Raw genomic sequence first — 72,089 nt, 5'->3', positions numbered from 1 at the left:
CTGTTATTCACGTAGGTTCCAGAAAACTTTTCATACTCGTCCTTGAAGGGCTGGAGGTGGGGAACAACAACCCGGTGCTTTCCTGCTAGTCTGGGGGTCTGGGAGGACTTGCCCCTGCAGGCAAGCAAAGAGGAATAGCTGTATGGCCTCTCATGATCGTCCCTGTTTTCACCGCCAGTCAGCCGCTGCCAGTGATATCTAGCCCATTGAAGAGGCTCAGTCATGTCCAAATGCGGTGAGATCCAGGTTGTGTAGGTAATCAATTCCTCTCTGGGCACACATCACAGCATGATGATCACAAGTCCCAAGATGCAAGAGAAGAACCAAGCACAAATCCGGAGAATGGAGGCGGGTTATGCTTCTATGCCAGCCATTTGACTATGATTTTGGGGTCTGGTAAATCCAAAATCCACAAAGTAGGTCGGCAGGCTGGAGACGCAGGGAAGAGTGGAGGGTGCAGCTTGAGTCCAAAGGGAGTCTGCCTCTGGAACTCTCCTTGAAGGTATATTTTTATACATATACACATTTAGGATTATTTTGTCTCCATGATGAATTGACTGTTTCAGCATTATGAAATGCTTACATTTACTTCTGGAAATACTTCATGTTTAACAGCTATTTTCTCAGATATTAATAAAGACACTCTTTTTTTATAATTAGTGTTTTCATGACAATATTTTCCTATCTTTTTAAGATATCTGTGATGTTATATATAATGACTATCTTTTGGAAACAGCATATAATTAGTTGGGTCTTGTTTTGTTATAAAATCTGATAATCTCTGCCTTTTAATTAGACAATTTTATATATTTAAAAGTAATATAACTAGTTTGTGGTTGACTATAAGACTACTGTCTTGCTAATTGTTTTCTATTTGAACTATTTCTGTTCTTTGTTCCATGTTTCCTCCTTTCCTGCTTTGTCTTTGACTGTGTGACTTTATTTCATGTTCTATTTTATCTTCCTGATTTACTTTTTTGTTCCTGTTTGCTCTAGAGATGACAATATATTACTTTAAATTATCACTGTCTACTACAAATTAATATCATTTCACTAACAACTTGTGACTATTACAACAGTATAATTAAATTTAACATCTCCACACCATCTTTTGTGCTACTTTGAAATACATTTACTTTATACATGTTTTAAATCCGAGTACATTATTATTTTCACTTTAAATAAGTGTCCCTGGGGAACCTTCAAGATGGCAGAGGAGTAAGATGTGGAGCTCACCTTCTCACCACAAATACATCAAAAATACATCTACATGTGGAATAACTCCCACAGAACATCTACTGAGCACTGGCAGAAGACCTCAGACTTCCAAAAAGGCAAGAAAATCTCCATGTAACTGGTTTGCTTTCTGCTTTTGGTTTGTTTGTTGTTTTCTGTTTTTGTTAGTTTAGTTTTTATTGTTTGTTTAAATTTTGGGGTTCATTTATTTGTTTGTTTGCTATTTTCTTTTTTTTCCTCTGTTTTTTGTGTGTGTCTGTTTCTTTGTGTTTTTGTCTGCTCAGTTTCACTTTTACCAATTGTCTTGGGGTTTTGTTTATCTGTTCATTTTATTTTTCTTTCTTTTTGTTTTTCTTCCATGCCACGCATCTTGCAGGGTCTTCGTTCTCTGCCAGGGACCAGGCCTGAGTGTCTGAGGTGGGAGAGCATAGTCCAGGAAGCTGGACCACCAGAGAACTCACAGCCTAGGGAATATTAATTGGCAAGAACTCTCCCAGAGGTCTCCATCACAACAGCAAGACCTGGCTCCACCCAATGACCAGCAAGTTCCAGTGCTGGACGCCTAGAATTAAACAACTAGCAAGACATGAACACAACCCCACCCATTAGCAGACAGGCTGCCTAAAGTCATACTAAGCTCACAAACACCTGAAAACACACCACCTGATGGGGCGTTGCCCATTAGAGGGACAAGATCCAGCTCACCCACCAGAACACAGGTATCAACTCCCCCCCCACCAGGAAGCCTACACAGGCCACTAGGCCAACCTCACCCACTAGGGGCAGACACCAGAAGCCAGAGGAACTATGACTCTGCAGCCTGAGAAAAGGAGACCTTAAAAAGAGTAAGTTAAACAAAATGAGAGACAGAGAAATATGTAGCAGATGAAGGAGCAAGGTAAAAACACAAGGTAATCCAAAACTCAGAAATAGAATGGAGAAAATACTAGAAACTTTTAACAAGGACCTAGAAAAACTAAAGAACAAGCAGTGATGAACAACAAAACAACTGAAATTTAAAATAATCTAGAAGCAATCAATAGCAGAATAAGTGAGGCAGAAGAATAGATAATTGAGCAGGAAGATAGAATGGTGGAAATAACTGCCACAGAGCAGAAAAAAAAAAGAATGAAAATAATTAAGGACAGTCTCAGAGACATCTGAGACAACATTGAATGAACCAATATTTGAATCACAGGGGTTCTGGAAGAGGAAGAGAAAAAGAAAGGGTCTGAGAAAATATTTGAAGACATTATAGCTGAAAACTTCCCTAACACGGGAAAGGAAATAGAAACCCAAGTCCAGGAAGCAGAGACAATCTCATTCAGGATAAAAACAAGGAGAAACAAGCTGAGACACATATTAATCACATGAAAAAAAATAAACATAAATAAACAATAATAAAAGCAGCAAGGGAAAAGCAACAAATAACATACAAGGGAATCCTCATAAGGTTATCAGCTAACTTTTTCAGCAGAAACTCTGCAGGCCAGAAGGGAGTGTCAGGATACATTTAAAGTAATGAAGGAGAAAACCTACAACAAAGACTACTCTACCCAGCAAAAACCTCAGATTTGATGGAGAAATCAAAAGTTTTACAGACAAGCAAAAGCGAAGAGAATTGAGCACCACCAAACCAGCTCTACAACAAATGTTAAAGGAATTTCTGTAAGCTGGAAAAACGAGAGCAGAAAAAGATCTACAAAAACAAACCCAAAACAATTAAGAAAATGGTAATAGGAACATATGTATTGATAATGACCTTAAGTGTGAATGGATTAAATGTTCCAATCAAAAGATACAGACTGAATGGATACAAAAACAAGACCCATATATATGTTGTCTACAGGAGACCCACTGCAGAGCTAGGGAAACATACAGACTGAAAGTGAAGGGATGGAAAAGGATATTCCATGAAAATGGAAATCAAAAGAAAGCTGGAGTAGCAATACTTATATCAGACAAAATAGAGTATAAAATAAAGACTGTTACAAGAGACAAGGAAGGACACTACATAATGAGCAAGGGATAAATCCAAGAAGAAGATATAATAATTATAAATATATATGCACCGAACATAGGAACACTACAATACATATGGCAAATGCTAACAGACACAACAGGGGAAATCAACAGTAACACAATAGTAGGGAACTTTAACACTTCACTTACTACAATGGATAGATCATCCAGACAGAACATTAATAAGGAAAGGCAAACTTTAAATGACACAATAGACCAGAGAGATTTAACTGATAATTATAAGATATGCAATCTGAAAACAGCAGAATACAATTTCTTCTCAAGTGCACAAGGAACATTCTCCAGGATAGATCATATCTTGGGTCACAAATAAAGCCTCAGTAAATTTAAGAAAATTGAAATCATATCAAGCATCATCTCTGACCACAATGCTATGAGATTAGAAATCAATTATTGGAAAAAATCTGTAGAAAACATAAACACATGGAGACTAAGCAATATGCTACTAAATAACCAAGAGATCACTGAAAAAATAAAGGAGAACATAAAAAATACCTAGACACAAATGACAACAGAAACACAATGACCCAAAAACCTATGGGATGCAGCAAAAGAAGTTCTAAGAGGGAAGTTAATAACAATAAAATCCTAACTCAAACTACAGATTCAATGAAATCCCTATCAAAGTACCAATGGTGTTTTTCACAGAACTAGAACAAAAATCGTAAAATTTCTATGGAAACACAAAAGACACCAAATAGCTAAAGCAATCTTGAGGAAAAGAAAAAAAAAAAAAAAAGAACTGGAGTAATCAGGCTCCCTGTCTCAGGCTATACTACAGAGCTACAGTTAACAAGATAGTATGGTACTACCATAAAAACAAAAATATAGATCAGTGGAACAGGATAGAAAGCCCAGAGATAAACCCACACACCTATGGTCAACTAATCTATGGAAAAGGAGGCAAGAATATACAATGGAAACAGACAGTCTCTTCCATAAGTGGTGCTAGCAAAACTGGACAGCTACATATAAAAGAATGAAAGTAGACCACTCCTTAACACCATACACAAAAATAAACTCAAAATGGATTAAAGACCTAAATGTAAGACCAGACACTATAAAACACTTAGATGAAAACCTAGGCAGAACACTCTTTGACATAAATCACAGAGAGATCTTTTTTGACCCACCTCCTAGAGTAATGAAAATAAAAATGAAAATGCAGGGCTTCTCTGGTGGTGCAGTGGTTGAGAGTCCACCTGCTGATGCAGGGGACACGGGTTCGTGCCCCAGTCTGGGAGGATCCCACATGCCGTGGAGTGGCTAGACCCGTGAGCCATGGCCTCTGAACCTGCACATCCAGAGCCTGTGCTCCGCAATTGGAGAGGCCACAACAGTAAGAGTCCCGTGTACCACCAAAAAAGAGTCAGGAAATATAATCTACCTTTCATCTCTACACAAAAAATAACTCCCAAGTTAAAAAAATAAAAATAAAACACGAAAATACACAAATGGGGCCTAATGAAACTTCAAAGCTTTTGCACAGCAAAGTAAACCATAAACGTGATGAAAAGACAACATTCAGAATGGGAGAAATGTTTGCAAATGAAGCAACGGGCAAGGGATTAATCTCCAAAATATACAAACAGCTCACACAGCTCAATATATATATATAAAAAAAAACCTAATCAAAAAATGGGCAAAAGACCTAAATAGATATTTCTCCAAAGAAGACATGAAGATGGCCAAGAGGCACATGAAAAGATGTTCAACATCACTAATTATTAGAGAAATGCAAATCAAAATTACAGTGAGGTATCACCTCACACTGGTCAGAATGGCCATCATCAAAAAATCTACAAACAATAAATGCTGGAGAGGGTGTGGAGTAAAGGAAACCCTCTTGCACTGCTGTGGGAATGTAAATTTATACAGCCACTATGGAGGACAGTATGGAGGTTCCTTAAAAAACTGAAAATAGAACTACCATACGACCCAGCAATCCCACTACTGGGCATATACCCAGAGAAAAACGTAATTCAAAATACACATACACTCCAATGTTCATTGCAGCTATTTACAATAGCCAGGTCATGGAAGCAACCTAAATGTCCAATGATAGGTGAATGGATAAAGAAGATGTGGTACATATATACAATGGAAGATTACTCAGCCATAAAAAAGAATGAAATTGGACCATTCATATAGACGTTGATATATCTAGAGACTGTCATACAGAGTGAAGTAAGTCAAAAGAGAAAAACAAATATTGTATATTAATGCATATATGTGGAATCTAGAAAAATTGTGCAGATGAACCTGTTTGCAAGGCAGAAATAGAGACAGAGACATAGAAAACAAATGTATGGACACCAAGGGGGGAAAGAGGTGGTGGGATGAACTGGGAGATTTAGATTGACATATATACACTAATATATATAAAATAGATATATACACCAATATATATAAAATAGATAACTAATGAGAACCTGCTGTATAGTACAGGGAACTCCACTCAATGCTCTGTGGTGACCTAAATGGGAAGGAAATCCAAAAACAGAGGGGATACATGTATGATATACAAACACGATATACATGTATGTATATCACACATGTATGAGTCACTTCACTGTACAGCAGAAACTTACACAACATTGTAAAGCAAGTATACCCAATAAAAATGAATACATAAATAATTATCCCTTATTTAAATAATTTAAAAAACAAAAAATATGCCTTTTTAAATCTACCACATATTCACCAGTCCTGCCTCTCTTCATTCCTTTGTGCAAATCATGTTTCACCAATATCAAGGACCCCCTTTAGCTATTCTTATGGTTCAGCTATTCTGGTTATTAATTCTCATAGCTTTCATCTGAAAATGACTTTATTTCACCTTTATTTTTAAAATAATTATGTATATAGAATTCTAGTTTGAGAATTTTTTTTCTTTCAACATAAAAAAAAAATGATCCATTGACTTATGGCTTGTATTCTGATGAGAAACCAGTGGCCATTCTTATCACTCCCCACTGGAATCATAATAATGTATCTTTTTTTCCTCGTTGCTTTCAAATTTTTCTCTTTGTTTTTGGTTCTCAGAAAAAGAATTACCGTAAGTGTGGTTTTCTTTGTTTTTATCCTGATTGATGTTGCTCTGATTCATGGTTTTGAGAATTGATATTTTTCATAATATTTGGAAAACTTTCTGCCATTTTTTCTTCAAATATTTTTCTGTTCCAATGTCTCTCTTCTTTTATTCTGTAACCCCAATTATACTCTCTCTCTCTCTCTCTCTCTCTCTCTCTCTATATATATATATATATATATATATATATATATATATATATCCTCCTATCTACTTACTATGTTCATATGTTTCTTTTTATAATATTTATTTATTTATTTTGTTGGCTATGTTGGGTCTTAGTTGTGGCATGTAGGATCTTTTTAGTTGTGGCATACGAACTCTTAGTTGTTGCATGTGGGATCTAGTTCCCTGACTGGGGACTGATCCTGGGACCCCTACATTGGGAGTGTGGAGTCTTAGCCACTGGACCACCAGGGAAGTCCCACGTTCTCATATTTCTATAAAATTTTAGAACATAATTATAATCATTCTAAAGTCTTTGTCATAACTGCAAGATCTCTGTCATCTTGCTATATGTTTCCATAGATATTTTTATCCTGGTTTTGAGTCATATTTCCCTGCTTTTTCAAATGTCTAGTAACATTTGATCGTATGATATATGTTGTATATGCTACATTGTTGATAATATAGATTTTGTTGCCTGTTTTAAAGATTTAAATTTTGATTTGTTAGAAAACTACTTTATTAGCACATCAGCTTCATTTTTTGGTCTTATTTTTCAGGTTTGTTAGAAGTCCAATGTCTTCACTGTACTCTTAGTTCAACTTAGAATCTTAGTTCATCCCACAGCTCCCCATTATCTATTATTTGCAAAGTCTATAGACAGAGAATCATCCTGAACATTAACTGCTTAATACTTCGTGGAAGAATCAAGACAATTCCTATGAAGATTTCTGGATCCCCTTCCTTGTGCAGCTTCCTCCTTCCTGTTAGTCTGCCCAAAATCTAGATATCCATTCTTCTCAGTAACTCCAAATTATGATCTCTGTCTTCCTAGCTCAGTAAGATGTTCTGCTTAACATAGGCTCCACTTCCCTGCACTGAGGTCCAGAAGTTCCTCCAGGCAGAAAATCAATGCAATTGTAGCCCTAACCCCATGTGTTTTCCTTGCCTCTGAAATCACAGACCTATGCTGTCTATTGCTCAATGTCTGAAACCAGTTGCTTCATATATTTTGCCGAGATTTTTTGTTGTTTATGGTGGAAGAACTAATCTGGAACCAGGAGCTTGGTCATGGCTTAGAGAAGTCCTAAAGCTGCTCTTTCACCCTACTTATCTCAGGACCTTTGTAAAGTATAAAATCCCTTGTTCCTTTTATGTTTGAATCATTTTGTTATACGTAACACCTCCCAATCACAGTCAATAGGCAATTTCCTGGTGTTTAATGTTCACTTATTGAAAGAGTTAGCCCCTAGTTTATAGACATCTTATTTACCTCCTGTGTTACCAATATCTCAAGAGACATCAGTATCCATCTAGTGACATAAAACATCCTGATCCTCAGTTCTTTAATTTGTTTTTCTTCAAAAGCTTTTTATTCTCATTCAGGTCTGTGACTCATTTTTATAGTTACTCTCTGGATTTTGTCATCTCTTGAAATATATTTTACCTCTTAAATAATAAATTCAGAAATCTACATCTTCAAACACAGCCTTCTGTTCTTTTACTAAGCTACTCCCAGATCTTCAATCATTTGACTTCCTTAGGACTTCTAATGTATACATATTTATATCCACTGTCTCCCTACCATTTCCTTCTGACTTGATTTCTTTTGCTGTGCATCCGATTCCATTTCAACAACATTCTTGCCAAGACCCTCAGCAACCACATTTACTTAACTCCTTGCACCCTGCCCTACCAAAACAAAACAAAACAAAACAAAACATGATACTCAGTTTCCATCTACTCACCTTCTCTGTTGTAGGCTGCTAAACACTGAACAAAAATAGCAACTTACTCAGATTAGTGACACTGAAATTAGTTTATGATTCACTACTTCCCATGAGGCTTCAGTTTGTCACAACACTCCTGTATTTCTTTTGTTATGTTCCTTACCCAATTAACACAGAAACTATATCAAATATATTTACTTTCTTCTTATACCTGATTCACTCACTATCTCATTCTCAGTCAATGTCCTTCTCTGAATGGCAGTCATCAACTAATGTATCTTTCAATTCCTCCTACTAAGCTGCCAATATTAGCACTCATCCTGCCCATCTCTCCTGTGACAGTGGAATGTGTCCCTTCTACCCAAGTTTTCTCATCCTACTCATGATATACATTCTTGATAGCTCTGTCTCTTCAAATATTCTCCCTCTAGTGACTTCTTTATGTTAGCATCTAAATATATTCAAGTCTCTCTCCCCATAAGTCTCTCTTGAACTCAGTTCCCTCTAACACTATACTATTTATTTCCTCTAGCTCATAGAGAGGATATGGAGGCAGACTATCTCAGTGTACATCCCTGATCTGCCACTTTTTAGTTAGTTACAATTAATGTAATATTGAGCAACTCATTTACCCTGACTGTGGTTTCTTCCTCTGTAATACCTACCTCATAGGATAGACTAAATGCTAATATATATGAAGCATTTGTAAATGCCTCGAAGATAAAATGCTTAATAAGTATTAGATATAATAATCCATGTTATTATTAATTAAGGCAAACTTCCTGAGAAGACTGTTAATACAAGTTGCACTTACTTTCTTATCTCCATCTTAGCACTCAGCAATCTGGCAGCTGTGTCAAACATTTGGTGAAATGTTCTTGCTAAGACATTTACTCAATCCAACAGGTATTTCTGTCTTTACCTTTCCTGACTTTAGGCAGTATTTGACATTGCTGATCATTTTTACCTCCTATAGCATTCTATTCTTTTTATTTCTGTGAAGTCACACTCTGGGTTTTCTTCTACCCTTTGGGTATTTCTTCTTACTATATTTTGCATGACTCCTTTTTAAAAGTTTATTTTAAGTGTTTTTAAATGTCTTAAATGTCAGGTTCTCCAGAATTCTCTTCTAAGTCTTCCTGATCTCATTACCCCTGGTCTTTTAATACACTTGATGATTATTTATGAATCTTGGTCTTCAGCTGAAACCTGTCTCCTGAGTACCAGATCAATTCAGCTCCTAAAATCTCCACAGGAATCTTAGATTTGACACATATAATATTTAACTCATCTTCTGCTTCCCTGAGCTTGTCATATATTCCTTAGCTCAACATTACGTAGCATGGCCAGTGAAGGACTCCAGGGGCCACCATTCATTTTGCAGTAAGCAAGGGAGGACAATTTATATAATATCCCACTTAAAAGGTGCCCTCCTGGATTTGTATAATATGGTCATATATTTTGTATCTGAGTTAAAATTCCATATGTTATCTTGGTCTCTTCTCTCCATCACATCCTGTCAAGCACTGTCAACTCCAATTTCTAGTTCTCTCATAATGAGAGTGGTAATTACATTATTTTAAAGATTAGTCTAGATATTGTAGACTTTAATTCCTTGCTTTCTGCCTTTCAGGCAGAAAGATTGGTATTTGGAAATGACTTTGCAGTAAGGTACAAGTCACTGTTTGAGATAACAAAAAGTAATTATTAAAACAAGGTTTTCTTACATCATATAACCTGTGTTTAGTTTGCTCTTTATCATTAACCGTCCATCCTAAAATGCTCTTTCAAAGACTTCCTTTGAATGCTCACATTTGAGAAATGCCAGAAGACAAACATTTATGCTATAAAATAAGTGGAAATGACATTTTTAATATGTTCCAAATGTTTGGCACTTGTGCTAATTGGGCTTAATCATATCATCTGGTGAGATTTCCTCTCCAAAGATAACTAAATTGGAATGACATGGTTGTAACAGTGAGTTCTGGGTGAAATAATCAGACATTTCCAATCTGAATGAATGGCTTTTGTGTCAAATGTTTCAGAGCTGAACCATTATGTGTTGTTTCCAGATTTATGTATCCCAGATGGAATTAAGTTCTCTTTTTTTTTTCACAGCTTCCATTTATTAGCAGGAAAAGTCATCACTTCTGTCCCCTACCCCAAACATTTCATGGACCCTATTACCAAAAGTGTCAAGTCCATTGTCTATACCCTAAAGAACATTAATGCCATCTTGTTTGTTTGCTTGTTTCTCACTTTTATACCTTGAGGGTAATAATTAAATAATATTTTGAAGTTATAGTTATTTTTGTGTGCCTATCACCATACTAGGTATTTCACACATAATATCATTAATTTAACCTTTAGTGAAATTAGATAATTATCCATGTGGAAACATATATATTGTATAATTTATCAAAAGCCTATAGAGATACAACTAGTATGTGATTCCAAGTCTAACTCAAAGCCAGGACCCTTATCCTTTACATCTTGCTGACAGTTCCAACATTCCTCTGAGGGTCAATACTACTTCAGATGTTAAGAAAGAGCATCTCACTACAGTACTGCAAATTCCCTACTCTAACTATTCCACAGATGAGAAAACTGAGGTACTACGAGATTAAAAACTTTGTCTGAAGTCATACAGCCACGAAGTGGCAGAGTCTAGACTCAAGACATGTATATCTGAATATAAAATCTATTATTTTTCCACTCTGCCATTTGTTCTCTTTATGTGGGAAATTCTCCCCTTTATTCTTCACAATCAAAACTCTACCTATCCTCCAAGTCTTAGCCCAAATACTATTTCCTGAGCTCCTTCCTCTAAACTCTAGTAGAACTTACCAAACTAGGACTCATGAGCATTGCCTAGTACTGTGATGACATTTAAAAAAAAAAAAAAAAAAAACAATAGACTGTCTATGATATATAAGATATTTTCACATACATTACCTCATTTGACTCTCAAATCTGTCCTCATTATTCCAATTTTACTGAATATATTGAAGTGACTTCCTGAGAAATTACACATCTGCTAAGTGTCAAGTTTGATTTAAACATAAGAGCTTATATGTTTTACGTTGGCAAAAATATGGAATTAAATAATAAACTACTGGTGATTCTTACTTCAAGATTCCTTCTAGGTAGGTGATTCCTAACTAGAAAAAGAAGAATCAAGATAGTGAGGAGCAAAAATCTAGGAGAGCCTGATGGCCTGCAAGCTAAATGAAGAAAATATCTCAAGGAGAATGTGGTGGGCATTTGGTTCAAATCTTGCTGATACATCAAGTAGAATGATGACTGATAATCAATCATTGAATGTGGCAATATGAAAGTCATTGGTGACCATCACTAGATTTTTTTTTTGTGGAGAGGGATAAATACCTGATGGGAATGTATTCAGAGAGAAGGGAGAAGAGGATTTAAAGACAAGTACCATAGCTGCCAAGAGAAATATGGAATCAGATAATATCTGGCACTGGAAGAGGCATCACAAAAAGTTTGTTTTAAGATGTAGAAAAATATCATGTGTATATATTTTTGGAATTGACCCTATAGAGAGTGAAGATTTGAGAAAATAGGAGAGAAGGGAACATTTCTGGTACAATGTTCTGGAAGATGCGAAAAGCAATGACATCAAATATAAAAGGTGGGATAGCTTTAAACAAGAGCATGGATAGTTCATTTAAACAAGAGCATGGATAGTTCATTTATGTTAACAGTCAAGAAGACAGAGTATGTAAAAACAGATGCTGGAGGGTGGATAGATGTGCCGATAGGAGTTTATAAAATTCTCTTCAAATCAGTTCTATGTTCTCAGTGAAGTAAGAAGCAAGGTCTTTAGCTGAGAGTACAGAAGATGTGTAGGGGTTTAAGGAGAGAGGAAGAGGTATGAAAATTTTATCTAAAACATGAGAGGGTTAATAATGTTATTAACCAACACCTAATAAGATTTTAGTGCTCTAAGTATTCTACTGTAATATTTCAGTTAATCTCCACATCCATGGTGTGAGTTTACTACTATTAGTATTCCCATTTCATAGATGAGAAAACGGAGCTTCATAGAAAATAGATAACTTACACTAAGTCACATAGTTTGAAAATGCTGACATCAATTTTTAAGTCCATCCTATATGACTTCAAACATGACACTTTTAGAACATGTTTTAGTATAAACATGTTCCCCTGGACATGCGAAGGTCTTAGAAGAGTTTAAAAATATAAATTGACTCTCTTTTTTTGTGTGTGTGAAAGAATATAACCACATAACATCTGGTTGTTAAAAAAAGTTATTTGATGAAAACCTCATTCTGAAAATTAAGCAAGAGAAGGAAATATTCTAACTTCAATTCTAAGTTCAAACACAAGTCCTTGACTTCCTACTCTTACCTCTTTTGATGTGGAAACTGATATTCCATTTTTTAAATGTTGCAGATGGTAGGAAGTTGTGATTGTTATAGTATTAATTTCAAAGGTCTGTACATTCTACTTCCAGCAGCACAACCTAAGGTCGTGTTTGATTTTCAGCAGCTGTTAACTGTTAGTTCTGAGTTTAAAAGTAGTGTTGATTAGGGATATTTTCAGCAGCAAGTAACTGAAGAATCCAAGTAAGTGTGACTTTAAAAAGAGATTTTTCCTCTCTTATATATCAAGCACTCTGCAAATAGACATCTCCTAGCATTGACTCACTATCTCTAAAATATCAACCTCACATCTCTGATTCTCTTAGCTTTTTTCCTCATGCTCACAATATTAGTGCCACAATTCTAGGCATCATAAACATTGAGGCATGAAAGAGAAATAGATACCACAATCAACAGCTGTCCTATTGATTTAATAAAAGAAAAGCTTTCTGAGAAACCTCCTGCTCTAACATATATCAACTCACATTTTACAAGCCAGAAATATGTCAAATGTCTACCAATAGCAGAAAGGGTGGTAAACAAAACATGGCCAAGGAGAATTGATTGGGAATGGGTGTTGGCGTTTTTAACCAAAAGTGCCTACCTCAGTAGTCATTCTAATTTAATCATTTTTACATGAACTTCTGCTGAGCCAAGGCATCCCATCCTGTGTGTATATAATCTGGAATAAAAATTGAATAAAATATCTTGGAATAAAAATTGTAAGGCTTTGAATTACTTAATAAAAATTCTTATTTGATTCTGACCGCATTCTTATTTGATAATAAGTTTAAACATTGATTGATTTTTCTACCATATTGGTAACTCTTCCTACCTCAGTATCATATGCAAAAATGATAGGTGCTCTTGTATCTCCATCAACATCATAAAACTCTGATAGAGTTATAGTCGTGTAACAGTAGAAAGGGAACTGATCTGAAAAGCAGACAAAGATTGAGCCAAGAATGTTGGAATACAATAATAGCATAGTTGTAAAGAAATCAATATAAAGGATCTAATTATACAATTTTAATTTATATTTTTTCCACTTGGACAAATATCCCCACCTACTTTCAAATTATATGTAAATAAATTTTAAAAGTCACATTCATGCTTCATATGGAATGAGAACACAAACATGTAATTTTACCTTTTAGTTGCCATATGGAAGAAAGTGTTCTGTGTGCTGAGGAAGGGTGTAATGCAAAAACTAAGAAGGTAATAACCACAATCATATGCTAAAATTATTGAGTATTTACTTTGAGACAGATAGTTCCAAGTGCCTTAGGAATATCAATTCACCTGATCCTTGTAACAATCTATTAACAAATCCCATTTTACTGATGAGGGACAGAAATATTGATTATTATTATGAAGGTTACACAATCAATAAGAGCAAAGTCAGGATTTAAATCCAGAATGTCTGGCTCCAAAGTCCATGTTTAATAGAGCAGAACAAACCTGAGTAGCTCTAACCCTTGTGTTCTTTTGCCTGTGCTTAGTCATGCTGGCTCTGCACCTTGTCTAGTCAAACAGTACAAGAAGGTTCCCTGTAGCCTAAAATATTCTTAATAGCCTTTTCTCAAGCCTCTGCCTCCAAGGCTTGACTTTTTAAACCATTCACATAAAGATAAAAAGTTGCAGAACAGAAAATAACACTTGTCTTGGTAAAACTTTAGAGGAACATAGTGACCAGACCTAAGTGGACAGCTGAAAGAACAAAGGATTATCACATCCCCTCTGGAGTCTTGGCAGCACCAAGAAGCCTGCAACAACCAGCCACACCCTCTCCCCTTTTGGTACAAAATAAGCTTGAATTCAAACTCCAGTAAGATGGTTCTTTGGAACACTAGCTCACCAACTTCTCTTTCTCCTGGTTTTCTGAATAAAGTAGCTATTCTTTACCCCAACACTGCATCTCTTGATTTATTGGCTTGCATGAGGCAAGCAGTACAAGTTTGAACTTGGTAACACATGTACTACCCTTTAGACTACATGCCGAGAAGGAGATTGTGGTTTAAGTCAAGGGTCCAAATAACTTTAATACAAATCTCAATAAGTTTTGGCAAAACAATATGGCAAGAAAGATCAAAGTAAGGAAAAACGGCAAAGGTTTCATGGAGGTCACAATTTATAAAATGGGCCTTAAGGATGGATTTAATTTTAGTAGGCAGGGATGGTTTGAAGATAAAGGAATCTAGAAAGAATAGATATCTTAAGCAACAACAAAACACTGAGAACTTGAAAAAGGTTGGGGAAAAATGAAAGTCCATCACGGTCTGCATGTTAGGGTAGTAGCAGGAAATAAAGTTACAAAGGTAGTCATGAAAACAACGATGAACTTGGGATCAAGAGATCCAAGTTTAAATTCTGCTATTGATGTACTGGATGACCTTGATCAAGATACTTAATCTGTCTGGTCTTCAAATAGTTTTGCAAAGTCCCAACTTACACTGTTGTTTTGAGGATTAATTGAGAGTGCAAATGTTGTAGAGTATAGGTTGTGACCATATTGTGGAAAGATGTGACTATCATATGGAAGGGATGTGGCTAAAGACTTCTAAGAAGGAGTATGACAGAGTGGCCCAATCTGGAAGCAGGTATAGGATAAACTGGAATGTGGAGAGCAGGGGCAAAGACTGGGAAATCAGTTAAGAGTTTATTAAAGTAGGTTAAGATATAATGAGGATCCAAATTCTAGTTCTGACAATTGGACTTGAAATAAGTTTCAGATTTCAGAAACACTATAGAAGTAGGCAAAATAGATTTCACACTTGATTTTGGTGGAAAATGGAGAAAAAAAATACTCTACCATGATTCTGAAACCTTAAGCCCAAGTGAGTAAGAGAGAAATCATCAACAAATAAAATCTCTATGAAAAAAAGTTCTTCTTGGGAAAGAACATGAGTTGAGTTCGAGTTGGTGAGACATCTTGGTTAAGTTATCCTTTAAGCAGTTGAATATGTGCATCTGGGGCCTAGGAAAGAGGTAGGGATGATAGAGTATGTGGCAGACAGAATAGTGAACACTTAGTGATATCCATATCCTAATGCCCCAAACCAGTGGATATGTTAGATTACACAGCAAAAAAAAAAAAAAAAAAAAGAAATTTGGAGATGTAATTAAGGTTGATAATGAGCTGAATTTTAAATAGCGAGATTATCTTGGATTACCTGGGTGGGTTCAATGTAATCACAAAGGTCCTCAGTGATAAAGGAAGGCAGGAGAGATTGTTGGAATTATATGATATAAAAATGACTCAACTAGCCATTGCAGGCTTTGAAGATAAGGAAGGGGATTTCAAGCCAAGGAATGTGGGCTTTGTAGAAGTTGGAAAGGGCAAAGAAAAAGATTTATCCCTTAGAGGCTTCAGAAAGGAACAGGGTTGTCAACAGCTTAATTTTAGTTCAGTGAGACCTAGATCAGATATTTAACCTACCTAAATTGTAAGATCATAAATTTGTGTTCTCTAAACCGCTAAGTCTGTGGTCATATTTTTTTTTTACACTGGCAACAGAGAACTAATACAAAGTGATTTTGGAACACTCAGGGTGGAGAAAATGATCAGAAATTGTGTGAGTTCTTCCTGAAAGTGACTTGTGAAACAAATATGATTGCAGCCATTGAGAAAGCAGGAGCAGTGGTAAGTCCTTAGCATGAGTGTGCAGGTTTCTTATTCTATGACTGATTATTTGAACCTTAGGAGCATACAAATTACTTCATTTTCTATATCATATCATATTACAGCAAAAAATGTCATCAAAAATTATATTAATGCATTCCAGGATCCTCCTTCTTCCCCCAAGTCATCATGCACAGACCTGTGAGATAAAGAATTCCATCTTGAGGAGGAGGAGAAATTGATCAAAAACGTAGACATTTTAAGTTAAGCAACTACTAAATAATAGAAATAGAAAAAATAGAAAATTTCAAGCTTCCCCTTTCCAGAAACTGGCACTCTACTTTCTGGAAACACCCAGCTTTTCTAACACCTCACAGCCTTCACCATGGGCTGTATTTGTGTTCCAGGGATGACATTGGTCCACAGTGCAGAAGGAGAAGTGGGATTGTTTCTGGTTTCATTGGATACAGAAAGCATCACGGCAAATTGTACCTCCCTATTGACTCAGCTCCACTGAGGGTCATTTCTCAAGTTACTGCTGGTCACTGCCTAGATCTGCTATAAATCTGCTCCCTTTATAGGGTATAGTTTACTCCAGATGGGCATCAGTGGGACAGAGACTATGGTATATGGGGGCAGTCATCTCTCTTTTTTAAAGCTCAGATATATATATATTTTTTCCCCACAGCACAAAGGATATGTCAGGATGTCAGATTTCTCTATGAAGTAGTAACAAAAGACATATTTAAAACCATTTAATATGTCCTCCTCAGGGTTATAAGAAAAAATAAACACTAACTTTTGTAAGTCCTTTTATAAACAAATCCCAATTCTTAGCCTTATTTTACTTATCTCTGGAAAGGCAACACATTTCTCCTTTTCAAACCAACACAGAATAAATCTCTGCTCTACTTTAGTTACTTCCTCACCCGCAATATCTCCAACACCCAAGCCCCACCTCAGAACATGGATGAACCCCAGTGTAAAGCAAGTCTAAATTATTGACCAGTATTTATACCATGGAAGGTGGTAGGAGAGGGTGGCGGATCCGAAGCTTCAGCAGAACAGTCCAGGGTGGACGTTAGCAAGCAAAGCTCTGTCACCTTTGAAGTGAAAAATGAGGATTCTTCCTGCTTTTCCAATGGGTAAATATTTAATTAAACATAAAACATAAAAATAACTCTTGAGCAGCAAATATTAATTCTCAGTGACTGTGCAATCTGAATCCAGAAAAATAATGGTTTTTACCAATGCCATATATACTCAGACCCCTGTTCTCAATAGGAATCATAGTTTATAGTATTATCCAGAGAAATCTCAGTGCTCTTCCAATGCCAGCAAGCACACATCTTCTTCTCTGGATCTCTTTATTAATTTTCTGAATTTGAGGCTAGGCTCTGGGACCTATTGGTATCAGAATGTGTATCTACTGATGCTTGCGTAAATATTGGGCCAAAGTTTGCCAATTAACATTGTTCTCTTCTTAGGCCATATAAATTTCTGGCCAAGAAACCCATATTCACCTCACTTTAGAGGAAGGTATATGTGAGAATATTGTATATATCCTCTCAAATTCTGTAAGTGAATATTCTTTTAGATAAAAACAGAATGCTGACAAATTTTTCCTGATGAGTAGTTTGTTTATTTTCTGAAATCATGACAGTAATTGGCCACAAAGGAGGGTGCAATGTCCAGGAAACACATCAGGTGACTTGAAAGACTGCTTCCAGCTGCTTCCCCATCTTTACTGAAAATCCTTATAAGACTCAGTAAAGGGTGGATCCATTTAAAAAATCCCCTTTGCCTCTTTTCTGGGCTATGTGAGCTATGATTGCAATTATCTTGGACCTCAACATTGTAAGTATGTGAGAGGTAATTGTTGCCTACTATAAGCATTCATATGTTAAAACTGACAGCTTTGATGTAACCAACTCCATGCACCAGCCACCTTGTAGAGCTGTAGTTCTGAGTATGGAACATCTGGAGCTACACGTTAATTGGTGGTTTTAATAGTTGCACAGCTGTTTGTAACATTTCTAGCTATGCTAATCATAGCTGCAATGATACTTATCAGAAAGCCGCACAAGAGAGGCCAATTCATGAGGATCAACAATTATTGACTTTTAGAAGGTTACATTGTATATTTCCTTAGCATCACATTAAGAAAAATCAAAATGCTGTGTGCTATCACTTATATTTGGAATCTAAAAAATAATAAAATGAATGTATATGTAAAGCAGAAACAGACTCACAGATATAGAAAACAAATTAGTGGTTACCAAATGGGAGAGGAAAGGGGGGAGGGGTGAATTAGGGATATGGGATTAAGAGATATAAATTCCTATGTATAAAATAGATAAGCAACAACGATATATTATATAGCATAGGGAAATATAGCCATTATCTTGTAATAACTTTTAATGGAATACAACCTGTAAAAATACTGAATCATTATGTTGTATACTTGAAACTAAAATAATATTGTAAGTCAACTATACTTCAATCAAAAGATAAAAGAAAAAAGAAAAATCAAAAGCATAGAAAAGAATGAAGCTAGTACGAATCTTAATTCATCAGTCTCTAAGTATGTTTGAGTTCAGAAACATTAACAGATTATTTCCTAAAATATACAACCCAACCCACTCAAAATGAGGGTCTATTACTGTGTTGCAGGAATTTTAAGGAAATGTGTTTATAGCATACATTTTGGCTGAACAGAAAAATAACAGTCATAATAATATAGAAACTGATTTTCATACAACAAAATATTGAAAGGCAACTACATTGGAAAAACAGAAAAGGGAAATTCAGGTTAGAGGTGGGTAAAGGAGCTAAATGTTTATACATGTTTTCACAAATAGACTGTACATTCTGGATAATACCAACTTGATAATATCTAAAAATGACAAATCAATAAATTATAAGTATAAGCACATTACTTATAAGAAAATAGGGTAGATACAAGAAGAAATGCAAAATTAAATTCACAGTCGGTTTTGGGGAGTGGGCTTGTGGGATGGTGCAGGAAAATGTTTTAATTCTTTATAAGGCTTTTAAAATGATTTGTCTTTCTGACAATATATATCATTTACTCTGAAAAAAAATGTAATCTGAAAGTAAAAGTTTCTCTCTCAATTTCAGCAACGAATCCAAGTTAGAGATACTAAGAGACTAAGGATCAATTATGGAATTTGATGTTTCTGGGAACAAATATTTTTTTGTATATTAGGACCCTCAGGACTCTCTCGTTACAGCTTTCACACCTCCTCACTGTGCCTTTTCTGTTCTATCAGTCAGAATTTGTCATCTTTCCTCTCCTTTTATTCCTATCCAAATTCCGTCTACATCTTCGGGAATAGCTGAAATATCTCATTTGTAAAGTGTTTTGGTTTTATTCCCCAACTATTTAGTCCCTTTAATAATCTTGGTGTGGAACAATGAAATTTGTGAAGTTCTTTTAACATTATATTACTCCATTCATTCTTCATTCTAATCATTTATTTGTTAATGCAACACAATTACTGAGTTTCTACTCTGAGGTACCCTGACAAGAATTGATGTTAAGATGTCAGCAGGATAGACAGGTTTACTGGCCTCATAGAGCTCCATGTTTTCTCAGGGAGGAAAGTAAACATAGAAGGTATATGTTAAAGATATTTTCTCTGTTTGTGGTTATTTAACCTTGTGGATGAGATGAAATCAGTGAAGCAGGATTTCAAGTTTAGAATCTATAATGAATATGTTTCAGCTTAAAATATACAATGAATCCAAAATTCAGCCATAACAACATAACTTATTAATCTCATTTCCTTATGTAATAAAATTATTAGCTAGACTTAGTCTTCCTCCCTTCTGCTCTTTTCACCCCCCCACCCCACCTCAAATAACACAGTCAAACAATCAAGAGCATGAAGCTGCTTCACTGCCTCTGCTCTGACCTACAGAAATGGGCTGGGAGTAGGTATACTGTAAATGTCCAAGGCTTATTCACAGACTGTGGCTTCTGAGATCAATCTTACTTCCATTCTCCTGTGCTGGTTTCCTACTGGTGTTTCACTTCCCCTTCCGTGGAAAGGAAAGATGACATCACTTGTAACAGTGCCACAGTTCAATGGGGATTCCTATCACTTTTGCTGTAAAGCACATCGATACTATATATATATATGTTTGAATCCTTGAGCTGTGACTCAAACCCAGGTCTTCTAGCCTCAAAACCTGGGTTGATTCCACTCCGCCATGCAACCTCATTTTATCATTCATTGAACCCCAATGGATCGCTAGTCTTCAAGGCCAATGAAAAGATCTTTCGTTATGTACAGTTTCCTTCACATGTAGTTGCTTGTTCAAATGAAAAAGCCACTACAGCCTTTCTATGAAAGTACTATCTCTAAATATTTCTTACTATTCCATTGTCACTTAAATATATTTCACATTTTTCTCAAACATTACTCATACCATTTTCAGGCAGACTGAAACTTCTAAAAGTCATGCTCCCTATGTCAAAGCCACAAGAGAAGTAAGTCAGAAAGCAAGAAAATATTGTTTCTAAAATTCCTTTGGTTCTCTAGAGTTTACATGAGAATGAGACATAACTTATTTATCATGAAAAATGTAAGTGGGCATTTGCTTTTCGACAGCAGCTGAGACATAAACCTGTACAAGACCGTCTGGTAACCTGAAACCAGTGGAATAGAACATTTTAAGGGTAAGCCATGGAGATATGCCCAGAAATGACAAATAAGAAAAGATGTTACAGAGTAAAATTCTAAAATCTGAAGTGAGAAAATACTGAAGAAAAAAGGGCAATATTTGAAATAAAGATACATAATGGATACTTTTTTCTCCAGTTTAATATTCATTCATTCAATCATCCATTTATTCAACAAATATTTATTGAGTGCCTACTACAGAAAATGTGGTGGTTTTGAAGATTTAAATACATTGCAAAAATGTAAGAATGCATAACCTAGGGGGAAAGGCATATTGAGAAACCTACAAAGAAAAAGCTATTCTCATAATTACCAAAAGTAAAAATAATTACCTGAACCTGAGTATAATCTTTAATTTTCTGTTTTTAGAAATGGTTGATTCTTTTTTACAACTTTATTGAAGTATAATTGGCATACAAAAACTGCACAAATTTAGTGCGTACAATATGAGAAATGTTGACATATGTCTACCTCCCTGAAACTGATCAAGAATTCATTAGTGATGCCTCTGGGTCTGGAATACTCCTGCTGTGAAGGTTTTTAAGTACAAATTCAATTTCAAACATGTATATTCAAGTTATCTATTATTGTTCTGGCAACTTTTATTAAGGTGCAATTGACAAAATTATAATGTATTTTAAACATACAAGGTACTGATTTGAGATACATATACACTGTGAAATGATTCCTACAATCAAATTACTTAACACATCCATCGTGAAACATAAAGTTTTTTTTTTTCTTTTTGATCAGAATGCTTAAGATTTACTCTCTTAGCAAATTTCCAGTATAGTATTATTAACTGTGGTGGCCATGGTGCACAATAGATCTTCAGAATTTATTCATCTTATACTCTTTGACCATCTCTTTATTTCCCTCACACCTCAGTCCCTGGCAACCTCCATTCTACTCTGTTTCTGAATTCAACTTTACTTTTTTTTCCTCCCCCCCCCCTTTTTTATAAAGTTTCCACATATAAGTGATACCATACAGTATTTGTCTTTATCTGGCTTATTTCACTTAGTATAATATCCTCCAGGTTATTTCCAACTTTCAAGGAATTTTCCCATTCATCTAAGTTGTCAAGTTTATTGACATAAAGTTGTTTATAATATTTCCCTAGAATTCTTCTAATATGTACAGAATCTACAGTAATAGCACACTTCTCATTCTTAATATTTGGTAACTTGTGTTTTCTCTCATTTTTTCCCAGTCTGTCTGACTAGGATTTATAAATGTTATTGATCCTCTCAAAGATATCCTTTTTAAATTTCATTATTTTTTTTCTCTATTGTTTCTCATCTTTGGCTGCATTGATTTCTGTCCAAATTTACTTTCTACTGCTTAATTTGAGTTCAGTTTTTCCTACATTTACTGGTTTCTTAAGATGAAGTTCAGGTCACTTAAAATCTTCCTTTTTTTTAATAGAGGCATTTCGTCTATAAATTTCTTTGTAGATATTACTTTATCTTCATCTCACAAAATTTGATGGCTTGTTTTCATTTTCAACCATTTCAAAATACTCTGTACTTACCCTTTGATTTCTCTTTGACTCATGGGTTATTTAGACATGTGCTATTTAGTTTCCAAACATTTAAGCATTTTCTAAATATATGTTGGTTGTTGTTTTTTTGGTCATTGAACATACTTTGTATGCTTTAAATCCTTTTAAACTGAATGAGACTCATTTTATGCCTCTGAATATGGTCTATTTTGGTAAATGTTCCATATTCCCTTGAAAATAATGTATATTATGTTTTTGTTAAGTGGAGTGTTCATATTTTAGTTTTTAAAAATGTATTTATGTTTTTCATTTTGGATAGTCTTTACCAATTTTTCTTCAAGTCCATTAAGTTTTCATTGATATGTTTAAAATTAATACCTTCTAAGGCATTAATTAATACCTTCCAAGGCATTTTTTACTTTGACCATTGTAGCTTTCATTTCTAGAAGTATTAGTAAGGTTTTCTTATCTTCTATGACTCTAACAATTTCAATCATTCTTTTACCGTTTTGATATCTAAAATTATAATAACTATTTAAATGCCTTTTATCTACTAATTCTGTCTTTTCTGCATTTTTTCTACAGATTAAATGTTCTCATTATGTGTCATATTTTCCTGCTTATTTTTGTGCCTGGACATTTGTGACTGGATAACAAAAACTTTGTGATTTTCACCTTTTTGTGTGCTCATTATTTCATAGTCCTATAAATATCCTTAGCTTTATTTGAGACATGGTTAAGTCACATGGAATCAATTCAATTATTCCAAAGTTTGCTTTTAAGCCTTTTTGGTGACATCAGAGAAATTGGATTAATGAGATTTCAACTCTGGCTGATGGGAACACTGGTACTGTGTGAGCTCTGAGAGTTGTTCCCTCTTCTTGTGGATGGTTCTCTTCTCAGAGTCTTGGACCGTTCCATCATACATCAGTACAGAGCAACACTCAGTGAGGACTCTAATGGGACATTATGTGGATCTCTGAAGTTCTTTGTGCAGCTCTCTTCTCTTCAAATCAGTATTCTGTGACCTTGAACTGCCTTGAACTATCTGAACTCCAAAAGCTCTGCCTTCTCAACTCAAGGAGACCTTATATTCTGCCCACGTTCCCACCCCCTGTAATCAGGAACAATTATATTACTTATCTCATTTATTTCCCCTCCATCAGTTATCACTGTCCTATGTTGCCTGATGTCTCATATCAGAAAACCATTGTTTTACATACCTTGTCCAATGTTTTGATTGCTTGAGGTGGGTGGATAAATTGGGTCTCCATTACTCCACCTTGGCTAAAAATAAAGACACTTGATAATTGATTAATTTTACAATTGGATTTTCTTGGTTTAGTTAACAGGTCACCTTACTCCATATACCATACCTTCAAAATAATTGTATTTTTCTTTCGTTTTTCAGAATGTCTTTTATTTTTGTATTATAATTGCATGTAAGAATTTAGTCATCAAGGAGCAGAAAGGTTTGTGGTATGTCACATGAAGTGGCATGTTTTAATGAGCTTGTTACAATGCTTACATTGGTATTCTCAACAGTACCCATGAGGGACCACTTCAGTGAATATCCAACTGTCTTTAAGGATTAGAGTGTCATGAAATATTTAGTATGGGATAGAAAATGTCCATGGGGACATGAAAACTAGTGTCCAACATTATAGTAGCATTCATGTTGTTTTAGTTAGGTCTTTGTTATTAAAAACAACAGAGACTTTCTCAAACAAACTAGAATGAAATAGGGATGGTGGTTATTATAACAATCAATATGGTAGACAGGAAATCATCCAAGAAGAGAAGTCCAGAAACTGGAACATGGTTTCATTGCCCTTAAATCTATGCTTTACTACTGTTACTATCACTATTTCCTCTACCTTTTTTGGTTCCCTTTCAGCTTCTTCTTGATACTTATTTCACCATCAACTAGCTCTGTTGTCCTCTATTCTATACTGTGGCTCTCCATCCTCAAGGTTCTGCTTAAACAGATTATCTTCCTTTTCCTTATTTAAACTCATTATGACATCTACACTGTTTCACCCTTGCTCTGTAGGTAGGGCATTTTTATTTTTATTCCCTTACCATTTTATTCCAGCTATTTTATAATTCACATTTGAAGTATCCCAGGGTAAGAATGCCATTGACCTAACTCAACTTTTGGCACAAGATCATGCCAAAACTGACAGTTTAGACTTTGATTTGGCTGCCTAGTGATCAAGTATGCAAACATTTAAAGGTTCAAAATATAGCCAATATTTTATAAATATAAATGGAGTATAACCTTTAAATTGTGAATCACTATACTGTAGACTTATACGATTTTGTACATCCACTATACTTCAATAAATAAATGAATAAATAATTAATAAAAGATGAAATCATCTATATAACCTCCTTAGTAAATATATGTGTGATGTAACTTACTTTAAAAGGTGCTATGAACCTAGAAAGCACTGTGATTCACAACTCAGGTACAGTTGTGAATGGATATGGAAAAGGCAGAATGGAATTAATAAGGAAATAGATTTTGGTTCAAAGGAATGACTGCCTGAAAAAAAGTACTATTTGAGATGTTTTACTTGGTATCCAAACATCGCATAAGGTGGTCTCTTTATGTTTAACCTTGAATTTTTGATTTTTAAGTATAAGATTATATTAGAATTATCACAAATCATTGGAATATTTTCAACTTCCATAAAAGCATGAGTGATGGCATATCTTCAAAGAGTACAATTTGGAGCGTGACTGCCAAAAATAATTTTTTTAAAAAAAGACACAGGGGGGTTTCCCTGGTGGTGCAGTGGTTGAGAGTCTGTCTGCCGATGCAGGGGACACGGGTTCGTGCCCCGGTCCAGGAAGATCCCACATGCCGCGGAGCAGCTGGGCCCGTGAGCTATGGCTGCTGGGCCTGTGCGTCCGGAGCCTGTGCTCCACAATGGGAGAGGCCACAACAGTGAAAGGCCCTCATACCACAAAAAAAAAAAAAAGACACAAGATTCCAATAACTTATCATTCTTTTCTACCTTATCGAGGTTAATTATTTAACATGACCAGAGGACAGGATGAACCAATTCCAGATGTTTTGCAAATAGCAAACATTTTCTCAGGATTGTTCTGAAATGCAAAGTTTAAATGTGAAAAACAATCATTTTTTTAACCTGACAGCTTTTCTTGTACCTGAAAAACTTCCAGAAAAGCATCTGATAACAGTTGTATCCCAAATGTCTCTTATTCACCCTCTGTTTTGTAGAAGGCATCATGCCTTCATCAATGATGTTTTTCTTTTCACAATTGTAATTGTCAGTCAGTCAACATCTACTTTCACCAAATGTCTGAAATGGTAGCTAAGGGGAAAAGATCTCACAAAATAGGGCAATATTCTCTTAAAGGCACAATATTATAATCTGTGAGATTAGTCCTAAAACTGAATTGTTAGCCTCTAAAGTCTAAACTAGATACACAGAAGAAAATTATTAAATGTTTATGTCAAAATATCCTGGTTGATCATATCACATTTGAAATGTTTTAAATGTAAAAGCTGTTACTTAAAGAGTTGTCAGAGAGGAAGAGGTGAATAAATTAAAAAAAAAAAAAACCTTTGCCAAATAAGAATTTTGAAAATAGTCTAAATAAGCACATCTTCAGGCAAATGTTTGCAGGTATCTTCTTGTGCTGAAAGAATTATTAAAATTAAAAAAAGAGTCAATACATATAGATGTACCCTACTCCGCAAGGAGAAGAACAAATGTAGTATTCAGACATTGGCAGGTCATTAAATTAAAAGCAATTGTGATAGTTAACTGTCCAGAAACAGAAATCTAAATTTGAAACACAGATGTAATCACTCTATGGAAAAATCTTTAGTATTATACACTTGACAGAAAGGACAGTTGACGATGTAGTAAAATCCTTTGCATTAAATCCACTCTTTTACCTCTGATGGAGATTCAGGCATCATCAGTTTTGGGTGCATAATTTGTTATCTCACATTAGATAGAGAGCTATGTAAGCACTTATTACACAGAATTGATTTCAATGGTTAGAGTTTTGACTTTGTTGCTTTAAAAATTAGCTAGTAATTTAATAACTTCCCATCAAGAAATTTCATTTTGAAACCTTTTTTTGTCACCATGAATTGTGTTGACTTAAAGAGAATATTATCCTTTTATAGCATTTTCCTTTGTGTGGGTGGGAGAAACACCTTATATCATTGCATTAGTTTGCTCACTGTATACAGATGTAATTACTCTTCCCACATCCTTTCAAAGATTTTAAGGAAAACAGCAACAGGAAAATTTGTAAGAATAAACATAAGGTAGAATTTGTAAAAGTTCAATAATAAATAAAAAAACTATTCATATATGCTGTATAAAAATAATAACCATTAAAAATTGTAATGAGAGAGATGCACTACTTTTTCCAATCTGTAATTTTTTTTTTTTTTTTTTTTTTGGGTACGCGGGCCTCTCACTGTTGTGACCTCTCCCATTGCAGAGCACAGGCTCCAGGTGCGCAGGCTCAGCAGCCATGGCTCATGGGCCCAGCCGCTCCGCAGCATGTGGGATTTTCCTGGACTGGGGCACGAACCCGTGTCCCCTGCATTGGCAGGCGGACTCTCAACCACTGCGCCACCAGGGAAGCCCTGTAATATTTTCTTTAAACCTGTGTCAATTGTCATTTTCGTTTCTCTGTTTTTTCTTCTTACATGCAAATACCATCACCACCACAATCATCATCTTCAACATGATGATAGGTTGTTTTTCATTTTCACTCAGAGCTTTTAATTTGTTCTCAGTTTCAATAAGGGGTTGGAGACATAGAACCTAGGAAAGCATTGCTAATGTATAACTTTCTAAAGGTAATAACATATCTCTCATAAAAATGTAAAATGAACACGGCAAAGATACCATTTAACTCATTAATGAAGCAATGTTAAAACTGGTTCAGTTGAGAATTTAAAGAACTACTTATAGAAATTTTAATAAACGAATGTTAGGATAAGATTGCTGGATGAGATACAAAACTGATTAATGTACAATATGTTACTAAACTATAACTTTTGTGGTGTCTTTTCTAGTGGAAATAATTATTTGCATCGCTACCCTGCATAAATGTGCAAGTTAATCTGTGCCCCTCCAGAGTTATAAAATATGCTAGTCGATCAAAAGGACAAACTCAGCACTGCATTGAAAGAACACTCAATAATCTCTTTTGTAATTTCCAAATTTTCATAATATTTTGACAGTGACTTGAACATAGCTGATATTTATTAAATATATGTGGAATTGGATAAATGGAGACCAGGTGGATCTTAAGTTTTCATGTGAAATTGTTGGGATATCACTGGTAAAAACAGTTCTGATTAAAGATCATATGATTGTTGTCAAGCAGGCTCCACTAGACAAATAGCAGAGTCAAGGAGGTCAGGGGACACAGAACAGAAGTGTAACTGCTTTCTGAGCAAAGCTGGGAAAATAGTCCTGGCTAACATATAAATGTCACTGCTCTTGTGATGTCTTGAAAATCTGAAAGAGCTAAAGGCATTTTGCAGGCTTCTGAAATTAGAAAGTACTTTTTGTTCTTATCTTGATGAGGATACTCCTATATATGAAGCCTCCTATAGATTGGGGCTTCTTTTTAATTCTTATGTTGTGAGAGAGAATTGATCAAAAGTTCAAATTTTTAGCATGGGTTGCCTCAAAAATTGTGTTTTGATTTATTTTCTGTCAGGGTTATTTATCTTTTTTCCTCCTAATATTTCAATTTAAGTTTGCATGCTGAAATTCAATTTACTGTCCCCATTTGTAAAGGTAAGCCTAACAATAGCTTCTTAAAAATCTTATTTAAAAAATGTTTAAAAATTAATAAAATTTGATTTCTATACTGTTTGTTTGTATTTTAGATTTCACATATAAGTGTAAAATATAGGGTATTTGTCTTTCTCCATGTTACTTATTTCACTAAATGTAATACCCTCCAGGTCCATTCATGTTGGCACCAATGGCACAATTTCATTCCTTTTTATGGCAGAGTAATATTGCAATAAATTTACACATATGTACTACATATACATGTTCTATATATATGTGTGTACATAAACATGCACACACACACACACACACACACACACACACCGCATCTTCTCTATACATTCATCTGTTGATGGACTTAGATTTCTTCTATGTATTGGCTAATGTAAATAGTGCTGCTATGAACATCGGGGTGCATATATCTTTTCAAATTGTCTGCAGATAAATACTCAGGAGTGAAATTGCTGAATCATATGGTAGTTCTATTTTTAATTTTTTGAGGAAATTCCACACTGTGTTCCATAGTGGCTGAACCAATTCACATTCCCAGCAACAGTGTACTAGGGTTCCCTTTTCTCCACATCCTCACCAACACTTATTATTTCTTGTCTTTTTGGTAATAGACATTCTAATAGGGGTGAGGTGATATCTCACTGTAGCTTTCATTTTCATTTCTCTGATGATTAGTGATGTTGAGTACTAATTCGTGTGTCTGTTGGCCATCATATGTCTTCTTTGGAAAAATGCCTATTCAAGTCCTCTGCCCACATTTTATTTGGATTTTTTTTATGTTGAGTTGTATGAGTTTTTATATATTTTGGATATTAAGCCTTTATGAGATATATCACTGGCAAGTATCTTCTCCCATTTAGCAGGTTGCCTTTTCATTTGTTGATGGTTTGTTTGCTGTACAAAAACTTTTTAGTTTGATTAGGTTCCATTTGTTTATTTTTACTCTTGTTTCCCTTGCCTTAGGAGACAGATTCAAAAAAGTATTGTTAAGACTACCAAAGAGCACACTGCCTATATCTTCTTCTAAGAGTTTCATGGTTTCAGGTCTTACATTTAAAGACTTTAATCCATTTTGAGTCTTTTTTTATGGTATGAGAAAACATTCTAGTTTCATTCTTTTGCATGTAGCTGTCCAATTTTTTCAACACCACTTATTGAGGAAACTGTCTTTTCCCCATTGTATATTCTTGCCTTCTTTGTCATAGATTAATTGACCATATGTGTGTGGGTTTCTTTCTGGGCTCTCTTTTCTATTACATTGAACATGTCTGTTATGTGTGCCAGTTCCATACTGTAGCTTTGTAATATAATCTGAAGTCAGGGAATGTGATACCACCAGCTTTGTTCCTTTTTTCCTCAAGATTACTTTGGCTATTCAGGGTCTTTTGTGTTTCCATGCTAATTTTAGGATTATTTGTTCTAGTTCTGTGAAAAATGCTGTATTTTGATAGGGATTGCAATGAATCTGTAGATTGCTTTGGGTAGTATGGACATTTTAACAATACTGATTCTTCTAAAACATAAACATAAGATATCGTTTCATCTATTTGTATCATATTCAATTTCCTTCATTGATGTTTTATAGTTTTCAGAGTACAGGTTTTCTTCCTCCTTAGTTAAATGTATTCCAAGACATTTTATTCTTTTTGGTTTGATTGTAAATGGGATTTTTTTTTGATTTCTCTTTCAAGTAGTTCATTATTAGTGTCTACAAATGCAACTGATTTCTGTATATTAATTTTATATCTTGTAACTTAACCAGATTTCTTTATTAGTTCTAGCAGTTTTTTGGTAGTGTCTTTAGGGTTTGCAATATATGTTATTATGTCATCTGCAAATAGTGACAGTTTTATTTTTCTCTTCCAATTTGGATGCATTTTATTTCTTTTTATCATCTGGTTGCTTTGGCTAGGACTTCCAATACTATGTTAAATAGAAGCGGTGAGTGGGCATCCTTGTTTTGCTCCTCATCTTAGAGGAAAAGCATTCAGTTTTTTTATCACTGAGTATAATGTTAGCTGTGGGTTTGTCATAAATGACATTTACTGTGTTGTATGTTCCCTCTATACCAACTTTGTTGAGAGTTTTTACCATGAATGGATTTAAATTTTGTCAAATGCTTTTTCTGCATTTATTGAAATGATCAGGTGACTTTTATGCTTTGTTTTCATAATATGGTATATCACATTGATTTGCAGACACTGACATGCTTGCATCACTGGAATAAATCTCACTTGATCATGATATATGATCCTTTTTATGTGTGATTGAATTAGTTTTGCTAATATTTTGTTGAGGAGTTTTGCATTTATGTTCATCAGAAATATTGACCTGTAAGTTTCTTTTTTGTAGGATCTTTGGTTTTGACATCAGGGTAATGCTGACCTCATAGAATGAGTTCAGAAGTGTCCCTTTCTCTTAAATTTTTCAGAGTAGTTTGAGAAAGATAAGTATTAACCCTTCTTTAAAAGTTTTGGTAGAATTACCCTGTGAAGCCTGAAATTTTATTTGTTGGGAGTTGTTTTTGTTTTGTTTTGTTTTTTAATTACTGATTCAATTTCATTACTAGTAATTGGTCTGTTCTATTTCTTTTTTGTTCAGATTTTGGAGATTACACATTTCTAGGAATTTGTCCATTTTTTCTAAGTTGTCCATTTTATTGGTGTCATTATTTTATTTATTTCCACTCTTGTCTTTACTATTTCCTTCCTTCTGCTGACTTTGAGCTTTGTTTGTTCTTCTTTTTCTAGTTCCTTTAGGTGGAATGTTATATTGTTTATCTGAGATTTTTCTTGCTTTTGAGGTAGGCCTGTATCATTATAAACTTCCCTCTTAAAATGGCCTTTACTATGTCCTGTAGATTTTTCAAAGTTGTATTTCTATTTTCATTCATTTCAAGGTATTTTTTGATTTCCTCTTTGATTTCTTTATTGACCAGTTGATTTTTAGTAGCATGTTGTTTAGTCTCCACTTGTTTGTGTTTTTTTCCATTTTACTTCCTGTGATTGATTTCTACTTCATACCATTATGGCTGGAAAAGAAGCTTAATATAATTTCAATATTCTTAAAATTATTGAGGCATGTGTTGTGACTTTGGATGTGTTCTATCCTGGAGAAAGTTTCACTTGCACTAGAAAATAATGTGTATTCTGCAGTTTTTGAACAGAATGTTCTACAGATATTTATTAGGACCATATGCTATAATGTGCCATTTAAGGCCAATGTTTCATTATTGTGTCTTCTGTATTTTCTGTATCTTTATTGATTTTCCTGTCTGGATGATGTATCCTTGGTTGTAGAAAAGCAGTTCTGTGAGTCTTTTTGTCATTTCCAGCAAGAGTTGCTCTATATGTAGTTGTAAGTTTAATGTGTTTGTGGGAACAAGTAAGCTCAGTGTCTTCCTATTCTGCCATCTTGATCCTGCCTCCCACTGCCTTTTGTTGGAAAATAAAGCCCTTGCTTCTTGCCAAACGATTATATAGAAGCCTTAGATTAGACAGATGTCTTATAGCATAATGCTTGCCCTCCTTAGGATGCTATCAAATCTCAGCATTACTTGGGTCTGCTAAGGGATAAGAGTGAATATAAGCACATGAGCTTCAGGACCTGGCTAATATACTGGGAAGAACCAAGATATTCTATCTAGGAATGGATTCTGAGAGTGCTGGATCATGGAGATTAAAACATATAACAGGATAAGTAAGAGTTTGGTAATATGAGACAGGTGTAGCTCTTTTTTTTTTTTTTTTTTGCCGTACACGGGCCTCTCACTGTTGTGGCCTTTCCCACGCGGAGCACAGGCTCCGTATGCACAGGCTCAGCAGCCATGGCTCATGGGCCCAGCTGCTCTGCGGCATGTGGGATCTTCCGGGACCAGGGCACGAACCCATGTCCCCTGCATCGGCAGGCGAACTCTCAACCACTGCGCCACCAGGGAAGCCCTAATTAACCATTACTTCTTAACATTTAAGTAAATCATCTTTAGGACTGACTGACTTTCTCCAGTTTTTAGACCTTGTTTCCTTTGACAACTTGTTATGGCATTTCCTACAATTCTACCTGAGCCAAGGCTCAGTCCACAGACTGAGGTATAGAAGCTTTTCTAAAGGTGGAACAGCCACTTGAAATTACACAATTATTTATTATGAAACTTTTCACAGCATACCTTATCTTATTTGAACCATGATGTGGGATTTTTCTCTTCAGGAAAATCAGATCTTTTAGCATATACCAAAAAGAATAATGCTTGAGGAAAAAAAAAAAGCATAGCTTTTAAAGTTGTATCCAGAAATGATAACAATAACACACCAACCCAGGGACCTCTGATTCAGATTAAGAATATTGCTTTTATTGCACTATGAACTATACCTTTTGGCTCAAGCTGAGACATTTAGCAAATAACAATGTTACTGTTAAGTGCACGTTAAAAGGAAACTAGGATATTTCTTTGTGTAGAAACACCAAAATTGAGAACATACTGTAATCATATTGCATTTCCTTATGGTGCCATAGAGAAATGGACAAAGAACAAAAATAAGTGTAGGTAAAACCTTTAGATATACTGTAGAGCTAACTTATATAAAAGGAATTTAATATAGAGACATCTTTATAACAATCAACATTGCCTCAGGAAGATAACACCACAAACTGTTTTATCTGCCATGGAGAGAGTACTGCAGAATTTAATAAATGCATTGCAAATTCTTTGCAAGCAAGGCAAAGTAAAAGTTAGTATAATTAATAAATGATGCAATGTTTGGCTAGAGATCTGTGTTCAAATGATAAGGTTGGCTATCTCGTGAATATGTTAGGTATTTATTATAAAATATAGCTTTTAAATATAGGCTTCTCTGTAAGATCATACTTTCAACTTATTTATGACACAGTTGACCTTAAGAGATCAGTATGCCCACATTCTTATATTCATAAATGACCTTATATACATTTTTCTAATTTTGTTTGTATTTGTGATTTTTAAAAATACTTCAGAAAAGATGATATCCTGGTCCACCGGGGCTATAAATTACCTGACTATAGAATCACCTTCAACTTCTCTCTGGAGAGATTTCCTCTGAAACACAATCCAAGTTTTCCTAGGTTCTGTATCATGCATAGATATCTAATATGACATGAAAGATAGTTATTGGATCCTTTTGACTGCCACAATGAGAATAGTCACCTACCTCCCTATTCCAAGAGATGTTGTTTACTATAATTGAATGGAGCATATATAGGTACTGTAATCAGATAAATCAGTATGAATCTACTCCATAACTCTTGAGGTACGTTTAAAAGTCTATTAACCTCACTGATACACCCTCCTGATGCTATCACTTCCTCCACTGTAAAATGTATAAAATGTCCCCCACTCCTGGTTGCTCTGAGGATTAAATGATAAGAACATGCAAAGGGCCCAGCATATAGAAAGTATTAAGTGAATCTTCTTTCCAGTTTCCTTTTTTTGTCCTGAAAAATACACGACATGAAATTAAGTCTAATCCAGCCACACAATTGAAATAAATTTTCTTATAGTAAAACTTATGTTTGGCTTTATTTTCTACCTGAGTACTCCTCAAGTTAAAAAAACAAAGAAATCATTGACTTTTGAAAAAGAAACCAACCAATTGTTTGCAAAGTTTGTACCATCTAGAATGGAAAATATCACAATTTATTTCCCAAGCATGTAACAAATGAGGGCATTCCTACTTCTATGATGTTCAAACTGTGTAGCCCAGTCAAGCAATGTAGGAATGTGTTCTTAAATCTGGAAAAGGGCTACATCTTCCTTGGAGCTCAGAGAATCTTAGGATGATAGTTTCAGATACCTTCTTTCTGTAATGTTACCAAAATCAGACAGAAAAGTTTAGAGAAATGGAATGTATTGCTTCTTTATTGTCTTAAAAATCACATATCTGATCAAGCTACACCTTATTCAGTCTAAATGAGGCAACTGGTCTCTGTGGATAAGTGAGTAGTGGGGGTCGGAGCTTGCTGTGTTGTGACTATTGCAAAAGGAAAGTATTCCACAGAAATCCTGTTTATAGAAGGAGTACTCAGAGTCCAGTGGATGATGATCCTCAATGCTTTTGTAAAGCCTCTTGTCCTGTGACCAAATGAATGGGAAAAAAAAAACAGTGTGTGCTTCACTCATATGGAGGAATCTTTATTGTGTGTGATAATATGATTAATATATAGTTGAGTTCAATAGCAGTTCAAATAAATATTTCTTCAGCACCAACTATAACCAGCATTATTCTAGGCACTCAGGATAGAGAATTAATGAGCCACAGTCTTTGTCTTTGGGGAGCTGATAGTCTAGTTGAGGAAAAGGCTTAAGGCAGAAATTTTGACTTGTTTCAATTATAACTACATGATCTGAAGGCTAGTTCCACATTTTAAAAAAGCTTAGTAAATATTTTTATTATTTAAAAAATAAATTTAAGTGAAAAAATTACCTGAAAAACACATGTCAAATAAGGCTTTATAGGAAGACTATGTTTTTTAGCACTTTATCTGAAAATATGTCACAGGAATTTTAAAAGATAATTACTATTTTAATAGAACCACCATAATACATTATCACATATAAAAATATTAACACATCTCTTAATATATTGCCCAATGGCTACCCAGTGTTCAAATTGCCAATTGCCACATAAATGACATTCTTTTTTTTAATCATCATTTGTTGTTTAAAATCAGAATCCAAATAAGGTCTGTTCATTTTTATTGGTTAATAAAGCTCTTATGTCTCTTTAGTCTACAGATGTCCCCTCTTCCTCTCTTCTCTCTCCATCCCTTTATCTCTCTAATTTTGTCATTTATTTGTTAAAGAAACCAGGTTGTTCATCTTAAGTGTCCCATATTCTGGGTAATGTTCGATACTTCCTTATGGCACCGATGTGGTGTTCTACCAGAGTCTCTGTATTCCCTGTAAATTGGATCTAGAGTTTCATCAAATCCAAGTTTTAGTTGTTCATGGAATTATTTTTGGCAAGAGTATTGCATAGACAGTGCTGTGTCCCTTCATAAGAAGGTATACACGTCTGATTGTTTCTCTTTTTGTGGTAGCAGCAGCCATTGCTAATAGATGTCTCAATCCATTCAACCATTAGGGTTGTGAAATGGTGATATTCTAGTACCTTCATCTCGTCTTCCTTTATTAGCTAGAATACTTCTATAAAGAGAAAAATCTCATCTACCATTTGGTTTCCAGTGGAAGAGTACATATAAAAAGTCAGGAAAAGAGCTTGATACTTTAACTTTATTTGTAAATTTTAAAATAAGTTCTATCACTCTTAACCAATTTCACTTCTCTTTTTAATATCATTATGATCTCATGGGTTTTAATATATCTGATGCCTTTTATCCTTTAGATTTACTATGCTTATTAATGTGCAATTTGTCCCATTCCTGACCAGTAGAAACTTCCCTAGTTCTCTTAAAATCTTTTTAATACAATCATAGCCTCTGTGATAGTCTCCTTGCATTCTGGTCATTACAAAATAATCCAGGGTGGTTTTTTTTTTGTACATTTTGTGTGCCAGACTGCTAATGAGCCTTAGTTCCTTTTTAGTGGGAAATGATATTTAGAGACCACAGCATGTGTACTAAGGTTGCTCCTTTCTACTGAGTTGATAATTGACCTTTTCAGTGTACAGAGTGAAGAAATATGTTTCTCTCCATAAGCATAAAATACATCGAGAATACATATCCATACTGATATTTCTAAATCAGTTTCAGAACCTAATCTCTTTAATCAAATATGCATTTCCCTTTTCTGCTGAGAAATTCAAATTTTCAATATTACTGGAAATCAGGGAATCCAGGCCTATTTTACTTTTGTAAACAATACTTTACAATGCTTAGTTTCTTAGTGTAATTTTCGTGGAACAGAGTTTGCATGGCTCCAAATTCTACTATGATTAATAAGAATAACAATGAATACACTGAGCTTTTACTATGTAATATTATTTAAACTTTATAATAACCCCACACAAAGGTATTATTCCCAGTTTATAGGTGAAAAAATTAAAGCTAAGAGATGTTAAGCAATTTAAAGAAGGTGACACTATTATTAATGGGGATCCCAATCACTGATTTGTCTGACACTAAAACCCACAGAGTTAACCAATTATTAATGATTATGCTATGGTGACTGTTTAATTAATAACATTCTCCTTCTGTTGTAATTATCAACTGATCCAAGCCTATTAGCCACAACCCTGGTGGCATTTAGAGCAAGTAAATGATTTAGGTCTCATGGCCTATTATTTCACACATGCTACTTAATTATATATGCATGTGTGTGTAACAAGCAGGGCATACCTTGGGAAAGTCAATAAATTTTAGCTTGTGGTATCACATGAGTTGTTTGACCATAGGCTCTTCTTGATGATCTGATATGTTCTTGAGAGGAAATTTGTAATGCTCTCCTAGGAAGCAGTTTTAAGGTCAATTAGTAGATTTATAAACCTTATTTTTACATATTTTGTTAAAAGACCAGCTGAATTTTGTACTTCCAGGCATTGTTCAAATATTGGAATGCAGCAGTTTTAATTGGCTTTAAAGTTTTAGGAGAGACACGATAATATTCATTTCCAATTGATTTTGAAATGATAAATGTTCAGAGTATAGAGTACTGTACTTGAATTATAACAGTGAACAACTAAATTGGGTAAATGTTATCTGTTCCCCCTGCTACACACTGCAAAGAGGAGCACACAAAATAGAGGCTCTAAGTCTTCCCCTTTCACTAGCTTCAGGAAAAAGTGGTACAATCTCTTCAAACTAATCAGAAGGGGTTGGTTGTGATCACATCTCCAAAAGTGAAATTTTTATCTCCTAAAGCAATAAGAGGTCTGGCCATACGTCTTCCTAAAGCCTCCATTGATGAGACTACATGAGGACTTCCCTGCCACTAAGGGAACAAGTTCCCAGGATTGGACTGCTTATAGCACCTGTCTCCAGCATTCCTTCTGAACAAATACCTGCACCAGTTTAGGAGATTTAGGGTGGAAATCATAAAGGTGGTGTGAGTGCAACTATTGGATACATTCCTATGCCTTGAGTAATACTATTTTATGTGAGTTAAAGAAAACATAATAATGGGCAATGACTATAGAAATAGAACTTCCTGCCATAGTTTTCAGTGTGTGTACTAAAAATAACAGATTTATGTTTTTATTATGAGGACAAATCAACGAAGGCTACTGCTATGTCCGTGTGAAACTCTGTAGTAGAATTCCACTAAGGAGGTAAAATGCACTGCTGGATCAATTTTGTCCTATTGTATTTTAAAAACAACAAATATCTATTTGCATGCATTGGGGATTAGGAGGGAAGGATCAGTTTAAAAAGGAGCATTCAAATGCTAATATTATCCAAACTTTGTTGTTTAAATATTCTGCCATACTGACTCCTTATACCAGCTTCTTAAGACAGTTACTAGAATTCCCCACTTTATAGATAATCTCAATCTTAATAAAACCTAGAAACGTGTCACACTTTCAGCATACAATATCTCAATTAAGCCTCATAAAAATTCCTATAAGGATAACATTATTATAATTCCCAATTTATAGATGAAAAATTGAGATCCTCAATGATTAGATTAATTGGTCAAAGTGACACAGCTAGTAAGGATTAGAGCTGGGAACTTAATAAGCCATCTTGACTCTTAAAAACCCATGCATTACTTGACCTTCAAGCAAATGTGAATACAAGGGCTCAGAGAAGGTAAGTCAATTCTAGATAATTTTAAATATAAAATCAAAAGCCCTCTTTTCACTGTAGCATGCAATTCCATAGATAGCACAAAATAGACCTATGATAACTTCATTTACATTACCAATTACATATTTTACATTTATAGCACACTCTATAATAAATATTAATTAATATAGCACCAAGCAATGACATAAAAACTAAAGAAAGGCAAAGTAAAAATTCAAATTTAATGGAATTAAGCAGGTGATGTTTTCAGCAGAAAGGGAATTTTTACCCAGAAAGAAAGAAGGAAGTGAAAATGAGAAAAGGGCATTCTAGGTAATTTTTTTTTCATGTCACATTTGAGAACATTAGAGAAGCTTACTAAAATGGAGAGATGAGAGCTATTTCAGGTATTACAGTAATGTTTCTTCATAGACTCTTCAATGGATCTTGAAGAAATTGAAAATTGTCTTAGAGAAGATCTTATTTATCAGAATTAATAAACCCCTCATAGGTAGCTTTACCTTATTTAACTTAAAACATCCCTAAGTGACAGGAGAATTCTTTAAGATCTTCTAACACATGTAAGCAATATATTTTTCTAAGAAGAGGTAAGGTTGTGCCACTCTTATTGCCTTTAAGGAAAATAAAAATAAAAAATAAAATCTGTACAAAGTTAAATTGAAGTTAATTTACTCCAATGAAGACTTCAAATTTCACCTAGAAATAGAAACATTAAATTTTATAAAGTGCTTTCTACATTGATGATATTTCAATTATGAATTGGGGCACAGGAGTCTGCAGGCAGAGCATGCTCAGATAAAGAACACTATTTGGACCTTTACTTGCTTACATTCCTCATTCTGTACATTCTCACATTCTGACTAATTTTAATGTCAACCACACTTTCTCCCACTTATAATCAATTTCTTGCTAAAAACACTTTTCTTCTGTCTATGGCCTTGTATCTCCTTAGATCTACTCAAATTGATCTCGGAGAGACAGCAGTGAGTGGTCCTGAAGAGAGATCTTAGTTCCCTGCCCAGGAATTGAACCAGGGTAACCTGGATGAAAACCAGGAATCCTAGCTGCTAGACCACCAGGGGCTAGAGGCTAGAGGCAAAATGGTCCTGGCTGTTTCCCCCATTTGAAAGCAAGAATGTTTCAAAGAGGTAAAAACTGTAAAAACAGGTACAAAGTTTATTATTAGAGACAGAGCACAAAGTATGGGAGAGCACACAGAGAAAAAGTTTATTTCTTTAAGTCAAAAGCTAGGCAGAAATATACACTGGAAGAGTAGTGCGGGCATCCTGAATGAGGAGCGCAGTAAGGAGGTGATTTAAAGCACTTATATAGGACAGTTCTTCCGGGTCTTTGTTTACCTTTGGCCAATTATCTTGTTTCTTTTTCCACATCTGACTGGTCCCAGGACCCTTCCTAACACGTGTGCGCAACTTTTCGCTAAGATTCATCCCACTTCAGAGGCCTGTGGGTGCATATCCACACTTACTATGGGGTGGTGCCACCCTCCCTTTTTGACCCCCAAAGAGCCTTCCTGTGTATGTGCAGATAGAGAAGTTTCCCTTGACTTCAGTAGTGGTCATCTTATCTCTTTACTTCAGCAGAGCTCAGCTTCTGCCACTAGCTTTGTCCTTGGAGTGTCTGGGTGAGAACAAAGCTTTAAATTTTACTCCACTTGACAAACACCAGCTGTCCAGCACAGGGGCCCATCTATCTCCTACCTCAAAATTGCCAGTTTCTCGTGGTTTAACCTTCCAGTCCTCCCGTCCTGAACTGTAATTTCCTATAAAGCTTCTCTAGAGGCAGTAGACTTCTGTTCTTGCTATTTCCCCAGCTTGGTTCTTCATATTTTCTTGTCTTTACTGAACCAATTGTATTGAGAGATTATCAAAGAAATGGAAGCAATGGTCTGTGTCTGTATTGGGTGATGACACAGGAAATGTTGAGTTGGGCTTGTCTGCAGAGAATTTTATGTTAATAAGCAGAAAGTAACAGAGAAAAGAAGTTTTTGGCAGAAGTTGAGGTAATATCTTGATCCAAAAGGATCATCCCAAAGGCCTAGGAAGAGAGTGATAATCATAATACAAAGCCAAGTGATGAAAATCAGAACACCAGATTAAAGCAAGAATATTAATTCTGTTCATCCATTCATTCCACTTACCATGTGCCAGACACTGTTCAGGGAATCTTGCAGATCATTTTTAGAATTCTGCCTACCACACCTCAGTACCTTATTAATATCCAGCAGCTTGAAGGTACTCTGAACTAGATACTGTGCCCCCTTAACTAAAAATCTCATAATGTCTTCCCATTGACACATGTTATTGTTTATGGACAAATGATTCAAAATAAAGAATGGAAAGTAGAACCTGAAAAAAATTCTTACCAAAAAAAATGACTTTTTAATGATTACTCAGAGCTGTGGCTCTTTAGAGAGGCTGGTCACAGTTCTGGTTTAAGTGCAGAAGATGCTGTATGAGGCTTCTTGCAAGCTGAACAACACTGAAAATCTTTATGTAGAAGCATTTTGTAAATAAATGCTATACAAATGAAAGTTATTATCATGAAGAACTAGCCAATTTTCTTGTGTCTTCTGATTTTTCTTATCTTTCCCTATTGATAGCATTTACTGTTCACTCCATGATGAATATAGGTCACAATGTGGCAGCTTAGAAAGCCATTAGAATGCTGACAGTCATAGGGCAAGCTTTCATTCTAGTTTGTATGTCATTCTCTGAAACTCTGATATAAATAGAATTTTAAAATTCAGGACCACATTTGTTTTTATTTATTTATTTTATTTTTTCAAATGTTAACAGGATATTCCTTCTAACAGCTTTGCCAAATTATTCTCTCAAACTTCAGATTGCATTCTCAATATTGAATTCATGGAGTTATGTTTTTCTATTCCTCTTCCTGTTTAAGAGATTTAGCCTCATCACATTTTCCATTAAGTGGCAACTCAAGGGTCAGAAGGTAGAGAGTGAGCCTTCTCAGCAAAGCTTAATAATAAGGTAGGAAAATTAAGACTCTTTCAACCTTGGCAAAAGTAAAAAAAGTAATTATCTCATAAATTTAATTGATATATGCAATCAGTGTAAATCATTCTAAACAAAATATCCCCTCCACCTTTACAATAGGGATTTTTGCAGGAAATACTTATAACAGTTTATCTTATTTGGTTGACATAAGCCCAGTCTTACACTAGACATCCAGGAGTTTTAAAATTTTGATATTTTATCATTGTGTGAGAACTGACTCTGGGTTGGACAGATGTTCTATAATACTTCCAGGAGACAAAAAATCTTATTTGAATCTTCAACTACAGTTTTTAGCATATTGACCTGCCTCTCTCCACATTTTTTACAATCTATGATTTGTTTATCAGTTTTAATTTTATGTATATCTTGAGCTTTACCAAATTCACTTAGAGATAAGCATGAAAAGTTTTATAAATAAATAATATAGTAATTCTTAGACTTTGCATAAATTTCTCATGTATGAACTGAAAAGCAGATGTAGGGGGAAAACTCAAAACGTAATCCATAATAAATTCTAACAAACATAACTATTTCTCAGGAATTTTTATTAGAAATTCTAGCATACATTTACCATGTTTGAGCCTACCTTTCCAGGGTTCATTTTTATACATGTTAATTTTAGTGTACGCTTTATTCTTAATGAACGAATCTTGTCTCATAACTGAAGAAAGAAGGAATTATGATGAAGATTAGTGTCTAAGAAAATGTTTCATAACCAAAGAAAATATGTCAGTACATTAGATATTTCTAGGAAATGAATAGTCAAAAGAATAAAAAGCATAAAATTATTTATTTAAAATAAAACATTTTTTAATTGTTCTTTGAGTGTTAGTCAATCACAATCTGGTGTTATCTACAGCCACTGGACTTTGTTTGGAGGTGAGGGTTACATTCACTGTTAACTGATTTGTTCATATGTATTTTATTTCTTTATCAACACAAATTTCCCATAAATAGTTTTAAATGCTTGTTTATGTGAATATTTTCCAAAGTTCAAAGAAAATTCTTAACTTGAAAAAATTGTATTTAGATAATTCATTCTTAATTATTCTTGCCAACTTAGTCAATGCATCCCCTGATCAATGAATCTGCATTAATCCCTCAACATTATTTTCTATTTCTATGTTCTTAGTGCCTCTTCTCTGATTTCACAACTACTTATCAAAACAAACAGCTTATCCTGTTTCACTGCTCTCAACATCTTTCATAATTGTCCTGTGATGTTTAAAGTTGCAGATAATTCACATATGAAATATACTGTCTTTAATGTATCCCATTTCCTCAAATTATCTGCTTTCAATGAAACCTGAAATCTAATTTAAAACAAAGTTCAAAATAATATCTGTATAGCATCCATGGCAGTATTTTCACTTTGAAGATTTATGGCATGCTACAGCCTAGCTTTTTTAACAGGAATGAAAAAAGTAAACATCAAAAAGAGGGGATTCTAGCTCAAAGTAAGTTGAGAACTCATAAGAAATCACTTATTGGCTTTAAATTAATCCATTCATTCCAGTCTTGACTAATTGCTTTCCAGAATAGTGAATTTCAAGGTACAATTTCATGGCCACTATCATTATTATTGGAAAACAATGGAAATGTGAATGATATTATGACCAAAGGCAGATACACAATTCCATTTCCAAAATGGCAGATTCTGGAAAGTTATGTGCTATTTTTAATAAATTCGAGAACTGATTGTTAAAGTAATGGGCAATGACCATGTTGGATAAAAAGTGAGGATAATTGAGAATCAACATGAGTTCCCTGGGAGGAAATTAATCCAAAGTAACATAATGTTGCTCTACAGGCAGCATCCAGGTGAACAGAGGCACTGGGCCGAAAAACCGGACTGGGCTGTCAAGAGGCTATAGTGACAGGTCCCTATGATTCAAGTGCTTGGGCAGGATGAGATGATTGCTGTCATTGGGGTGACCAAGGGCAAAGGCTACATAGGGGTCACCCGCCATTGGCACACCAAGAGCTGCTCCATAAGACCCACCAAGGGCTTCATAAAGTTGCCTGTATTGGGGCATGACATCCTGCCCTGGTGGCCTTCTCTGTGGCTCAGGCTAGGCAGAAAGGCTACCATCACCACATTGAGATCAACAAGAAGATCTACAAGATTGGCCAGGGCTACCTCATCAAGGACAGCAAACTGATCAAGAAAAATATCTTTACTGATTAGGATCTGTCTGACAAGAACATCAAACCTCTGTGTGGCTTTGTCCACTATGTTGAAGTGACCAATGGCTTTGTCATGCTCAAAGGCTGCATGGTAGGAACCAAGAAACAAGTGCTTACCGTGTATGAGTCCTTACTGGTGCAGACCAAATGGGAGACCCTGAAGAAGATTGACCTCAAGTTTATTGATGCCACCTCCAAATTTGGCCATGGTTGCTTCCAGACTGTGGAGGAGAAGAAAGTATTCATGGGACCCCTTAAGGACAGAATTGCAAAGGAAGAAGGGGCCTAATGTCAGAACAGATTGCACAGCTGGTAGAATCTCAATAAAATTATTTTCCAGTGGGGGGGTGAAGTTACATAATATTCTTTCTCTGATAAATTTTTAATGTTACTGATCAGCAAATCACTGCCAAGATGATGTATTAATTTCAACAAAGAAAAATATCACATAATACCCTTGGAAATAAAATAATAAATATTAACTTTAATAGCACTATTTTTAATTAATTAATTAATTAATTTTGGCTGTGTTGAGTCCCAGTTGCAGCACGTGGTATCTTTCACTCTTTTTAAATTTATTTATTTATTTATTTTGGCTGTGTTTGGTCCCAGTTGCGGCAGGTGGGATCTTTCATTGTGGTGGGCAGGCTCTTTGTTGTAGCATGTGGGCTTCTCTCTAGTTGTGGCACTTGGACTCCAGAGTGCGTGGGCTCAGTAGTTGCAGTGCATGGGCTTAGTACCCCCACAGCATGTGGGATCTTAGTTCCCTGACCAGGGATTGAACCCATGTCCTCTGCATTGGAAGGTGGATTCTTAACCACTGGACCACCAGGGAAGTCCCCCAGTAATAGTACTCTTAAGAGGATTACTTAAGTATTGATTAATGGATATAGACCATGCTGAATAAAGCTTCAATTATAGCTCTGTAGTTTTCTGACTCTATTTGGTACCACTTAATAATTGGCTGGATGAGAAAAATGATTTTTAAATCAGATAGTAATTTTTAATATCAGTTAGATATCTAAAGCTGCAAAGATTTGTTAGAGTGATGTTCTTGAACAGCTAAAGTCCCTCCTACCAAAATCAACAAGATAATGAATAAAGATATATAAAAATAATCTAAGAAATCTTACACAGTCCATTATGCAAAATCTGGTTTCATAGCAGGTCCTATGAAAAAAAAATCCAGAGGATTGATTTATTCACAATTTTTATTTTCATTCACTCATTTAATAAATATTTATCACCATGTCCTATTCTGGGTACTGGAAATATCATAGTGAACACGAAAAATAAAGACTCTTTTCTTCTAGAGCTTACATTTTAATAGGTTGTAGCATAAGATTAACAAATAAATAAATAAATAAACAAGATAATTTCAAATAGAAATAAGATTCAAAATATTTTGACTAGAAGTAGTGCTGAGGACTAATTTAGGCTAGGTCAGGAATGCCCACTGAGGTTACAGTATTTGAGCTCAGAATACTAAAATGAAGGATCATCAGGAGTTAAAGTTTTAAGGTAGAGAAAACATCATATTTGAACACCTTAGGTAGGGGAGGATGAGCTTGGCCAAGTCAAGCAAGTGGCAAGTGGTAGAATAAAAAGATAACAATGATTGTGCAGAGTAAGATCATTTAAGAATTTTACAGGTCATAAAAATAAATCTGATTTTATCCCAAGTAAAATGGGAAATTTCCATTTTGAGTAGGAAAGCATCTTGTGTAGGAAAGTAATATGATTATATTGGATCCATTTGACAGATCATTCCAGTTTCTCTGCAGAGAAAAGTACAGTGAGAGGCCAAGGGTTGACACAGAGAAATTAATTAAGAGTAATCCTGGTGAAATAATTGTGACTTAGACCAGAATGGTGTCAATGGAAATGAAAATAATTGAATGGATTTAGAATGTAATCTGAGGTGAACCAAACAGAGTGAGTGAGAAATTAAACATGAGGATGCAGAGAAGACTCAAGAGTGACCCTTGGTTATAGGGATTAAAGAACGAGGTAAATAGTGGTAGAATTTACTTAAATTGGGGAAATATAGGGTAGGCATATGTTAAATTTAAGATATCATTTAGGTATTCAAATGTAGTTTTAAAATAGATCATTCAATATTAATGTACTCAGTACAAATTAAGCTCATTGGAGAGGTCAGATCTAATTATACAAATTCTGTAGATGTCAGCAAATAGATGAGATAATGCCATTGAAGAATACATAATGAGAAACTGTAGAAGTAGAAAAATGGAAGAAATAGGGTTAAGCCCTGTGACATTTTAATATTTTGAGGTCAAACAGAGAAGTAAGGGGCTTCCTTGGTGGTGCAGTGGTTGGGAATCCACCTGCCGATGCAGGGGACACGGGTTTGTGCCCCGGTCCGGGAAGATCCCACATGCCACAGAGCGGCTGGGCCCGTGAGCCATGGCCGCTGATCCTGCACGTCCGGAGCCTGTGCTCCGCAATGGGAGAGGCCACAACAGTGAGAGGCCCGCGTAGTACAAAAAAAAAAAAAAAAAAAGAAAAACAAAAACAGAGAAGTAAGGACCAGTAAAGCAGTTTGAGAAGGAGAAATAAGAGGAAAAAATCAGGAGAATATGGTGCTACAGAGGCCAAGACAAGAGATGGTTTCAAGAATGAAGAAGTGATCAGCTAAGTAAGGTATTGCCAAGAAGTTAAGTAAGATGAGGAAAAATGAGTGACCATAGGACTTCTTCTGGTCATAGAGGAGAAGATGATACAGACCAACCCATCCACTAATAATAACTAGAAGTGGTAAAATATTAAAATTATATGTAATACTTAGTGATAAATCTGACAAAAGATATGCAAGACCTGTACACTGAAAACTACAAAATACCACAGAAAGAAACTGAAAGACATGTAAATAAATGGAGAGTAGAGAGAGAAAATTCGTTCCTTTTTTTTTTTAGAAATTCAGTGCTTTTAAGATGTCATTTTCCTCAAAATTATCTATAGCTCCAATGCCATTCTGATCAAAGCAGGTATATCTTTGTGTAAAAAAATGGAGAGCTAATCCCAAAATGCGTCTAGAAATGCAAAGGACCTACAGTAGGCAAAACAGATTTGACAAAGAAAAAAAAATTGGAAAAAAAAGAAAAAAATTGGAAGAGTTATATTACCTGATTTCAAGAGTTATTTTAAAGCTTAAGTAGATAAGGCTGTGCAGTATTGACATCAAGAGAGACAAATGAATCCAGGAAACAGCATGGATAGTCCAGAAATAGTCCCACACAAATGAGGTCAGTTGTTTTTTGACAAAGTTGCAAAGGCCATTCAGTAGAGAAAGAATAGTCTTTTCCATAAATATTGTTATAATTATTTAGAAGTCCATATTAAAAACAAAAAGTGAATTTCAATCCATCCTTTGCATAATTTACAAAAATTATCTTATTGTATATAGTAAACCTAAATTCAAGAATAAAAACTAAATCTTCCAAAAGCAAACAGGAGAAAACTTTAGTCAATGATAGATATGACACCAAAAGCAAGATCTAATTGAAATTAATAAATAACACTTCATCAAAATTGAGAACCTCTGCTCTTCAAAAGACACTTAAGAAAATTAAAAGACAAGTCATAGGCTTGGAGAAAATATTTTAAAATTACATATTTGATCAAGGCTTTATATTCAATACTTTTTAATGGAAAGAAGACTCTCAAAACTCAATCATAAATGTACACAACTCAATAGCAAATGGGCACAAGACATAAAGAGAAATTTCACAAGAAAGATGTACAATTAGCACATAAGTAAATGGAGAGTTACTCAATGTCGTTAGTAATCAGGAAAATGCAAATTCAAACTGCAATGAGGTATCACGAAATAACTACTAAACTGACTAAAATTTGAAAGATTGACCATATCAATTGTTGGCAAAGATGTGAAGACAACTGAAACTCCGTACACTGCTGATAGGGATGTAATGTGACACAACCTGTTTGAAAAACAGTTTGACACTTTCTTTAAAAATTATACATACACCTACCATCAGACTCAGCCATTCTACTCTTAGGTATTTACTCATGAGAAATAAAGGCAACTTTCCATATGAAAACATGTACAGGGATGTTTATGGAATCTATATTTATAATGTCCAAATTTATAAACAATACAATATCTATAAAAAGGTTAATAGATAAATTGTGATGCATTCATATAACAAAATACCATTCAGCAATAAGAAAGTATGAAGAATGGTTGCATGCAACAATATAGATAAATCTTTAAACTATTATGCTTAGTGAAAGAAGCCAGATAAAAAAGAATACATTGTATATGATCCCATTTTTACAAAATTATTTAAAATAAATGCCAATCCATAGTTACAGAAAGCAGAATAGGGATTGCTGGAGCCCAGAAGGGTTCAAGGAAGGGGAGCAAGGAGAGAATATGAAGTGGTCCAAGGAAAGTGTTGAGGGTGATTTTATGTTTATCTTGATTGTGGTGATGATTTTATAGGTACATGTATATGTCAAACTTGTCTGGCTGTGTAATGTATTCTAAGCTTCTATATCAATTAACCTCAAAAAAAGATTTTAAAAGTAAATGTAAAAACATTCCCCCTGCCTATGAAAATGAGAACCAAGGGAGATTTTTATTGTGCTCCCTTGGAAACATTTTGGATTTGTACCATGTAAATGTTCTTCCTATTCAAAGTGCAATTAATTAAAAATTTCTGTCCAAGCTGCTCTACATAAGATACTAATCTTGGTATCATTCACTACTAACACCTTTCTCTTCTTTTCAGTCATCTTTGTCTAATCAACACAAAATTCTGTCGATTCTGTCTTAGAACCATCTTTTGAATCTGTTATATTTCTTCCCTATTTTCACAGCTCTTGTCTAACTTTGCCAATCTTCATAAAAGTCATCTTCTTGTTGAAGCCTTTTCTGATTCTCCCAGACAGGTGATTGCCTTGGTCTTTCGACTTGGTCTTTTGACAGATTTCTGTAACAGATTTTGGAATATTTATTACAAATAAATAATATGCATTTGTTCCTTTTTGTTCCTATATCCATCTCCCCAAGACAATGTCTTATTCCTATTCAACAGATATTTGTTTCTTTAAATGTGAAGAATGGTTAAATGAAAATATTTCTCCTGGAAGGATTATCTAGGGGAGATATAACTGCTTTCATCTATTTTAAAAACTATCATTTTTAGATAAGTATATACTTATTTTGTGTTTTTTAAAGATATAAACCATAGGAAATAAATTCAGAATAATTTTGATTAACCAAATAAATAATATATTTAAAATCTATTTCAATTAGATAATAAACACATAAAACCAGTAAATTTAAAAGATTAAGTATTACAGGTAAAACAAGAGTTCCTTATATGTAACATATTCAATTTCTGCCCTTACCTTACCCCTTGCCAAAAATAACCACTATCATGGGTTTGATGTGTATCCCTCCAGACTGTTAAATAATTTCTTCATCACTAGACTTTCCCCCCAAATGAAATAAACTGCCCCATGAGGTGATGGAGGTGATTTCCTCCATCATAGTCAGCTGGCTGTCCAAATGTTATAAAGACTCTCAATGCAAAACCTGTATTAGTAAGAAATTCGAATTTGGTCTCAAATATGTCTTCCAGGAATATTATTATGTAATTATATATTTCTATACCTGCAAATATGCATATTTTGTCCACTTTATCATTCTCAAATTGGAGCAACTATTTAGAACCCAAATTCTTAGGATTTTAGATCTTAAAACAGAAATACATGCATTCAAGTAACACCTTCTACTCTTTCATTGTATTTCAAGACTCCCAGTTCTCATACTCTTAACAGTTTCATTCTTTTAAGATCTGCAAGTGACTAGACATAGAAAAAATCTTCCATAGCATTACTAATAACCTTTTTCAGAATGCGTTGACACCCAACTTTTTGGAATGAAACTGAGCTTTTCTCTCTAAATGATCTGGTTATAAATATGTGATTTTGTGATTTATCATAAAAATATATATTTGGTCTTCATCACTATTTTTGGCACAGAGTTCCTAAAACCCTTAGAATTTCCTAAGTGATGAGATCCATAAAGGTGTCATTGGTTATGTCAATGAGGTAACTTTTGGACTTCACCTAAGGATGGGGGCTCTTTGCAGGTGGAGCCAACCAAGTGATTGATGGGTTGAAACTTTCAGTTTCACTCCCTCAACCTCTGGAAAGGGTAGAGAGACTAGGGGTTGAATCAATCACCAGTGATCAATGATTAAATCAACCATGTCTGTATAAGGAAGCCTCCATAAAACACAAAATAATAGGGTTCAGAGAGCTTCTGAGGGGGTGAACAACACGTGGAGGTTCGGGGCAGTGGCACACCTGGAGAGGGCATGGAAACTCTGTGTTCTTTCCTTATATCTTTCCCTATATCTCTTTCAACTGGCTGTTCCTGAGTTTTACCCTTTATAATAAATCCATAATCTAGTAAGTAAACTCTTTCTGTGAGGTATATGAGCTGCTCTAGCAAATTAATCAAACCCAATGAACCTCTGATTCATAACCAGTTGGTCAAAAGCCCAAGTAAGGTGGTACCTGAAGTGTGGTGGGGAGTGGTAGATATGTTATCTCCAGGTAAATAGTTTCAGAATTGAGTTGAATTGTAGAATACCTAACTGGTGTCTGGGGGATTGTTTGCTGTTTGTGTGGGGAAAGCCCCAATCTCTCCCATCTTGGACTTGATCCAGGAACCCGATAGAAAATAAATAACCATACCCATTTTCATATGTGACATTTTCTAATTATAGAACTGTCAATGAAAAAAATTAATCAATAGTCAATCAAGAAAAGAAATGGAAAATTTTATTCCAGCTAACCTAAGTATTATAACCTGGGAGATAGTCTTTCAGAAAGCTCTGAGCACTCTTCTGCTTCTTAGAGGTCAAAGCACAGTCATATAAGTTTTTGAGACAAAGGCTTTGTGGACTAGGAATATTGCCTGGCATTCCAGCAAACAAAGAATGTTGCCTGGCACCCCGTTTCTATAAGGATCAAGCCATCAGCCACAGCAGTTGCCCACTGACGGTCCACCCTGAGGGGAATTCAAGATGGAGAAAAACAGGAAGCATTCTCTGCTTTGAACACTGGTTCTTAATAGTTAAGATGCATATCTAAGGAATAACTTCAAGGAACCCAGATCCTTGTATCTTCCCAGGAATAGAAAAATGCTAAAATAATTAACTTGAGTTGTCATTTTTTGTGTGATTAACAGTAATCTTTTGATGTTCTACTACATGTTTTTTTTGCAGCAAAAATACTCCTATATATCCTGGCTTCTCACTTACCTATTTGGAGCAGTTCTTGAGAGTGACCTGAGAGGCTGTCACCTGGGATATAGTCCTCAGTAAGATCCCCAAGTAAAACTTAACTTGCAATTTTTAGGTTGTGTGTTTTTCTTCAGTAGACAGTTTGTACATCAAAGTAACATACTGACAGTTTATAATCCAACAAGGTGAGTAGTGGTTCATCATGATCCCTTACAAGATTGAGAAACAAATGTTATCTCCTAAGGAGGAGTTACCTTGCTGGTGCCAAGAGGAAATTGCCTTTTTCTTTTCTTTTCTTTCTTTTTTTCTTTGTTTTTTTGTTTGTTTGTTTTTTCAAGTAGGCATTCCTGTGTCTTCCATGGGAATCTAGATAATGTATAATACAGATATACAGTGCACACTAAATGGGAGGGAGTAGTGGCTCAAATGGACAGAGAATTTAAAAATTTTATTGGCCTGCCTTAAAAATAATTTTATTTAATCAGATCATAATACCCATAAAACTGTCCAATTCATTGTGCATGCATAGATGTCTTAAAATGTCAAAAGTACTAAATAGCTGCATGTGTCTGTACCACCAAAATTATAATAATTCCTATATTATAAAATAGTATAAAAATAAAATTACAAATAGTGATTTATATCACAAATAATATAAAAAATAATACATTACAGATTAGGGGAATTTTACCAACTTTTTGCTCTTTAAGAAATAAAAAGACGTCCAGATGTGTTGCTAAAATTCTCTTCTGGGCCCAGAAAGAATATAATAGATTTTTCAGAGATGTGTTCCAGATTCCTTAGTTACATGTACCCTGAGAATACCTGATGGGTTTAGAGTGCAGGAGACAAATTATCACCAATGTGCCTTGATATGAGCAATGGTTATGATTAAAGTCCACCTGGGGGAGTTGAGGAAGATGGTGGAAGAGTAAGATGTGGAGATCAACTTCCTCCCCACAGATACATCAGAAATACATCTACATGTGGAACTGCTCCTATAGAACACCCACTGAATGCTGGCAGAAATCCTCACACCTCCCAAAAGGCAAGAAACTCCCCACGTACCTGGGTAGGGCGAAAGAAAAAAGAATAAACAGAGACAAAGAATAGGGACGGGACCTGCACCAGTGGGAGGGAGGTGTGAAAGAGGAAAGTTTTCCACACACTAGGAAGCCCCTTCGCGGGCGGAGACTGTGGGTGGCAGAGGAAGGAAGCTTCAGAGCCGTGGAGGAGAGCACAGCAACAGGGCTGCAGAGGGAAAAGTGGAGAGATTCCTGCACAGAGGATGAGTGCCAACCAGCACTCACCAGCCTGAGAGGCTGGTCTGCTCACACGCCAGGGCAGATGGTAGCTGGGAGCTGAGGCTCGGGCTTTGGAGGTCAAATCCCAGGGAGAGGACTGGGGTTGGCTGTGTGAACACAGCCTGAAGGTGGCTAGTGCACCACAGTTAGCCAGGAGAGAGTCTGGGGAAAAAGCCTGGACCTGCCTAAGTGGCAAGAGACCATTGTTTTGGGGTGCATGAAGAGAGGGAATTCCTTTCCCATGTTCCAACAGTAGGCACAGGACTGCCTAAGCAAGGTCCAGAGATGGGCACGAGCCACAGCTATCAGCTTGGACCCCAGAAATGGGCATGAAATGCTAAGGCTACTGCTGCTGCTATCAAAAATCCTGTGTGCAAACACAGGTCACTATCCACACCCACACACACCCCACCCCCAAGAGCCTGTGCAGCCACCACTGCCAGGGTCCTGTGATCCAGACACAACTTCCCTGGAATAAAGCATGGTGCGCCTCAGGCTGTTGCAACATCATGTTGGCCTCTGCCACCACAGGCTCGCCTCACATTCCAATTATGACTACTGTACCCCTCCCTACCCCCGGCCTGAGTGAGCCAGAGTCCCCTAATCAGCCACTGCTTTAACCCCCTCCTGTCAGTGTAGCGAACAGATGCCTTAGGGTGACGTATAGGCAGAAGTGGGGCCAAAACAAAAGCTGAAACTCAGGAGCTGTGTGAACAAAGAGAAAGGGAAATTTCTCCATGCAGCCTCAGGAGCAACAGATTAAATCCCCATGATCAACTTGAGGTACCCTCAACTGTGGAATACCTGTATAGAAAACAAGTGTTCCCAAAATTGAGGCTGATGACTTTAGGAGCAACTGTAGACTTGGGGTTTGCTGTCTTCAACTAATTTCTTTCTGATATTAATGTTTATCTTAGTTTAGATTTTAGTGCTTGTTATCAGTGGTGGGTCTTTTTATTGGTTTGGTTGCTCGTTTCTTTTCTTATTTTTAAAAATTATTATTATATTTTTAGGTTATTTTTTTTCTTTATTTTTCTCTCCCTTTCTTCTGAGCCATGTAGCTGATAGGGTCTTGGTGTGCTGGTCTGGTGTCAGGTCTGAGCCTCTGAGGTGGGAGAGTCGAGTTCAGGACATTGGACCACCAGAGACCTCCCATCCCCATGTAATATGAATCAGCGAGAGCTCTCCCAGAGATCTCTTTCTCAACACTAAGACCCAGCTCCACTCACCGGCCAGCAAGCTCCAGTACTGGATACACCATGCCAAACAACTACCAAGACAGGAACACAACCCCACCCATTAGCAGAGAGGTTTCCTAAAATCATGATAAGGTCACAGACACACCAAAACACACCACTGGACTCTGTGCTGCCCACCAGAAAGAAAAGATCCAGCCTCTTCCACCAGAACACAGGCAACACTCCCCTCCACCATGAAGCCTACACAAGAGACTGAACTAACATCACCCACTGGGGGCAGGCATCAAAAAATGTGAACTATGAACATGCAGCCTGCGAAAAGGAGATCACAAACAGAGTAAGTTAAACAAAATGAGAAGATAGAGAAATATGCAGCAGATGAGGAGCAAAGGTAAAACCAACCAGGCCAAAAAAATGAAGAGGAAATAGGCAGTCTACCTGAAAAATAATTCAGAGTAATGAGAGTAAAGATGATCCAAAATCTTGGAAATAGAATCCAGAAAATAAAAGAAATGTTTAATAAGGACCTAGAAGAACTAAAAAGCAAACAATGTGAACAACACAATAAAAGAAATTAAAAATTCACTAGAAGGATCAATAGCAGAATAACTGAGGCAGAAGAATGGATAAGTGACCTGGAAGATAAAATAATGGAAATAACTACCACAGAGTAGAATAAAGATAAAAGAATGAAAAGAATTAAGGACAGTCCCAGAGACTTCTGGGACAGCATTAAATGCATGAACATTCAAATTATAGGGGTCCCAGAAGAAGAAGAGGAAAACAAAGGGTCTGAGAAAATATTGGAAGAGATTATAGTTGAAAACTTTCTTAATGTGGGAAAGGAAATAGTCAATCAAGCCCTGGAAGTGCAGAGAGTCTCATACAGGATAAATTCAAGTAGAAACAGGCCAAGACACATATCAATCAAACTATCAAAAATTAAATACAAAAAAAAATATTAAAAACAGCAAAGGAAAAGCAACAAATAACATACAAGGGAATCCCCATAAGGTTTTTAGCTGATTTTTCAGCAGAAATGCTGCAGGGCAGAAGGGAGTGGCAGGACATATTTAAAGTGATGAAAGGGAACATCCTACAACCAAGATTACTCTACCCAGAAGGATCTCATTCAGATTCGATGGAGAAATTAAAACCTTTACAGACAAGCAAACATTAAGAGAATTCAGCACCACCAAACAAGCTTTACAACAAATGTTAAAAAAAAAAACTTTTCTTGGGGGGCTTCCCTGGTGGCACAGTGGTTGAGAGTCTGCCTGCCGATGCAGGGGACATGGGTTCGTGTCCCAGTCCGGGAAGATCCCACATGCCGCAGAGCGGCTGGGCCTGTGAGCGAGCCATGGACGCTGAGCCTGCATGTCTGGAGCCTGTGCTATGCAACGGTAGAGACCACAACAGTGAGAGACATGCATAGAGCAAAAAAACCCAAACAAACAAACAAACAAACAAAAAAACTTCTCTAGGAAACACAAAAGAAGGAAAAGACCTACAAAAACAAATCAAAAACAATTAAGAAAATGAGAATAGGAAAATACATATTGATAATTACCTTTAATGGGAATGGATTAAATACTCCAACCAAAAGACATAGGCTGGCTGAATGGATACAAAAACAAGACCCATATATATGTTGTCTACAAGAGGCCCACTTCATACTGAGGGACACATACAGACTGAATGTGAGGGGATGGAAAATTATATTCCATGCAAATGGAAATCAAAAGAAAGTTGGACAATTCTCATATAAGACAAAATAGACTTTAAAATAAAGACTATTAGAAGAGAAAAAGAAGGACACTACATAACGATCAAGAGATCAATCCAAGAAGAAGATATGACAATTGTAAATATTTATGCACCCAATATAGGAACATCTCAATGCATAAGGCATATGCTAACAGCCATAAAAAGGGAAATCAACAGTAACACAAAAATAGTAGGTGACTTTAACACCTTACTTTCACCAATGGACAGATCATCCAACATGAAAATAAATAAGGAAACACAAGCTTTAAATGACACGTTATACAAGGTGGACAGGACATTCCATCAAAAACAACAGAATACAGTTTTTTTTCAAGTGCTCATGGAACATTCTCCACAATAGATCATATCTTGGGTCACAAAACAAGCCTTGGTAAATTTAAGAAAAATTAAAATCATATCAAGTATCTTTTTTGACCACAATGCTGTGAGACTAGATATCAGTTACAGGAAAAAAATGTAAAACATACAAACACATGCAGGCTAAGCAATATGCTACTAAAATAACCAAGAGATCACTGAAAATCAGAGAGGAAATAAAAAACATCCAAGAAACATATGATAATTAAAGCAAAATGACCCAATACTTATGGGATGCAGCAAAAGCAGTTCTTAGAGGGAAGTTTATAGCAATACAATCCTACCTCAAGAAACAAGAAAAATCTCAAATAAACAACCTAACCTTACAAATAAAGTAATTAGAGAAAGAAGAATGAAAAAGAGAAAAGCCAAAGTTAGGAGAAGGAAAGAAATCATAAAATCAGATCAGAAATAAATAAAAAAGAAATGAAGGAAACAGTAGCAAAGATCAATAAAACTCTGCTCTTTGAGAAGGTAAACAAAATTAATAAACCATTAGGACATCAAGAAAAAAAGGGAGAAGACACAAATCAACAGAATTACAAATAAAAAAGAAGTAACACTTGACACTGCACAAATACAAAGAATCATGAGAGATTACTACAAGCAATTCTATACAAATAAAATGGACAACCTGGAAGAAATGGACAAATTCTTAGAAAACCATAACTTTCCGAGAATGAACCAGGAAGAAATACAAAATATAAACAGACCAATCACAAGCACTGAAGTTGAAACTGATTAAAAATCATCCAACAAACACAAGTCCAGGACCAGATGGTTTCACAGGTGAATTCTATCAAACATTTAAAGAAGAGATAACACCTATCCTTCTCAAACACATCCAAAATATAGCAGAGGGAGGAACACTCTTAAACCCATTCTATGATGCCACCATCACACTATACCAAAACCAGACAAAGATGTCACAACAAAAGAAAGCTACAGGCCAATATCACTGATGAACATAGATGCAAAAATCATCAACAAAATACCAGCAAACAGAATCCAACAGCACATTAAAAGGATCATACACCATGATCAAATAGGGTTTATGCCAGGAATGCAAGGATTTGTCAATATACACAAACCAATGTGATACACCATATTAACAAAATGAAGGATAAACACCATATAATAATCTCAATACATGCAGAAAAAGCTTTTGACAAAATTTAACACCCATTTATGATAAAAACTCTCCAGAAAGTAGTCATAGAGGGGATCTACCTCAACATAATAAAGGTGATACATAACAAAATAACAGCCAACATCGTTGTCAATGATGAAAAACTGAAACCATTTCCTCGAAGATGAGGAACAAGACAATGTTTCCCACTCTCACCACTATTATTCAACATGGTTTTGGAAGTTTTAGCCACAACAATCAGAGAAGAAAAAGAAATAAAACGAATCCAAATTGGAAAAGAAGAAGTAAAGCTGTCACTGTTTGCAGATGACATGATACTATAAATAGAGAATCCTAACGATGCTACCAGAAAACTGTTAGAGCTAATCAATGAATTTGGTAAGGTATCAGGATACAAGATTAATGCACTGAAATATCTTGCATTCCTATACACTAATGACAAACAATCTGAAAGAGAATTTAAGGAAACACTCCCATTTACCATTGTAACAGAAAGAATAAAATACCTAGGGATAAACCTACCTAATGAGATGAAAGACCTGTATGCAGTAAACAATAATACACTGATGAAAGAAATTAAAGACGATACAAACAAAAGGAGAGATATACCAAGTTCTTGGATTGGAAGAATCAACATTGTGAAATGACTATACTACCCAAAACGATCTACAAATTCAATGCAATCCCTGTCAAACTACCAGTGGCATTTTTCACAGAAGAAGAACAAAAATTTTCACAATTTGTATGGAAACACAAAAGACCCCGTATAGCCAAAGGAATCTTGAAAAAGATAAACAGATCTGGAGGAATCAGACACCATGACTTCGGATTATACTACAAAGCTACAGTAATCAAGACATTATGGTACTGGCACAAAAACAGAAATATAGATTATTGGAACAGGATAGAGAACCCAGAGATAAACCCACACACATATGGTCACCTTATTTTTGATAAAGGAGGTAAGAATATACAATGGAGAAAATACAGCCTCTTCAATAAGTGGTGCTGCAGAAACTGGACAGCTACATGTAAAATAATGAAATTAGAGCACTCCCTAACACCATACACAAAAATAAACCCAAAATGGATTAAAGACCATAATGTAAGTACAGACAGCATAAAACTCTTAGAGGAAAACATAGGCAGAACACTCAATGACATAAGTCACACCAAGATACTTTTTGACCCACCTCCAGGAGAAATGGAAATAAAAACAAAGTACATAAATGGGAACTAATGAAACTTAAAAGCTTTTGCACAGCATAGGAAATAACAAACAAGACTAAAAGACAACCATCAGAATGGGAGAAAATATTTGCAAATGAAGCAAGTGACAAAGAATTAATCTTCAAAATTAACAAGCAGCTCATGCAGTTCAATATCAATATATAAACAACCCAGTCCAAAAATGGGCCAAAGATCTAAATAGACATTTCTCCAAAGCAGATATACAGATTCCCAACAAACACATGAAGGGATGATCAATATCACTAATCATTAGAGACATGCAAATCAAAACTACAATGAGGTATCATCTCACACCAGTCAGAATGGCTGTCATCAAAATATCTACAAACAAGTAATGCTGGAGAGAATTTCAAGAAAAGGGAACCCTCTTGCACTGTTGGTGGGAATGTAAATTGATACAGCCACTATCAAGAACAGTATGGATGTTCCTTAAAGAACTAAAAATAGGACTACCATATGACCCAGCAATCCCACTACTGGACGTATACCCAGAGAAAACCATAATTCAAAAAGACGCATGCACCCCAATGTTCACTGCAGTACTATTTACAATATCCACGTCATGGAAGCAACTAAATACCCATTGACAGACGAATGGATAAAGAAGATGTTGTACATATATACAATGGAATATTACTCAGCCATAAAAAGGAATGAAATTGGATCATTTGTTGAGACGTGGATGGATCTAGAGACTGTCATACAGAGTGAAGTAAGTCAGAAAGAGAAAAACAAATATCATATATTAACGCATATATGTGGAACCTAGAAAAATGGTGCAGATGAACTGGTTTGCAGGGCAGAAATTGAGACACAGATGTAGAGAACAAACGTGTGGACAGCAAGGGAAAAACGGCAGGTGGGTGGGGGTGGTGGTGTGATTAACTGGCGATTGGGATTGACATTATTCACTGATGTGTATTAAATTGATGACTGGGGCTTCGCTGGTGGCGCAGTGGTTGAGAGTCCGCCTGCCGATGCGGCGAACATGGGTTTGTGTCCCGGTCTGTAAGGATCCCACATGCCGTGGAGTGGCTGGGTCTTTAAGCCATGGCCACTGGGCCTGCATGTCCGGAGCCTGTGCTCTGCAACGGGAGAGGCCAAAACAATGAGAGGCTTGCATACCACAAAAAAAAAAAAAAAAAAAAAGATGACTAATATGAAAAAAAAGAGAGAAGTGAGTCTCTTAAACTAATTTTTTCTCATCAGCAAATGGAATTAATGATGTCTGGCTCTGCACATTTCAAAGCTAGTTGAAATAATAAATTTCAGGAAAATGGTATTATAGTGAGGATTAAATATGTTTACTCTGAGAATAATAAGTGTAATTTGTTGAACATCTAACGTATCCCAAATATTTTACAGAAATGGTCTCTGATCTTTTCAACAATCCTCCAGACTGATATTTGTAAACTCCACTTTGCAAGTTTAGGATGTTTCTCTGCTCTTACAGTTAATAATTGCTGGACTTGAAATGAAATCCTTATCTTTGTCTCTCCGATTCTTTCCACCCTACCATGTTGTCTCCCTTGAAACAATGAGAAAATTACCAAAGTACAAGTGCATTCTATTACTTCAAATTTCTTTATTAATGGATTTCAGGCCAGAGAAAATTACTCATCAGAAGTAACAGATAAAGAAAAACGTACAATCTCCAATCCTGTTTCTCTCATTTCTGTTTTCCTCTTAATGATTCATAACAATACAAATTATTGAAAATATCCTTGATCCTTGAATAAGAAAGCAGAAGGAAAAAAAATCCCCAGGCCATTTATTATCCCTATTTATGCAACGTAATGTCAATTAAGTACCCCCAAACAATCACAAAGGTAGTTATTTAATTGTAATTTTGTTGCATTGTTAGCAGACTTCTTTGTGTCATTTGCTTCTTAAATGAAGAGACTGTATCAACAGTGAAACCAGGTGGCAGACTGGCATTTGGTCTGCAGTTCATTAAGATCTGAGCGGCAGGGGAACTCAAGCACATTTAAAATTCTCCATTTGAATATTTATCACTTATATTGACAGTCAATTAAACACAAAGTCATAAATCAGTAGGCAGTACTAGGGAGCCACCTACTGGAATAACTAGCTGGGTTTTGCTGCCATGGTTGTGAAAAATATAAATTCACTTCATATTAATTCAATTATGAATTTTTCAAATTCAGATTTCTTTACACTAAATATACATATCTTTCACAAAAACTTTCCAGCTAAACTTGGAAATGACAAAGACAACATTATTACAAAAGAAGGCAGAAGTCTTGAGGAAAGGAAGGAAAGGAAATATTCATTGAACATTAATATGTGATTGAAATGTGAAAATAAAATAGTTAATGGAAAAGTTCCAAAGACACCAGTGAAATTGTTAAAATTAGGTTATCTATTGTTTCAAGATTATTTCTCTTTAATTTGTCAAGGATGTTCCGCCTAATAATTGTTTTACCCAGGTATCATACTTAAATGGCAACTTATTAAAATGATAATATTTTCATTAATATGAAGATGTATTTAAAAAAAAACTACTAGCATTAAAGGAAAAACAGTAGATCTAATTTGGGATCAAGTGATGCAGATTCTGTTTCTCCTCTTCTAAGATGTCTGAAATCAATCTCCATTAAAACTTATTACCTACAATTCTGGGTGCTGATAAATCAAAGAATTTAGCTGAAAGATGATTAGCATAGTATTTTCCCCCTGACTGTGTTGTTCAAAAGTCTGTGCTAAATATAGCTATCCATTTTCCTGCCTTTGCTGTACTGTGTGTAGAGTGAACATGGAAGACATGTTCTTTGATGATGCTTTTAGGTGGCCTAAGGGTCACCATTTTAATATGCTCTGTGTGTATAGCATGGAAACAGTAAAAACAAGATATGAAAGATTGTTCTGAATATGAACTGTTTTCAACCAAGACAGACAGTTATTTTTCTTGCTGATTCCCTACTATCAGCTTGTTTTTTATCACTATCTTCATTCTCTAAAGAATAACATGCCTAAAAATTTCATTTAATTGAGGATTCCAGTTAATCAAGTCTATTTTATATAAACACAAGCACTTTCATGATGGTAGGAGCCTTAAGTAATATGGGTAGGCAAGGATAATTCCATAACTCCTCTGTTGGGCTGACAGTGTTTGATAATTCCTGTGCCAAATGCAGATTGCTTTACTCTAAAGAACTTCCTTTGACTTACATTGGTAAATCCTTGGCTAAAGCTTTGGTATATTCTAATACCAAGTCATTTGCCTTAACCTATTTGATACCTAACAAGCATGAAAGATGTGATTCTTATTACCTTCATTCTAGAGGTGAGTAAGTGAAGTTCAGAGAAGTTAAGTAAATTGTACCCTGCCACATCCTAGTGAATGCCTAAGGAAAGATTCCAGTTCCTGACAAGACCGCACTGAATCCAAAAGTTTATCCAAATTCTTAAAAAGAGGAAAACACTTTTCTATGTGTTCATATTGCCCCCTTGTCTTTGTGCTTGTCATATTATAAGTGTCTTTTAGTTCTTCTAAAAATCTGTAAGCTTCTCCAAATGGTAAACTCCTTTTTACTTCTTAAATATTCTCAGAAGTTGGAACAAAACCTGATATTCATAGTAGATGATAAATTAGTGCTAGTTGAATAAGTATTTACTGGAGAAGATTTTCTTTTCCTTAAACGATATAAATACAATCTTATGTTTAGTCTTATTTACATTTCATGGAGTAGGGTAATTTATAATGAGAAGGGAATGGGACTTGATGTACAATGAAGCCCTACTATGTCAAGTCCCATGAAAGTACCTTCAGTTCAAGCCTGCAGGGGATATAATATTATACCTACATTGGAGGCAGAGAAACAGAAAGACAAAGTGGTTAAGTAACTTGCTCAAAGTCACCCAAAGCACCCTAAATGTTTCTCAACTTTTTCTCATCTCCTTCAATGATTTTTTTTTTCACTTTCATAGTCTCAACTATCAATCATCTCTATGGAAGTGACTACCAAACTTATACCTATCTCTCCTCAATATCTCACAACTTTAAACTGCATTTGTAGTCTTATATATTCTTAAGAAATAGTTATGGAATTACTGTTTAAATAAATACTTACTAAGTTCCAAGCACTGTATTCAGTTTTGGATATCTACAATGAGCCAGACTTTTTCTGCCTTCAGAGACTCTCAGCCTAATAAAGAGTTGAGTAATATACTCTATTAGGAAATCCATGAACAAACAGGGTTTAGTGACAAAGTAAGCAAGGAAGGAGTCTCTGAGGAGTTAAAAATTAAGTTGAGGCCTGAAAGATGCAAAAGAATTAACCATGCAAAGAGTGAGAATAAAAGTGGTCCAAAGAAAAGGAAGACGCTCAAGCAGGGAAGACTGATGCAGATTTTAAGAACTAAACGTTTGACTCTGTGCGTGGAGATAACTGGAATCTCCTAAAGAACTTGAAGCAGGGCCTTAAAACACTCCATTTTATGATTTAAAAAATATTCTGACTGCCATGTGAGGAAGACATCAGAACCGAGCAAGAGTGGAAGTAGAAAGAATCATTAGATGACTTTTTCAGGAGTTCAAGCATGAGATAACTGTGCCTGGGACCTGATGGAGTACAGATGGAGAAAAACAGAGATTAAACATATATTTCTTGGATTTTAGTGAAAACAAATTGATGTACTGAAGAGAAGAGACATATTAGGCTTTTAGTTTGAACAACAACTGATAAGATGGTGAAACGTCTTTTGTTTGTGGGAGCAGCTTAGTGAGACTATACCTAAGCAAAATTAAGTATATTGGTAAAAGAGGAAAAATCAAGTAGAGCAAAAAATTAAGAGGAAGTTTTGGGACATGAAAAATTAAGAGGCCTGAGAGGAAATTAAGGCAGATCATATACTATTTCCCTCCAAATGTCCTGACTTCCTTGTTTAAACCTTTAATGTTCACATGTTTTCATTCATTAATTCTCTTATCTTCAAATTTCATCTCAAGAAGGAAAAGAATGGTGTGGTACATTTGCCTAGTATCTCCTTACTGTAAATGTCCATAAACTGTGTTTGTACTTCAGTCCTGGTGCTTGTCTTATTCCACTATTAATCTGTAAGATCCTTAAAGGCAGGGCTATGTCTGTTCTTTGTACCCACAACAGCAGTAGGGGCCCAGTAAACATTTGTTACATTTAATTGAATTAAGTGTATCTTTCCTAAGAGAATACTCTTAATTTCTTAATAAGGAACTGTGTATTGTGTTAGTAAAAGGAAGTTGAGATAAGGTTCCATTAAGGGCAATTGGTACATATATTTGGAATCTTTCTGGAATGCCTCCAAAGCTATGGCATCCTCTCAATTTCCACTTCTGCATTAACAAAGCTATTCTCTTGGAAAATTTCCATCCACTAATACAGGGATCAGCAAGCTACAGCCCAGGCTTCAGGTTAAATTCAGTCACAGGTGGTGTCAAATCTGTCCACAGCCATTTGTTGGCGTTTTTGTGGTATAATGGCAAAGTTCAGTAGTTGTAACAGGAACTGTGTGGCCTACAAAGCCAAAAATATTTGCTATCTGGATCTTTACAGAAGATTTATGCTGACCCTTGCACTAATGGAATGATTTGAAGACTGCTTCTTTAGTTTATTTTTAGGAAATTTGGTAAGAATATACCTAAACAATATTAGGTATATTTAAACCTTACCATTTAGCATACTTTCATAGAAAAAGTGGCAAGTGATGACTCGGAACAGAGCTGAACAACATGAGGGGGGAATGGAATCCAGAACAAGAACTTTCAGTATAGGAGTTAAGAATCAATAACAGGATTCAGAACAAGGAATTGCTCAGATCAATACAAACTAGTGAAGTCAGTTAATTTATCTTTGGGCTCTTCACTATTTAACTGTTCTCAACCTTAAGGCCATCTCCCCAACTCTCTTCCCCCACTATAAAGAGCTGTTCTCACATTCACAAAGGCTCAGCTCAAATTCTAACTGAAGCCCTTTTAAAATTTATCCACTCAACAAAACTAGGCATAATAGCTCATACTTGGATTCCTAGAGTATTTTTTTCCTGTGGAACTTACCAATAATGCTAATTTATCCCCTTGCTAGATTATAAACTCTAATCTGAATCAATATCTGAAAGCAGATATTGTCCTTAGCATTGAACAAGTGTAACTGAAAGTAATTCATGTTAAGTTATGGATACACAGAAGTTGCCTGACAAGAATTTAGAATATATATATACTTTGAGAGACAATATATAAATGGACAATGACCAGACCATATATGACAATAAAACTCTGACCCACAACCTCTGCAGCAATCAGCTCAGGAATGCAAAGCACCATCTCTGTCGCAACTGGTCCCAAACAGCCAAGACTTGGCAAATGACTGTCAGCTTCCCTAGTTTTTGCTCATGCTTCCAACTCAGGACCAACAAAGAAAGCTATATATTCTCTACAAGCCAATCACATAGGATGCCCTGTTAGCATCTATTTAGCATGACTTCAGCTTCCCCATGCCAGTAACCTCCAGCAAAAGCATACCTGAAGTCTTCTCTTTTTTTTTTTTTCATTATAAACCTTTCCCACTCCCTTGCCTGTCTTTGAGTCTTCTAAACACAGGTGTTGGTAGTTGACTTGCTTGCTATAGCAAACTTCAAATAGCCTCTCTTCTCATATGAGTTGTCTTCATGTATTTCTATAACCCTTTAGTTTTGTTTGTTTGTTTTTTCAAACTTAGATAAAGCTTTGGAGGTCAAGCTTTAACCAGACCAGTTTGGAAGATGGAAGCCACCATAGCATTCCATCTGCTGCTTTGATTCTGCTCTTTACTCAAAGTGGAAATACTAGGCTTAAGACTGACAGGCATTGTTTTCAAAAGAGTGTGCCTTCAAGACAAGCTGAGGACTTGGACAGAGCATGAGACTTCAAAATTCATAGGTTCCACCTCAGCAAGGAACAGTCCAAGAACCATGGTTTAAATCTGTCCCTGGGATCTTTCTAATTCAGCATGTTTACTTTTTGGTCAACCGCTGCAGGTTAGGACTTTAGTTTTACCAATGGATACTCAGACTCACACACAGTCTTGCTCAGATTTGCCATATCTTGCCCTTTGATTCTGTGTCTGATATGGCCTAACTCCAACTTTGATTCATGTCATGGACAGGACTTTAGTGATTCTCTAAAGTCCTTCAGTTACTAACCTGGACTAAAACTCTAATATTGGACATGACTTCCCAGGATCAGCACGACTGGTCTTTGTAATCCTGCAATATTCCAAGGACTGAGAAAGGACAAGGACCAGCAGCTAATGAATTATCAAACCCAGAGTAGGAATATATACCTTGGAACATAGAATCAGATTTGGAGAGACCAGCAAACATCAAAATTCAAATGCCCAGGTAAACACAATAGAAGATGCTCTGCACCCATAAAAGCTGAGTGGGATGCTGTCTTCTTGGTCCCTTGGCTTTCTCACTTTCCTACAGTTAACATCCTTATGGAACAATTCAATGGCTCATTAGGGAAAAGGCATTATAACTGACTAAAGTAAGATAGAATTGTCAAAAGTATATATAATTAGCTAATCAAATTGTGAAACATAAATCAGGGTTCTATTTGAGACAATATAGAAACAATATCAAAATTTTTGTTTAGCTGCAACATATCTCATGGAGAGAACATCACTACTGTCATGTCTGAGGTATGTGTACACCTACTCCACCAATGACTTTAATCATATTTTACCTATGCATGGATAAGTAAAGCATGATTAACCTGCTGAGTTCAGTAGCACAACCAGCCTAGGAAAAGGAAAAAAATGTCAGCCAAAATGTTAGATATAGTGTTTGGTCAAGGGTCAGAAATCTTTAGCCAGCAGACCCTAACAATATTACCTGGATAGAGTCATCTTAAAATAAAAACAGATTAAGAATGCCAGTATTATCATTTTCCCACATTTTATTTACTTATATTTATGTTATATAAAATAATCTGTGTTGGGGAGAGATGAGCAGTCAGGAATGCATGGGGAGAGGAGGGAATACAGTTCTTTGATTTTGGAAAATTGAAAATCATCAGCATAATATCAAAATTTAGATATAATACTCATAAAGATGCTTTGAAAATAATATTTACTCTTGATATGTAGCTTCTAAACCTACACAGAGGCAATTACCATAGACAAGTAACACATTCTATCTCCTTTAGGAGCCATAAGTCTGAGAGTATATAGTGCAAGCTACAAATAGTAAATAATACAAGTTCATATGCTTCCAGTTTTGGAGGGATTGGATGTCAAATGTACAGGTCATTGAAGAAAACATATAAAACTTTCAGTTAAATCAGATAAACTTAGAGATGCCAAGGATGCATATTATGCTTTCTATACTAGATCAGTATAGGAAACATTCATTACTACACATCCTTCTCATCACTGCTCTTGACAAAATGTATGAATTTTACATTCCAGATTAAGATTTGTACCTTAAAGTGTGGTCTACTAAATATGCACACATTCGACACCCCATTAACTTGTAATACCATTTGGAGGCATGATCCTAAAAAGATAAGTAGAAATTTAAGAAAATAAATCAAAAATTTGTGTCAAAATGTTAACTTTAAAAAAATAATAATAAAATTTGGAACAATAAAGATATCCATTGATGTGAGAATTAGCTTTAAAATAATTTATGTTCATATGATGTTCTTATGAAGGCTTTAAAGTAATTTTTGAAGAACATTTAATCATGAGATAAAAATCTCTTCATATATTTTAAAATGAAAAGGCAATATTCATAACTAATACACAGAATGATCACAAAGTGTAAAATATAAATGTGTTATCCTCTAGTATCTATAGTAACAGGAGTGAAAAAAATGACATAAAAATGATTATCTCGATGTGGAGGAATGACAGATAATTTTATTTTCTTCATTATTTTATGTATTTTCCAATTTTTTATAATGAGTATGTATTACTTTCATTATTTTAAAAGAATAATAATTATAATTAAATAAATATAAGAATATATATCCAGATACCCCAGGGAAAGACAATACCTCTAGCTATTATTAGTTAACACATTAGGGAAGATTATGACAATTAGTTAAGCACTGGGATGGGGAGGATGGCATAAAGAAAGTGAAGTGGATGTTTGGAAGATTCAATTCAATTAAAGAAATAATAATCCATTACAAGTTTATAGTGCTTTGTCTTTTACAAAGCATTTTCACATACTTTATTCTAAGAGGACTCTCAACCTCCTAACGCACACATAAACTCACACGCAGACACAAAGTGTTGTCATTTGTTATTTTAAACACCTAAGAAGATGGATCTACCCTATAGCTACAAAAGTGGGTTTTTAGAACGAGGGATTTTGTAACCTAGTTTTTAGTGCAAAGAATTTGGAAAGCAGCTTTAGTAAAGACAACGAGTGATGATATATTTTTCTTTACTCTGCACTTTGGTTGTGACATGTCCTTTTGGCTCCCTGTTAGAGACCAAGCCTGTGCTTAGAATGCTGACCAGTATCCTTCCCCAGGCAGCAACTAACCCCTTCAACAGTTTTCTCTCCATACTGTGAGAACAAGGGGACTTTGGGAGTTGTTTTCCTGATCTAAGTAGGGACTGTATCTCCTTTAGCAGAATAGAAACAAAATAACAGGTCAGACGTAATTATTATCTTCTTGGGAATCCTCATATTTTATATATCAACAACCTCTTCATAGCCAGTAGTTTACTCTCATCTGGGTTTAATTCTGTCTGACTCCGGGAGCACCATCAGTATTCAATCATATTCAAAACATTTAGCAACTGGTAAGGCATAGGGACTGATTAACAGGGCGTTGTTGGCCATAAAAATAAAAAAACAACTGGTGTAGCCATATCTAGGTTACCCGTTGACTCTCAGCCCTTCCTGTAAGGTGAATAGGGTCTTATTCTAGCCTGATGTCTTTTCCAATGATCAATTCCCTGGGAAGTACTCCTTATTTCTTATGCAAATCACATCAGCTATCCCAGAATTTCCTCTTGCAATGTCTTTGAATAATAGTGCAATCAATCCAGATTCTAAGATATAAATACAACCCACCACCCACCACCATCTCCTATCATAGATGAAGTGACTTCACTTTCTGAAAGATGTGACTTTAGTATCTTCCTTCTCAATATTCAGAGATACACAGAGGACTCACCTCTAGCTAACTAAGGTAACAAATGAATAATGCCAGGCACCAGTCCAATACATGAAGGGAACCAATTACATGTTCCCGTGGGTAGACTGACCCTGTCAGAGTAGAGAATTATTATACTTTTCAAACTCCTATGACAGGACCTGAAACAAGGAGGATCTTTCCATCTTTGTTTACAACAGCAGGTCTCTGGGAAGCCAAGTAGACTTACCTGCCTATGGTTAGTTGTGTGCTGTTTGAATTGCCTTAATGTCTTGAGTATTTTGTTTTCAGAGTCAATCACACAGAAATTTACCTAAAGTCTTCCAGTCATTTTTACATTTTAAAAGAACCATTCACAAATCAAGTCAACCATCCTTGAACTTCTAAAAGAGAGCAGAGATGGATAGGATGGTATGTATCAATTTTCAATATGTACTATATGTATATAGCATAACAGACCTCTTTTGGTCAATTTAATTATTGATAAGTATTATAATATAGTGCTTAAGAATATGGACTTAGAATGGGAGTTAGAGAAAACTGGAACTAACTCTGTCTCTGCCAGTTACTAAATTGTGATTTTGAGTAAATTACCCTCACAAAGCCTCAATTTCCTAGGTTGTTAAGTGTAAATAATTAATAACATCTACTTCATGGGGTTGCTTATGAGGTTTAATAAGGTACTGAGACTAGTGCCTGAAGTAAGCCCTCAAAAATGGTAGTTACTATTATTATCCAAGACTATCACAATAACATCTTAAGGTTAGATATTAGATCCGTTTTACAGATGAGGAAACAAAGATCAATGGAGGTTAAACAATTTCCAAAGCCTGTGCTTTTAGTAGTACATCACACAATAAATTATGTGACCACCATTCTTTTTTTTTTTTTTTTTTTTACTCACCCTCCATTCAAAGTGGCCCAGGGTCAACTAACGAGGCTCATCTGCTTTTTTTTTTTTTTTTTTTTTTTAATTTATGGCTGTGTTGGGTCTTCGTTTCTGTGCGAGGGCTTTCTCTAGTTGTGGCAAGCTGTGGCCACTCTTCATCGCAGTGCGTGGGCCTCTCACTATCGTGGCCTCTCTTGTTGTGGAGCACAGGCTCCAGCCGCGCAGGCTCAGTAATTGTTGCTCACGGGCCCAGCCGCTCGGCAGCATGTGGGATCTTCCCAGACCAGGACTCGAACCCGTGTCCGCTGCATTGGCAGGCAGACTCTCAACCACTGCGCCACCAGGGAAGCCCTGTGACCACCATTCTTGCATGGTTTGAAAACTGCCTGAAGCTGTGATTCCCAAAAAGGAGCCAAAACGTATTCTGTACAATCATTTATTCCTCTATTCCTCATCCTTATACACAAAGAAGCCAGCTCGAAGGACAATATTCATACAGATGCATAAGTTCTCTAATGTGCATTTATAAAATTCACATTACTTCATGGATAAAACCCTTATTGTTTTTGTTTTCTTACCCACTCTTCCAAAGCTGCATTTTTTTTTTTAAGAACAAACTGGCAAGATGTTCTGGAAACAAGATGTTTCTTAGCAACATTTTGTTTATATAGATAAAAACATAACCTTTACTTCCACGTACTAGAGAGGAGAGATCCTCAGCATTTAAATGACACACACTTATTGGAGCTCTTGGTTTTAGTTTGTATATATTGTGCTGTTTTTATTTCTTTCAGGTAGGAGAGTCCTTCATTTTAACAATAGATCTTCCTCGGGCTCTAGTTAATTGTATAGCATCTCTTCCTGGATTTCCACACTGTGTACATGTGTAGGTGTGTGTGCACACAAGCTCACGAGGGTGTGCATGTGCATGTCTTAAAAGAAACACATGACTAGTGGGTTTTTTTTCTGTCTCTGCTGGTTTGCAGTAGATCTTCCCCATTCTACCTTTCTGCCTTAGATAGTGTCAAAATAATTCCTCCTGCAACTTTTTGATTATTTAGAGGATTTACTCTTTCCATAAAGAAACTTCACTGAACTCAGAAAGCTGTGTAGGAAAACTGACAAAAAGATTAAGGTCTTAAGAATAACTAGCCTTCTCCATATCTCCATTATAGAATAGAAGTGTTGGCTGTAGATGATCAAATCCCTCGGAGAGGACCGCTCCCTGACCCAAATGAAGTCACTTGCAAGTGCAAATTTGTACTAGGGGAGGGAAGCCTTAGAGAAACAACAGACATTGTGACCAGATAGGTATTTGAGGGGGTTCAAGGTATTTTTTTTACAAAAGTTTCCCTTAGGCTGCTTCTGTATTAATTAGGGTTCTCCAGAGAAATGGAACCATAGGAATGAGAGAGAGAGAGAGAGAGAGAGAGAGAGAGAGAGAGAGAGAGAGAAAGGAGATTTATTTTAAGAAATTGCTTCATGTGATTGTGGGGATTAGTGAATCCTAAATCTACAGGGCAGGACAGCATATTGGAAACCCAGGGAAGAGTTGATGCTGCAGTCTTGAGGCTGAAAGTGATCTGGAAGTAAAAGTTCTTTGGGGTTTTCTATCTTTTCTCATAAGGTCATCAACTGATTGGATGAGGCACACCCACATTACAGAAGGTAATCTGCTTTACTCAAAGTCTACTGATTTAAATGTTAGTCACATCTAAAAAATACCTCACAGCAAAATCTAGACTGGTATCTGAATAATGACTGGGCATCATTGCCCAATCAAGTTAACATGTAAAATTAAACATCACTGCTTCCCAGTCAGCACTGATTCTCTTCTATCACTGTCATCTGGAGGTAAGCAAAATCTCACATAGAAGGCCAGACACCTACCTGGGATACTCTGGGTGCCTAAAATCACCTGAAGCATCCATCACCTTAGTTATGCTATCCTGTAAGATTATAGCTGGATATCTTTCTGCAATTCCTTTTTTTCATTTTGACAAAATAATAAATTCACACATAGTTATAAGAAAAAATACAGAGAAATTCTATGTATCCTTTACCCAGTTTCCCCCAATGGTAACATCTTACAAAACTATAGTACAGTATCACAGCCAGGATATTAACATTGATATAGTCAAGATACAAAACATTTCCATTAACACAAGGATCACTCATGTTTCCCTTTTATAGCCATGCCCCTACTGCCTACTTGACTACTTGAAAACACTAATATGTTCTCTAGTTTTATAATTTTGTCATTTCAGGAATGTTATATAAATGAAATAATGTTACATGATCCTTGGGGATTGACTTATTCATGTGCATAGTTCTCTGAAGATTCATATAAGTTGTTTCATGTACCAATAGTTTTATTGCTGAATAATATTCCATGGTATGGATTGTTTAACCATTTACCTATTAAAGGACATCTGGCTTGTTTCTGGTTCTGGCTGTTAGAAATAAAACTGATATAAACATTTGTGTACAGGTTTTGTGGGAAGATAAGTTTTTATTTCTCTGGGATAACACAAAGGAGTATAATTGTTGGGCCCCAAGGTAGTTGCATATTTAACTTGTTAAGAAACTGTCAAACTGTTTTCCAGAGTGACTGTACCATTTTACATTCCCTGTAGCAATGTATGAGACATCCAATTTCTCTGCATTCTTGATAGCACTTAGTATTATCATTATTATTTTAACCATTCTGATGGGATATAGTGATATCTCATTGTTGTTTTCACTAGCATTTCCCTAATGATTAATGATGTTGAATATCTTTTCATGAGTTTATTTGACATCTGTACATCTTCTTCATTGAAAAATTTCCTCAAATCTTTTGCCCAATTTGTAATTGAATTGCTTGATTTTTTTCCTGTTGAATTTTGTGAGTTCTTTATATATTCTAGATACTAGTCCTTTGTTGGATATGTGGTTTGCAGATATTTTCTCCCAGTCTGTACCTTGTCTTTCATCCCTTTAACTAGGTCATTCTCAGAGCAAAAGTTTTTGTTTTATTTTATTTTTACAAAGGTCAATTTATCATATTTTTCTTTTATAGATTGTGTTTTTAGTGTTGAGTTTAAGAACTTTTTACCTAGCCATACATACTCAAAGATTTTCTCTTACTTTTTTTGTAGAAGTTTTCTAGATTTACTTTTACACTTAAGTCTGTGATCCACTTAGATGTTTTGTTTGTTTGCTTGTTTTAATAAGTTATGAAGTTTAGGTCAAGGTTTCTTGCTTGTTTGTTTTGTTTTGCTTATGGACGTCCAGTTGCTATAGCATCATTTGCTGTAAAAGCTATCTTTCTTCCATTAAATTACTTTTGTCCCTATGTCAAAAATCAGTAGGACATATTTGTGTAGATCTATTTCTGGATTCTCTACTCTATTCCATTTAACTA

The 72,089-nt window shown here is 35.4% G+C and overlaps 1 protein-coding gene and 1 pseudogene across 2 annotated transcripts in view; one reads left to right on the top strand and one right to left on the bottom strand.

The window, feature by feature from the left end:
* LOC309793708 (phospholipid-transporting ATPase VD-like) overlaps nt 1-373 on the bottom strand; it is a 1,617-nt gene extending 1,244 nt beyond the window's left edge. The window contains exon 1 of the mRNA XM_082604404.1: nt 1-373. This exon is cut by the window's left edge and continues 1,244 nt beyond it. Coding sequence (XP_082460530.1) covers nt 1-224 — 224 coding nt within the window. The 5' untranslated portion in view covers nt 225-373.
* Nucleotides 374-15,925: 15,552 nt separating this feature from the next.
* On the top strand, nt 15,926-43,696 carry LOC309793457 (large ribosomal subunit protein uL3-like; annotated as a pseudogene). Its single transcript has 2 exons — nt 15,926-16,081; nt 42,982-43,696. The product of its transcript is annotated as a large ribosomal subunit protein uL3-like (transcript).
* Nucleotides 43,697-72,089: the final 28,393 nt, after the last annotated feature.

Source organism: Mesoplodon mirus (assembly GCF_964341445.2).
Source record: "Mesoplodon mirus genome assembly, chromosome: 18".
NCBI lineage: Eukaryota > Metazoa > Chordata > Mammalia > Artiodactyla > Ziphiidae > Mesoplodon > Mesoplodon mirus.
Note: the sequence above shows the minus strand (reverse complement) of the source record. Positions and strands in the feature narration are given on the sequence as shown.